The sequence below is a fragment of the Eulemur rufifrons genome, chromosome 6, assembly GCF_041146395.1.
Source record: "Eulemur rufifrons isolate Redbay chromosome 6, OSU_ERuf_1, whole genome shotgun sequence".
Taxonomy (NCBI): Eukaryota; Metazoa; Chordata; class Mammalia; order Primates; family Lemuridae; genus Eulemur; species Eulemur rufifrons.
In genome coordinates this window covers 93,221,297-93,293,385 of record NC_090988.1, presented here as the reverse complement: position 1 = coordinate 93,293,385, position 72,089 = coordinate 93,221,297, and the positions used below count along the sequence as shown (strand labels likewise).

The window sequence follows — 72,089 nt, the reverse complement described above, 5'->3', positions numbered from 1 at the left end:
GTCTGCTTTGATAGCACTACCATGCTGTTTTGCTTACTATAGCCTTGTAGTATAATTTGAAGTCAAGCAATGTGATGCCTCCAGCTTCATTCTTTTTGCTCAAGATTGCTATCTTTTTTCATTCCATATGAATGTTAGAATTCTTTTTTCTAACCTGTGGAAAATGATGTTAGTATTTTGATAGGGATTATATTGAATCTGTAGATTGCTTTGGGCAATATGGTCATTTTAAAGATATTAATATTAATACTTCCAATCCATGAGCATGAGATGTTTTTCCATTTATATGTGTCATCTACAATTTCCTTCTTCAGTGTTTTATAGGTTTCTTTGTAGAGATCTTTCCTTTTCTTGGTTAAATATTCCTAGGTATTTTAATCTTGTGTAGCTATTGTAAATAGGATTGCCTTCTTGATTTGGTTCTTGGCCAGATTGTTATTGTTATATAGAAATGCTACTGATTTCTAAAAGTGGTATAAGTTCTGTGGATGCTGTTCACCTATGTATGCCAAAGTCTTTAAAAATATTACTACAATTTGACTCAGTAATTTGTCATCTAAGAAATAAATATATAAAGTAAATCAGCATAAAATAGCAAAAAGTGGCAAGTATAAAACTGTATCCAGGTATGAGCTGGAAACAGGTAACTCCTTTAATAACTTTTAACTGAAAAAATTATAATAAAGGTATTGTCTATAGTAGTTATGGGTAAGGAGACCAAATTGTAGCAATGTACTTACATGTCAACAATAGCAAGAAGACATTATCACCCTTAGACCTAAAAGGCAAAAGAAGGGTGCAGTATTATCAGAGCCCTGTGAAAGGTAGATCTATGGGGGAAAAAAACACTTGGTAGGAACTGTGACTTCAGAAAAAATAAAAAGCAGCTATTGTCAGACCTATGGCCATGCAAGGAGAGAGCAGGGAATTATATACCCCAACCTCTCTCTACTCATACCTTCCCGTTTTGTGCACTGTTTCCCATTGGCCAAACCCAACAGGCAACAAGAGGGCTGGGGAGAAGTTAGTCTCTTGGGTCACAGATCAGAGAAGACAAAGACCTTGAGAATTAGGGGCAGAGAATTATCAGGCAAAATTTGTTTTTTATAATACTATATACAAAAATAAAAATACACTGACAATCCAAAATCCCCATAATAAAGTATTGTTTAAACATTTATTGTATGAAGGAATATAATTCAACTTTAAGTTTATATTTTTAAATACTAGTTATTAGTAATAGCTAACATTAGTTGCTTTCTGTGTGCCACAAATATAAATATTGTGTGTATACATATATACATATACGTTTACCTAGTCTTCAAAATTCTGTGAAGTAAGACTTTTACTATGCCCATTTTCTAATACTGGATCTGACTCACAGAGTTTAAGTAACTGGCAGAAAGTCACATACAGCTAATAAGTGGTGAAGCTGGGATTTAAACCCAGGGATATTCCAGCTTCAGAGGTAATATTAACACTTATATTTATTATTAGCAAAAGTAAGATATAAGCTGCATTTACAGCATGATTCAGATACTAAAAATATCCACCATGTGACCTATGTAGGAAAGACAATGGATGTCAATATACCAAAATATTAACTATAGTCATCTCTGGTTTGAGGAATAATGAATGACATTTACCATCTTCATTATTAATCTTTAGTCCCCACACTTTATGTATTACAAATGGGTATTTTGGGAGCTTGAATTTCTTTTTCAAATTTTATTGTAATTGACAAATAATAATTGTATATATTAAATAGTTCGAGGGTATAATGTGATGTTATGATACAGCATACATTGCAGAATGATCCCATCAGTCTAATTAACTTATCTGTCACCTCACGTATTTACAATTTCTTTGTGATGAAAACATTTAAAATCTATTCTTTTAGCAGTTTGAAGCATACAATACATTATTGTTAACTATAGGTCACCAGGTTCCAGTGCAGTCGATCACTAGAATTTATTTCTCCTGTCTAACTGAAACTTTATACCTTTTGGCTAACATCTCCTCTTTCCCTGTTCACACCTGCTACCACTCAGCCTCTGGAAACCACCATTATACTCTCTACTTGTGTGAGTTTGACTTTTTTGATTTCACAAATAAGTGAAATCATGCAGCATCTGTATTTCTGTGCTGGCTTCTTTCACTTAGCAAAATGTCCTCTAGATTCATCCATGTTGCCACAAATGACAGGGCATCTGCTTCTCAGAGTATCCAAATTAATGTACTTAATAATAAAACTCTAGCATCTCATATCAGACCTTCTAGTGTGTCATTTTATGCTGTCCATTTTTAATTAGACATCAGAATACTCTTCAGCAAAGTATATAGAGTCCTCACTAGAATATGAATTCAATATTTTCTAGTTAGAACTTTTTCCCCAATAAAATTATTTGATTAAAAACCTCTCCTATTATGCATCTATAAATGTACACACACACATACACACACATGAACTCCCCTCCATATATATATATATATAAAGATATATCCAGATATAGATATAGATGATCTACTTACAGATAAGATAGATATAGATATAGATCTCTAAAGAGAGAGAAGTGAGAGAAATAGCTAAGAGTTTGGGCCTTCCATATGGTGCAAAAATGTGAACAGAAAATTTTATGGAATGCTGATTTAACAAACATAATTTATGCCTGGGTGTACTACATCCAGGGTTCGTTTGCAATAAGGTAACTATTTTTTTAACTTTCCTCATACTTTGTATTAATTCGCTTGTGTGCCATGTAAGAACAGAATACATAGATGAACATGCCCAGGCTTGTTCCAGTGAGGTACCCACTGTGTTAACTGTCCTGGTGAATTCCTAGAGTAGGGACAGGAACTTGGGCAATGGAAAAGCTTTAGAAAGTGCCTAATACAAATTAGGATGAACAAACAAGTTCTGGTACAAACCTGAGTTCCTCTAAAGTAGTATATCTCTAAGGGCTGTCATCTGGCTTCCTGCAGCACAATCACTGGCAGCATTTGGGGAAATCGCTGCCTCCAAGGTTCCATACTTGATATCACTCAACTGAACCTTCTGCAAGGAGTAGAGAAATATCCATTTGAAGTAAACATCCAGTTATGCTATGTGAACCGAGGTTTATATAGCAAATATTTACAAATCAAATCTTCTTTTTACATTGACCCACCTTAAGATAGCAGGCCTTATCTCCATTTTTATTGATCTTCCTGGATCATTGTTAATAATCCTTAGGTTTCAGCTGTTGAGGTCACCTCCCCAGGGACCCTCTCTGAAAGTTCTCTTGGTGAGGTCCTTGCTTTTGTTTTGTACTGGTCTAAACTGGGACATGAAAGCTCCTTAGATGATGTCATTTGCAGAAACTCCACAAGGACATTATCTGCACTGATAATTGCTAACCCCACCCACATTGCTCAATTTATTCAATTTTTAGTTTTTAAGTTTGATCTTTAAAAATATCAGCTTTCTTGAAGGAAAGTATATCAGTAGCCTCAACTTTTTTTCACCCAAGTTCCCTTCGGGATTAATTAAATCCAGTCCAGGTAAATCGGGAGGGGGGAAAGTAGAATTATTGCAGAAATGAATTACTCTTTCTATGAAGTCCTTGGTCCATTACTACAGTATTTCTAAATAGTTCCTTTACAAACTGTGGGACAAGAAAGAGATACTTCTGACAGATGGATGATTTGATGGAAAAAAGCCAAAGAAGAGGCTTCCCTGGTGTGGCATGTTTTATCCAATTTTAATGCATATATATTGTTATGGGCTAAATTGTGTCCCCCTCCCCGCAAAAAAAAAAATAATTCAAATGTTGAAGCCCTAACCCCTGGAACCTCAAATGTAACTGTATTTGGAAATAGGGTCTTTAAAGGGGTACTTAGGTTAAAATAAGGTCATTAGGGTGGCCCTAATCCAACATGACAATTGTCCTTCGAAGAAGATATTAGGACACAGACTTGTGCAGAGGGAAAACCATGTGAAGACACAGGGAGAAGACAGCTATCTATATGCCAAGGAGAGGAGCCTCAGCAGAAACCATCCCTGCCAACACCTTGATCTCAGACTTCTAGCCTCCAGAATTGAGAGAAAATAAATTTCTGTTGTGTAAGTCACCCAGTCTGTGATACTTTATGACAGCCCTGGCAAACTCATACACATATCTGTGAAACAAAAACTTGCAGTACCATGCTCTCATTAATGTAGCTTAGAGAAGAAAAAATGTTTTCAGCATATAGTATACAGAGTCATTAAATATGTTATATTTTTCACACGTATACGCATAGTAACATCATTCTTCCCCACCCCAGGCTCTCTGAAAAGTGACTTTTGCAATCATCCTGTGCAATTTCCTGTTCCATAAGTGCGGATCAGTTAATACTAATTTGATGGTGAGTACATGTGGTGCTTGTTTTTTCGTTCTTGTGATATTTCACTTAAGTAGTTACATTCATCGGGGGTTGGGCAGGTGGGAGCGGGGAGGAGGGGATGTGTATATTCACACCAAATGGGAGCGGTACACACCGTCTGGGGGATGGACATGCTTGTAGCTCTGACTTGGGCGGTGCAAAGGCAATATATGTATCCTAAACGTTTGTACCCCACAATATTCTAAAATAACATAACATAACATAAAATAAAACTGATCAGGGAAAAGGATGCACTGATTCTAGATAATCATTCTTAATTAATGTAACTGAAATACCACCACAACAGAGAGGAAAATGCACCAAGTTACCACAGATGGATGAAAAGAAGGCTTAAAACTATACAGCCCAGGCAGTTACAATTCTGTGTTCACCTACCAACCTCCCCATCTTCATCTGAAGTTGCAAGATTCATCTCTATAGAGTTCCAGACCTGAATCTTGAGTTATTTATTCAATTATTCAATAAATAGTTTTGAGCACCTTCTATATGTCTATCCCAGTGGACTTAAGGGGAGGTAATTTCGACTCCCAGGGAAATATCTGGAGATATTTTTGGATTATTATAACTAGAAAGTAGGGACTGATGCTACTGTCATCTAGTGGGTAGAAGCCAGGATGCTGTGAAACATCCTACACTGCACAGGACAGCCCTTCGCAGCACATAATTATCCAGCCCAGCGTATCAACAGTGCCCAGGTTGGGAAATCCTAGTCTAGCCTTTTGTTACTCATACAATATACACAGAAGTTGAGGAAAAGGAGACTTGGTTGTTGCCCTCATTGAGCCTACACACTACTAGGGGGAGAGAGGTTAATCAAATAGCACACAGATACATGTAAACTTCCAGCTATGGTAGTTGCCATGACGGAGGGGTGCATGACTTTCAAAAAGGCACATTTGACCCTAACGTGACCGAGGTCAGAGAAGTGTACCCCGAGGAAGTTGTAATAGGACTGGGACAAAGGATAAGTAGGAGCTACTTAGGTAAAAAGAAAAGTGGAAGACTATTCCAAGCAGAGGGAAGAGCGTGTGCAAAGGTCTGGTGGTGGGAGGAAGCATGGTGAGAAGATGGGACTGAAAGAAAAACAGGATGGCTGGAGAAGAGTCAGAAGGAAGCCAGAAGTTAGCAGCGGTTCAATCTTATCTGGCCTTCTAATCCATTTTGTGGTTCATCTTTGCAATATATGCCAGATTTTACTTTCACTAAAAAGCATTTGAGGGCAATGTGGCTGGATGAAGCTTAATGTAGAGGAAAGTGAATATACTTTAGTCTCAGACAAATTTCATCTCAGTTTACTTGTTTCATCTATTCTTGGACAAACAATTCAAATTCTGCAAATCTTTTACCTTTGAATTTTACCTGTGAAATATGAATAACTCACTTTGCAGAGTTCTTATGATTAAGTGATGTAACGTATAAATGGGATACCAATTACCCCTTGTTAGCATTGTTGTAAGCATAAAAAGAGTTAATAAATGCAAAGTGTGTGGAATATAGTAAGTGCAACATAAGACTCAGCTACTGTAATCATTATAATGCTTGGCACACATTAGGCACTTAATATATTATGCTTTCTCCCCCTATTCACTCTCCTCCATTTATTGACACCGAAGATATCTCATAGTTTCTGAATATCTCAATTATCTCATCCATGCCTGCTTTGGGATCTGATCATCCTGCATGTGCACACACACACACATACACACACACACACCAGAGAACTACATTAATCACTGTAGGCCTATGCAGAAGAATTACCTTTGAATAAATGGACACTTGGTGCATACATTCACACACAGACATACAAACATTTATATGTTATATATTTTAATATGATATATATTTTTACACATGACCAACATTTGTTCCAGGGGAATTAATTAAGCTAATTTGCTAATTAATGGGAATGTCTCGGTTAGAGGAAAATTGAAGAAAGATGCCACAGAAAAGGTGACACATTTGATATCTATTAATTGAGGCCCTATTAATAATATAACACCATGCTAGGCCCCATGGAAGAGAAACAAAATACAAAATATAGTCTCAATTCTCCAGGGCAACAATAATTTTGGAACAGGAATGAACCAAGCTACGACAGAATGGTGGGAGTAAATTCTCTGAAACAGGAGGTTCAAATGACCTTGATTAGGGCACTTCATATTTCTCACAAAATTGTTTTGGACACTGAGAGTGTTGCTAAAGGGTTTGATACTGGTCTTTACTTTGATAAACATACTCCAGACCCTCCACGTAATAAGGACAGTTTTAGTTTGGACTAGTTACCTGGTAACAGGGGAGGAGGTCAGCAATGACTGAGTTACCTTCTTCAGGGAGATGGAACTTACGAGGCAAGACCCTCAGTGGCAAAGCAATTTACTCCTCCCATGGCTTCTGTTTGGGAGGTTACATAAAGGCTCGGTCCCACTGGGTAGTCTCTCCAGGGCCATGTCCTCCCTTCTTTAACCACCTGAGTAGTCAGACGTCACCTGCTAGGGCCTTTTATGAATATAACTGAGGAATCTGTCTCAGTGCCGCCCTCTCCCTTCTCACGTTGAAGGTAAGTGAAAGTCTTCTACCCTTATTCCAGATTTGCAACATTCCAGCACCTGCTAAAACCAAGTTAGAAAAGTAAGTAGTGGCTTTACAAATAGACTCCAGGATTTCAGAACTAGTTCAGCCCATGACTTACGCTGTTTCTCTGAATTTCACTTGGGAACCCAATTATTCTGATTAAAATGGTAATAACTAATCTCAGTCAAAGAAATGTGAAGGGATTGAATAAATATAAATTTTGATAAGGTTTAAGAGTTAATAAAAAGCCTCTTTATCATATGGTACCTCATTTAATCTTCTGCTATGAAGCAGACATGATTAATATCATACCCTTATTAGATATAAATAAAAGAGGGAAGAATTAACATTTATTATTCAACTTAGTAGGTTTCATACATCAAACCAAGCGTTCTAAATACTTTATCTCATTTAATTTCATTACAGCTCCATTATGTAAGTGTTATTATTTACATCTTTTAGACATGAGGAAACAGAAATTAATGTGAGATGATCTGCCCAGGGGATTATGCTAATAATAGCAGGCTTGGATTCTAGCTCAGGTCTGCTTAGTGACAAATCCACTAGCCCCCTTTTTTACGTAACATTGACTAGACAGTTGGAGGGCTGTTCTAGTCTAGACTATCTGAATTTCCAGATTGAACAGAGATAATATTTCTCAGGATAGTCTTGCCAACTTGGAGAGGTCAGAAGGAATTTGAGAGTATGATGCGCGGTTTCACCTGGATGCACTGAGATCTGGGGAGATTTCTGGGGATGATGCTGAAGTGCTCTTATCTTACTCTGTCCTATGCAACATATTTAGTAACAACTTGGAATAGCAAATTAATGATATGTTGACATGATAATTTTCACTCTCTTGGAACCATGAACTCCACTATGTTATCTATCTAGATCTTGTTCACGTAGCCATTCCTGTGGCATGTCCTATGCAGCACACTTTTAAAAGAGATATTTAAAATGAGAGTTTAAATTGTATGACATATCAAAACCATGTCATGAGAAATAGTAAAAGGAAATTAGGAAAAAACAATCAGAGCTACAGTATAAGAGCTCTTTAGTATCTGAGGTGTTTTATGTAGAAAATGGCCACCTTGTTTAGAACAGAAAGAATAAGCTAAAGTTGCACAGAGGCAGGTTTCAACAGATCACAGAAATAACTTTCAGAGACTGTAATAGTCCAACACTGGCACAAGTAAACCAGGAGGCAATGAGAGTCTGTGGGCATTGAAGGTGACCTGATGTCCCGAAACCATATGGAAGATTCAAGTAGCTAATAGGAGACTAAACTAGGCAATTTCTGAGGTCTCTTCCAGCACCAGGAATTCATGACCTATGATAGCTCTGATGTAAATATTTTGTTATAGACGTTGGAGAGCAGCATTAAGATGATAAATATTTGATGTGATAGATATGCAAATTAACCTGATTTGATCATTCCAAAATGTATACATGTATCAAAACATCACACTGTACCCACAAATATATACAATAATTATTGTCAATTAAAAATAACACAAAATTTTTTTTATTTGTTAGCTTTTTATTTATTTATTTTTTTATTTCAGCTTATTATGGGGGTACAAAAGTTCAGGTTATATATATATATATATATATATATATATATATATATTGCCCATGTACGGCCCATCCTCCCCCCACCCCCGAGTCAGAGCTTCAAGCGTGTCCATTCCCCAGACAGTGCGCATCGCACTCATCACAGCAACAACAAAAATAAATGAATGGGACCTGATTAAATTAAAAAGCTTCTGCACAGCCAAAGAAACAGAGAATAAACAGACAACCTACAGAATGGGAAAAAAATTTTTGCATACTACACATCAGATAAAGAACTGATAACAAGAATCTATTTAGAACTCAGGAAAATCAGCAAGAAAAAAATCAAACAACCCTATCAAAAAGTGGGCAAAGGACATGAATAGAAATTTTTCAAAAGAAGATATAAGAATGGCTAACAAACATATGAAAAATGCTCAACATCCCTAATCATCAGGGAAATGCAAATCAAAACCACAATGAGATATCACTTAACTCCAGTGAAAATGGCCTTTATCAAAAAGTCCCAAAACAACACATGTTGGCGTGGATGTGGAGAGACAGGAACTCTCATACACTGCTGGTGGGACTGCAAACTAGTGCAACCCCTGTGGAAAGCATTACGGAGATACCTTAAACAGATTCAAGTAGACCTACCATTCGATCCAGCAATCCCATTATTGGGCATCTACCCAAAGGAACAAAAATCATTCTATGACAAAGACACCTGTACCCGAATGTTTACAGCAGCACAATTCACAATTGCAAAGATGTGGAAACAACCCAAATGCCCATCAATTCATGAATGGATTAGTAAATTGTGGTATATGTATAACATAAAATTTTTTAAAAAATGATATGAGTATAATAGAGTACAATAAAATTCTCAGAAGTCATCATTATGACATGAATTTCAAAGCCTTCTCCTATCACAACATAGGTGGTAGACTGGCCTTTAGATGTCAATGTATTGTAGGCTTTTATTTGCTATGTTCTAGATTGATAGGATTTTTTTCCACAGTGTAGCCTGAATATACATATGAAGTTGTTTTCCATAAGGGCACCTAAACAAGTGATTTGACTATGAAATAATCTTAAATCTTTCACTTAAAAGTAGAAGCAGAAAATGGAAAAAAAATGACTTATGTTTTTCGCAATATACTTATCCATTCAAGATATAATTTTTTTTAAACAGTCTCGCTCTGTCATCCAAGCTAGAGTGCAGTAGCATCACTATAGCTCACTGCAACCTCAAACTCCTGGGCTCAAGCGATCCTCCTGTCTCAGCCTCTCAAGTAGCAGGGACTACAGGCATGTGTCCACTACACCCAGCTAATTTTTTCTGTTTTTAGTAGAAATGGGGTCTTCTCTTGCTCAGCCTGGTCTTGAACTCCTGATCTCAAGTAATCCTCCTGCCTTGTCCTCACAGAGTGCTAAGATTACAGGTGTGAGCCACTGTACCTGGCCAAGATATAATTATTGAGTCTCTACAATTTGCACAACATAAGGCTTCGTGATCATGGAGATATAAAAATGTAAATCAGAATGGCCGCCCTTGAACTTACAAATAATAATGACGATTGTCTTTTATTAGGTTGCTGTTACTATGGACTAGTCATTATGATAGATATCTTACATTACTATCACATTTAAACTCACAGAAACCCTTTGAACTAAGTGTAACTATTACCCCCATTTTTCAAATAAAGAAACTGAGACTCAGAGAAATCATATATTGCCTAGCATCATGGAAATGGGAGGTGAAATTATTCAAACGACATCATTTAATTTCACAGCTCATTTCACCCTGATACACTGCCCCTCCTCCACATGTTACAGTAAAATGTACAGTATGCTAAGTGGCATTAGAAATAATTCAAAGTATCATTGAAGTTCAGATGAGGGAAACAGAATAACTGAAGCAGACACTGCTTGTCAGCTGTTAGAAAAACAACAGAGCCATTCATGCCCTCAGTGCTCTTAATATCTGTGACTGCCTGTAATCACATTTTTCCCCCTGCTCCTGACACTGTGGTAGGTTTATGTGAATGATTTTTACTGGAAGTGGTGTGTCCAGTTAGAGATTTCTCTTCAAAGCTCATAACGAATAACAGAAAATATTTACGTTTGGCAAATTGAAACAAGGTCATACGTTACCTCTTTCCCACCTTCTTGAATAAGAGTTGGTCGGGGAAAAGAAGTGGGATGGATGTCCTTTGCGAGTTATGTCTGTTCATTAAAAGGTTTTCATGAGAACTAGATGGCTTCTCCCAGATTTCACATAAACCTCTTAGAAATATGGAAAAAGGGGCCGGCTTGGTCGTTCCTATTCATGCCCAAACTCTCAGGAAGGGCTCTTAGATTTTCAACAGCTTTTTATCGAGTATTCTCCCATACCTCCACAAACCAGGAGTGGTTCCTTGAAGTTCTTATACGTCTCCTCTTTGGATCAGGCTAATGAAGCCAAGAGGAGGGAGGGTTTTGTTTCGTGCGGCTCATCCCTGACACTGTCAAGCTCAGGCCTGTGTCGGCCCTTCGCCTTATGGGCGTTTTTTGCTTTCTTCATTTTCTATCATATCGTGAGCTTTTGAGGGAAACATCCACATACCACCGATTTAACACCTCAGGAGATGCTGAGTGTAAATAAATATATGAATGAACAAATGATTGGTTTCCCTCTCGCACTGTAATGACTTCTAGCCCCCAAGATTTCCTGACACTTTCTTGTGAATTTACTAAGAAAATTTAATTTTCGTTCCATCACTTCTGAACATAGTTCCTGAATTCCACCCACTTCCTCTGCCACTTTGCCTCAACAGTCTCTTACATAAGCTGGCCCAACTCTTGCAGTTAGAATTTGAGGTGTAGATATTTCTGTGGAGAAACCTTGTAAAGTGGAGGGGGGAAAAAACTACTTGTTCTCCTTCTTGTGTCTAACTCCAGTCCTGATTAGACTAGATTCATGGCTCAGAGTGTAAACTAGTGTATCCTCAGTCTCATTCTTCCCTCTGTCCCTGTGACTCTCCACAGAGAAAAGCTGTTAGCTCAATGACCTGGGAAAATCACTCTGTGCTGATGGAATTTGTGCTCCTGGCTTACCCCTCCTGCCCAGAGCTGTGTGTCCTATCCTTCCTTGCAGTCAGCCTGGTTTATATACTTATCGTCACTGGCAATGTCCTTATTGTGGTGTCCATTCACACAGAAGCCCGTCTACACACACCCATGTACTACTTCCTGGGCAGCCTCGCAGGGGTGGAAATATGCTACACTGCTGTGGTGGTGCCCCACGTCCTGGCCAACACCCTACAGTCAGCGAAGACCGTCTCCCTCCTGGGCTGTGCCACTCAGATGGTGTTCTTCATCGGACTTGGCAGTGCAGACTGCTTCCTCTTGGCCACCATGGCCTATGACCGGTATGTTGCCATTTGCCATCCCTTGCAGTACCCTGTCATCATGACATTGACTCTTTGTGTCTGCTTGGTTGTGGCCTCTGTGGTCATTGGCTTGTTCCTGTCCTTACAGCTGGTGGCCTTCATCTTCTCTCTGCCATTCTGCCGGGCTCGGGGTATCGAGCACTTCTTTTGTGACGTGCCACCAGTCATGCATCTGGTTTGTGCCCACAGCCACGTCCACGAGCACTCAGTGCTGGCGGCAGCCACACTAGCCATTGCTGTGCCTTTCTTCCTCATCGCCACCTCCTACGCCTTCATAGTGGCTGCTGTGCTCAAGATCCATTCGGCAACTGGTCGCCACCGGGCCTTCTCCACCTGCTCTTCACACCTCACTGTGGTGCTGCTGCAGTACGGCTGCTGCGCCTTCATGTACCTGCGCCCCAGCGCCAGCTACCAGCCCAGGCAAGACCAGTTTGTCTCACTGGTGTACACATTAGGAACCCCACTGCTCAACCCTCTCATCTACACCCTGAGGAACAGTGAGATGAAAGGGGCCATAGGGAGAGTCCTAACCCGGAATTGCCTCTCCCAGCACAGCCAGGATAGGGGAGGGTACAACCTATCAGGCATAAGTTTGGTTCCAGCCACGTGAATCCCTATGCAACTGGGATTTCTCTCAGTTGATGTTAAAATGAATTTTAAAAATGGTATATAAATTTTATGAATGCTGTTTATCTACATGTGCCAAACATTTAAAATGTTTCTAAAATTTGACTCAGTAAATTTTCTTCTGGGAAAGAAATATATAAGCAAGTCAGCATAAATAATATACAGTGGCAAGTGTAAGATTGTATCCAGGTATCTGTTGGAAGGAGATGGCTTGTTCAATGTATGGAACTAAAAAAAATGTAATAAAGGGATTCTCTACAGTGGCTATGCGTAAGGAAACCAAGAAGATGTGGCAATGCACTTGCATACTAGCAATAGCAGGAAGACATCATCACCTCTAGACCTAAAAGACAAAAGAAGGGTGCAGTATTATCATAGACCAGTTAGAACTAAATAGGTCTAAGAAGAGAAACCACATGGCAAGAAATGTGGTTTTAGAAATAAAAAGCACCTATTGATAGATTTATGACCATGCAAAGAGAGAGCCGGGAGGTAAATACCCCCACCTCTCTCTGCTCAAAACCATCCGTCTCTTGTTCTGTCTCCCATTGGCCAAACCCAACTGCCAACAAGATGGCTGGAGAGACCGGCTAATTCAGACCAGAGAAGTCAGTCTCTTGGAACACACAGCAAGGCAGACAAAGACCTTGAGAATTAGGGGCACACAGCACATAACCAGAACAAAGGCTATTTATTATAGAATTACATATAAAAATAAAAATAAATTAACAACCAATTTCCCTAAAGTATTATTTAAGCAATTACTGTATGAAAAAAAATATTACTTAGCCTCAATGTTATGTTTTAAAATACTAGTTATTAGTAATAGTTAACATTAATTAATCATTTGCTGTGTGCCAGAAACATATATAATATATAAATATGTACATATTCTATTAATCTTTAAAAATCCTATGGAGTAAGACTGTTATCCCTGTTTTTCATATAAATGGAAGAACTTCTCGGAGGACAGATCTGGAGAGTTCAGCCAATATCTGCAGATAATTATGGATTAGGAAACTGGTCCCAGGGAACGTAATTGGGCTGTAATAAAGGAACATTCTCTTCTGCCAGAGTAAAGGATGCTGACAATGTGCCCAATTGGATTCAAAATTGCTATGGACTAGTGACTACATTATGCTCTAAATAGGGAGCTAATGCTAATTACAAGATCCTGGATGTTGAGCCTGGATTATAACTTTTATCTTTGAAATCTGCTTTATGGCACCACATATGTTTTGTGGTGATGTTCCATGTGCCTTTGAAAAAAATGTATATCCCCTTAAAAATGGCAAAGATTTTAAATTATGTATGTACACTTCACCTCAATTAAAAATAAATTTAAAAAGAATGTGTATTATATAGATACTGAGTAAAATCAATTAGGTGAAGTAAGCTAATACTATAGTTCTAATCTTCAATATCTTTATATGTTTTCATCTGCTTTGCTATCAATCACTGATGGAAGTGGGTTAAAATCCACAACGATGATGGAAGAGTTGTCAATCTCTCCCTTTAGTTCTGACAATTTTTGTTTCCTGTATCTTGAAGCTGTATCTTATTAGATAGCCTGTATCTTATTAGATGTAGACATATTTAGCATTGTTATATCTTGCTGATGAGTTACCCATTTTATCATTAAGCAATGCTTTCCCTTTTGCTGATAATATCCCTTCTCCAGAACTTTCAAAATTATAATCCCATTTACTGTCCTTCCATATTTATGCTCTTATTGTACCATATTTTATGTATATTTATCATAGATTATTTTTGTTTTAAACAGTTAATAGGTTTCTTAATTTAAAAGTAGTCTTTTACATTTTTAAACATGATTTTAAGAATATTTTCACTGGATATAGAATTCTAAGAATGCTCTCTTTCCTTCTGTCTTTGTAAAGATATCATTCCACTGTCTTCTGGTTCCCATTGTATCAGATGAGAAAAAACTTGTCTTCTTAGTTATTTTCCCCACATGAATATAAAATATTTTCTCTTTATCCTTGGTTTCCAGGTATATTACTATGATCAACCTAAGAAAAGGGAGAAGATTCCTGGTATTTAATAACACATCCCAAGTACAAAATACATTCACCCTATCCCAACATCCCCAAAAGTCTCAACCCGTTACAGCATCAACTCAAGTTCAAAATCTCATCTAAATATTATGAGTATAAATGCCCCAAATCTTATAATCTAAACCATCTAAATCAAGGTCAAGGTAAGACTCTGGGTATAAAGTATTCTGGGGCAAATTTTCTCTCCATCTGTGAACTTGCACAACTAGAAAATAAAATATCTACTCCCAAAATACAGTGATGGAACAGGAATAGAATAATGGTTACAGACATTGACATTCCAAAAGAGAGAAAAAGAAATGAAAAAAAGGAGTTATTGGTCCCAAGGAATTTTGAAATCAAACAGGGAAAACTCCATTATTGTTAAGACCTGGGAATAATCTTCTGCAGCTCATGGTTCCACCTCCTGTACCAAAGAATCCACCCTCCCTGATTTAAAGGAGCCACTCTCCAGCCCCATGGCTCTGCCCCCAGGGTCATCCTTCCTCCTTTAGAAAGGGTAGCACATGTTTTCAGCTGAATAGTTTCATCAGCCTGTATCCTGCTTATATAATTTTGGGAGTCTGACAGCCTTATTTTATTTCTTCTTTTCTCTGTCCCTTTCAATGCAGGCTGTCAAGGTTTCTGCTGATATTACTTTCTCAAAAACCTTATGGGTTCTCCATGTATGTCATAGGAATTTACTCCATTAGACAAGAGCATTCTCCATATACATTTCCTGGATAATCCCATCTCTATTCCCGGCTTTTGCTGAGATTGTTGAGGAGATACATGAGTCACACACCTAATGTCTTCAAAAAGCCTCTGTGTGAATGAATACTTTTTATCCTTCCAAAGCACTAGCAAAAGATAGTCCAACTCATCCTTGGCTTTCTCTCCAGAATACACTTTCCTAACAGTGTATCTCCTAATTTTGGCATATTTTTCAATTGGAGTAGGCTGAAAATTTCCAAATTACTAAACCCCTGTTCCTTTTGGCTTAAGGACTATTGTTCTTCCCCAAATCCAAAACACAGCAGTCCCAGAAAAACCAGGATAGTTGGTGATCCTACCTCACCTCATGGTGTAGCCCTTGGCATCCCAGGCTTATGTTGGAAAGCCACATCTTAGACTCATACTTTGTGAAGCTCTGAGCTTTTGTTTATACCCTCCTTGTCTCATGATGCCCACCAACCCAGCCCTATTTTCTGGGAAGAGTAAAAGTAGCTTACAGATGATGGGACACAACAAAAAGAGAAAAGTACAGGTCAGTATACCTGATGAACACAGATGTAAAAATCCTCAACAAAATACTAGAGTTGGGGATACAGCTATCATTACAAAAAATAAAGCTTTCAGAACTATGAAAGTATCAGCAGAAAGAAAACTTGATCAAAAGACAGAAATAAGTATGATGTGGAAAAATGAAGCCAAAGTTTACAACAATGGTTATAAAAAAAATCCTTCATAAATTTTCTGCTTTTTAAGGAAAAAATGCAGTTTATAGAATTTTAGAGCTGGAAGGACCCATGGAGTTCATGTAATCCAACACTTCATATCACAGATGAGGAAGCCCATGTAAGAGCTCCGCTACTTGCCTAAAGTCAACAGTTACCACAAGGCAGAACCACAACTAGATTCCAGATCTCAAGATGCCTAGGCTAGTGTTGTGTTAGTGCATTACACAAGTTCCTTGAGCTCAAGCTGAGATAAATGTCAACCACACTCACTGGAAAGATTTTTCTGGAATGCAACATCAATAAACACCTGATGGATATAGGAAAGGTATACGGATACCTGACTGGAAACCCCAGACAACAATTACCTACAGTGACCACACAAAAGAGTTGCTCATCAATCTTGCCTTAGTTGATCAACCCTGGAAATTGTTCTCTAGTTGAGTTCAGTTTAAGAGCAACCACTAGGGAAATTCCTTGTCTTTGGGGGCCCATTAATTTTAAAGAGATTTCAAAAAGGACACTAAATAATCTGACTAAATTAGGCAAGACTGGACTCTGAATATATATGTCAGAATCTGTTTTCTATCATTGAGGACACAGGGTCTCACTCAGGGCTTGAGTTAGGATTATTCCATAGTATCACTTTTCCAAAGGATGTCCGTCTCACCCTATTCCCCTCTCATCCCAAATTTCTAAGATGTGATTCTTTTCCTGAGTGTGCTTGCAAAGGACACTTCCCCACTGTCATCTGGATATTATGAGGGTATCATATAGTGTCTACTTTTCCCCTCCAGAAGAGTTTGCACAACACGAAGCTCATAGACCCTCATTCCATTTTGCTCTGTAAAAAGAAGATAGATAGGGCCTCTCAAGGAGAGCTCCCTCCATCACCTACTGCAGGAATTCTTAGCATCCTAGCAAATGTTAACCTACTCATTTGTGACTTTTCTTAGGTGGCTGATGGAATGCAGCAAATTTCAAAGTGGTAAGAGAACATCTTAAGAGACTTAATTTCTTTGATTGATTTGATTTTGATTTTCTTTCTAAAAATAATGATAACACAAATTTTATAATGTTTTATAATTGATTCATATAGCTATATATCAATAATGAATTGTGGACAACAAATGAGTTATCAGAGTTGGTATCCACTTTACAAATACAGAAAAGAGAGCTCTGATAAATGATTGCATTTCCTAGCATCATGTGCCTAAAAATGTAAAGCCAGGATGGAACTCAAATCTTCTGCCTTTCCTTTCAATGTTCTTCCATAGGCCCATCTTAAGAATCATGGCATGGAACTCACTTTCTTCAAGCAGCATCTTTAAGTCAAAAGCAGTTTAATGGTGTTATGTAAAAAAAAAAAATGTATTCTATGGTGAAATAGAGTTGGAAATATTTTGAGGCAAAATTAAGCTGGTTGCTTTACATCAAGACCTCACAAAACATTATTGTGTTAATATGCATTGTGAGTATTTGAAAAAGTGTGAATGTTTTCCAATTTGACCACAAAAACTTTCATATCTGGGGTGTCATGGAGAATTCATGTTCTAAGGAACACAATTTAGAAACGAGTTTCTCAGAGGATGTTTAAATTCTTTTCTTATGTGTTTGTTCTCTTACAAAGCTGAAATTGGTGATCATGCCTTATAATTCTCTTAAATCCCTCCACATAGCTAAGCGCAAGACTTGAATTCATGGCAGATACTCAATTAATGTTTTCCTACTTGGTTGATTGATTGATGAGGCACAGTGGCTTTATAGTTGAAGTGAGGAGAAGGTTTTCTGGAAGTTCATAGAAGGAGCACCTATCACTAGAGTTGAGAAAGGTGAGGATGAGGATAGAGTAGGAGTACGGAGGAGAAGAGTATCCAAGGCAGAAGGAGTAGGTGATTTGAAGTACCCAGAGCAAGAAAGATCATGACAAGGAACTGAAAGTGGTTCAACAGAGCCAGGGCTGCAAGTACGATCAGGAGAATGAGGAAAGAATACCTACTGGAAGTCAGGCAATGCACTTAATGAGCCCGACTGTTAATCCTCACAATAAGTCTGCAGGGTAACTATTAATATATCATATCCTTTGTAGATAAAAAGCTGAGGTTCATGGAGATTCATAACTTTGTCCGTGGTTCTAAAACCAGTAAATGGCAAATCTAGGACTCATGCTCTTGTTGAAAGATCAAATATCTCCTAAAGGTGTAATTATCTAGGGAATGGCACAGTGGTCATTGCCATTAGGGGAAATAATCTGAGGCAAGAAAAGTATTGAAGAGTTATTAAATCACTCTACACAGGACATTGTCCCCCGCTGCCTGTGTGCACAATAGCACAATTGAGTCTGGGCATTCATTTTAGCTGCATGGCCAGGATCATACTAATGTGTCCTTTCTGCCTGGCTGTTTTCACTCTCTTAACTAAGTTGCACAGCCTTCAATGTGGATGAAAAGAGAGAGATAGTGTAGGCATGTGTGTGGGCTCCACTTTCTGCTCACTAACCCAATAGAATGTGGGTTCTGGCCTCAGGTGTGCCTATAACTAACCATATGCCTTCAGACAAGGCTTAATCTCAGTGAGCCTCACTTCTTGCACGAAGGATATAAGGGAATAAGACTAAATGTCTCTTGAGTTTCCTTACAGATGTGGATATTCAATTTTATATATATTTTATAAACAAGCACACATTTGACCTATGACTGGGCTTTTTCTTTGTTCCATGGCTCCCTAACACTTTCAAAAGTGATTCAGTTTTATATTACAGTGTTTACATATTAGCACATTGCAATATTGCCCATCAGCCACTGAGAGATAACTGCTACCTAGATGAGCTTCCCAACATTATCAAACTTATTGGCTCAACAAATATTTAACATATCAATAATTTAACTGTTGTGCTTCCCATTGTCCACTTATCAACCAAACCCATCCCACTGAAGGTCTCCCTTTTCGCATGCAGCAAACAAATATAAACATACAACCAGTGGACTGAGAAATGCCCCCATCTTTGTGGGACTACAGCAATTAAATGGCATAACTGAGTTATAGAAGGCACCACTGAATATTGGCTTTGAAAGGAAGTTTAAAGAACATGAGATTTACTTACAAACTAATTCTATTTAGGACAAATCAAATCAATTATAGTGAGGATACAGGAGTGAACAAGACAGATGTCCTTGCCCTTATGGAGCCAAAATATAGCCATGATTGAAGTGTTTATCAAACTGGCATTGCCAGGAGTTGGGTGTTTTAAGTGTCAACTCCCAAAGGAAACAATATAGACACCCAGAAGGCAAGTGAATTCTGTGGGTAGTGAGGAGGGAAAGGTTGGGACTTTCTCTAAGAACAACTTTGGGGAGAGTAATAGAAGACTGAGAATAATAAATACTGTTTATGGAATTGCATGGACTGTTAGGCAATAAAGTCTTGAATGCATGTCATATAATAGGATGGTGTAGACCCAGAATATATAAATTTATTTATTATATTTTAAGTGGCAAATGGAACAATATGGAGCTTTCTCAAAAAAAAAATAAAAATAGAACTACTGTATTACCCACTACAGGGTATATATCCAAATAAAATGAAGTCATTATGTTGAAGAGATATCTATACTCCCATATTCATTGCAGCATTGTTTAAGACAGCCAAGATAGGGAATCAACCTAAGTGTCCATCAACAGATGAATGGATAAAGAAAATGTGGTATAGATGCACAGAGATCTTTTAGACATGAAATAAAAAAATGTCCCAAGGAAGATTTTTATTAACAAATTTCAGATGCAACCAATCTCTCACCCATGAGCCAGATGAAAATGTTGAAATGGTCAAATGTGTCAATGGACAGGTTACTCTAAGGTAAGTGGCCAGCACAGTTGAATCTGAATGACAGAATCAGTTAATTCTAGTTGAGAACATCAACAAGAGGAAAATGTTCACAAAAATTGTATCAAAATCTGGAATGATTAACCTAATAGCAATGATGATACTAACATTTATTCTTACATTTTATGGAAAGCTGGGTGAAATGTATGTTTCTGCTGCATAATATGTGTTTCTGGCCGCACCAACTCTTTTTTTTTTTTTTTTTTTGGAGACAGAGTCTCACTCTTTTGCCCTGGCTAGAGTGCCATGGCATCAGCCTAGCTCACAGCAACCTCAAATTCCTGAGCTTAAGCAATCCTTCTGCCTCAGCCTCCCGAGTAGCTGGGACTACAGGCATGCGCCACCATGCCCGGCTAATTTTTTCTATATGGTTTTAGCTGTCCAGATAATTTCTTTCTATTTTTTTTAGTAGAGACGGGGTCTCACTCTTGCCAGAATGGTCTCGGACTCCTGACCTCGAGCGATCCACCCGCCTCGGCCTCCCAGAGTACTAGGATTACAGGCGTGAGCCACAGCGCCTGGCCCGCACCAACTCTTATTAATATTTTGACCAAACCCCATAGTGCAAAATGTAATCACCTATTAAATCCACTGTATTTCATCTCATTGTATCTCAAATGTTTTGCTATTAAGAAAAAAGTAATTGTGTCATTCAAGTGTGAATATAGGTCACAACTGATGATATTCAAGAAAATACATAGATTCTTTGAAAATAACTCCCAGAGGAGCTCCAGAAGTGGTTTGAATGGGGTGAAATCATTAGAGCAAGTCAAAAACCTTTGAAAGTGACCATTGGAAAGGAAAATACTAATCTGTCAATATAAATTCTGATGTGTTTGGTTTTTAATAGCTTACAGCCTCCTCACCTTGCATATGTCTACTAATTTTTCCTTCCAATTACCTCAACGTGATGTTGTGACAGACATCACACTCCCAGTACTGCATGCCTTGCTTTAGCAACAGAATAGGTGCATTTTGCACCAAACTGTGGCTGTTCCCATTTAGGTGCAATATTGATCATTTCATGTTCAAGTCTAATAAGACAGAATCATTTTTAAATTATTTCCTGAGTCAAAGTCTATCTCTTTTGATTTTGACCATATGTAATTACAACTATTGTACTGAAATTTCTCTTCCATTTTTCTTCTTCTTCCTTTTCTCTTTTACTCTTCACCTTATTATTTAAAGTTTAGCAGAGCAACTGCAAGGCCTGGGAGGATACAGCTCTAGAGAAACCTCACTCTCCATCTGAAAAAGATAAGAACTGAAGGGTAAATATCTAAGGAAAATACATCATTACAAGAAAAGAGACAGAAGGGCAGGTACATACACTGGAACTGTCATGTCTTAGAAATACTATATATTAGAAACTTTTAATTGTCATAAATTTTCTATAAGGGTCCATATTCACATCCTCAATTATACATCAAGGAACCAAGGCTCATCAAGTAATGTGTTTATTAGGAAAATTAAACTAACAAGTGAGAAGAGTAGTTTTCAAATGCAGATCTAACTATCCATACTATTGTCCTTCCTTCCCAACACTGATTGAAATAACAAAGAATAAATGAAAAGACTTTTAATTCATATATGATTATAAAATTGTGTATGTTCATTGTAAAATTTGTAAAAACAGAAAAGCATAAGCCATAAGCAAAAAGATCCATGATTCCAGCCACCTCGTAATATTCACTGTTAATATTTTGAGGTATGGTCTGCTTTTTATAAATAGATATAATTTTTTTAATTAAAGCATGGTGTAATGCTGTTTTATAATCTGCTTTTTATGAGTCTTCCCAATCTTCTTAAATATTTTTGCACAATGTAATTTTAAATAATTGCACACAGTTCCATCAAATGAATAAACCAAAATTAAATTAAACATTCTCCTATTATGGGTATTTAGTTTGATATAATTTTTTACCATTATATTGAGAACTGTGATGAACATTCCTGTCAATAATTTTATGCACATGGTTAGTTTATAAGAATAAATTTCTAGAATCAATATTGCTGAATCAAAGTATATGGATTTCTGCAAGTCTTTCATTACATTACCAAATTGCACTCCACAAATTTTTATAGCAATTTATACTTCCACTAGCATATTTGGGAATATGTCTCTCTTTGCAATCTTAACACCAGAAATTATTTTTTCCCATTACTGTCAGTTAGTAAATAGAAAATTATATCTCATTTTATTTAATTTTATATTTATTTGAATATTAATAAAATAGATTTTTATATTTTTTACTTTTGCATATTTCTTTTTTGAATTTCCAGTATTTGTTTTTCTAATGATAGGTTAATTTTTGCTGAACTGTAAAAGTTCATTTGCTGTATAATTTGCTTATTTTGTTTTTGACCCACAAAATGTTATAAATTTTTATTATGTCAAAATATCAATATTATATACTCTGCCCTTTGCTCATATGGTTGTAAATGTTTATCTACCCTGAGATCTGAAAAAATATTCATCTACTCTATTTTCTAATTTTCTATCGCTTTTTTAAATGTTTGAATCTAAGGTCCATCAGAAATAAATTTTGATTTACATGCATTGAGGAGTTAACTTCAAAAATGATTAGCCCATTGTCCTAATGCCCTGTTAGGAAATTGATCCTTTCTACTTGATTTGAAATAGTGCAAATAGTTAATATACTGGACTTTGAGTGTGTACTCTGTGCCAGGACTGTTCTAAATAATTTCACGGAATAACTTGTTCAAGTCTCACAACAACTTGAGAAGGGTGGAAAGTGTGTTTTCAGCTCTATTTTACAGATAATTAAACTGATGTGCATAATAGATAGAGATAATATAATAAAGTGATTAAGTGGAGCCAGCCTGCCTATGTTTAAATTTCCATTCCAGCACTTACTAGCTGTGTAAATTACTTGGGCAGGCTACTTAACCTCTCTGTGCCTCAGTTTCCTCATCTGTAAAACAGTTATAAGAGCCCCTTTATGGAGGGCTGGTATGAAATGACTTAATAAATGTAAAGTGTATAGAATAATGTCTGACGCAATAAGCACAATAGAGCTAGGTGTTATTAGTGATTCTGTTCTATTGTGCTGGGTTTCTGCTGCTCTACAAATACCATTTTGATTTATGATATAATAACATATAATTATTTGTGGTATATTTTAATGTCTTGTGATACAAGTTTCACTCCACTGTGGCACTTTTTTTTTTTTTAACATTCTTTTGTCTTTTCACTTGTTTGTTCTTCTAGGGATTTAGATAGGAATTGCATGGAATTCATGCATTATTTCAGAGTCAATTAACACCAAAATATTGAGTGTTTCCACCCAGGCACATATGTGCAAAGCTTCGTAGTTTTCTTCTGATAGTGCTACTTGTATTTATTAAGTTTATTCACTGGTGTTTTATTATTTATTCATTCATTTTGGTTGTTTGGGGAGGAAGGACATTTTCTAACTAGTATCATTGATTTTTAAAAAAAGAAAAGAAAGAAAGGCCTGTGATCCAAAGTATAAACTACATACTACTTAGTATGTATGTATGTATGTATGTAAAAGTTATTCATTTTACTTTAACTTAAATCATACAGATAGACTTTTATGCATCAACCTTCGGATATAAAGCCAAGAGCTTTACTTTGAGTTTGTGTTACCTGAAGTCAAAGCCTTTCTTGCATGCATCATGTATTAATTACAGTTTTATCTTTTTTTTTATTATTTTTTTGAGACAGAGTCTCGCTCTGTTGCCTGGGCTAGAGTGCCATGGTGTCAGCCTAGCTCACAGCAACCTCAAACTCCTGGGCTTAAGCGATCCTACTGCCTCAGCCTCCCGAGTAGCTGAGACTACAGGCATGTGCCACCATGCCCAGCTAATTTTTTTCTATATATATTTTTAGTTGGCCAGCTAATTTCTTTCTATTTTTAGTAGAGACGGGGTCTCGCTCTTGCTCAGGCTGGTCACGAACTCCTGACCTCGAGCCATCCACCCGCCTCGGCCTCCCAGAGTGCTAGGATTACAGGTGTGAGCCACCGAACCCAGCCTTATCTTTTTTAATATGGAGTGAAAATTAGACTCATGTCAAATATGAATAGAAAATTATTCAAAATTTTATGACATTTCTTCCTAACCTTTTATAGAGGCCTGGCTCATAACCTTATTCCACGGCAATTTTTAGCAACTTGTAATTATCAAGTATTTCTCAAGTATTCAATTATTAATTTTCATTAAATACCTTCATGTTCACAATAACACCTTATTTGATTTTGTAATGTTTAATACAATTACTTAATTATAAAAAATGAATACACATGACATAAGCAGGTTTGAGGAAAATCCAACTGACTTACAGGCATGCAACACCCCTGTGGGCGTAAGAATGCTCAGATATGCTGCAGAGTAAGCTCAGGTCTCTTGTGCTCGGTGTGTCACAGCCTTATGCTGTGTGTTGTACAGAGGGAATGAGGGACACTGGTTAATCTGACACATCAGTTAAGTGAAGATTAGATAAAAGACCATCTACTACATTTCATTTGGGATGAACTACCATAATGAATATCTTATTGGTCCTCATTTTTTCATTTGATTCTGTTGTGCTTTCAGTTATGCAATCACATCTTCTGCATCTTTTTTCTGCCTTATTGCATTGGTTGGATCACAAAACACAATGCTAAACAAAAGTGATGTTATTTCCTAAGCCCTCATAAATCTGAGAAAGTATTTCTGTTGCTTTTTAACATAAATCACTAAGGTCTGGGTATAGAATTCTTTCACAACAATTTGTTTTTCTTAAAACTCTATAGATATTGTTTCTTGAATTTTTGTATTAAAAATAAGGTCGTGGTCCAACCTGAAAGTGCTTAATTTAAAGCTATTTTTCCCTTTCCAGATGCTTACAAAACTCTTTTATTCTCTTGTTTCTTCTAATGCAATCTGCTATTGCATTTTTAGTTTTCTTATTGTCTTTTCTTAGGAAGCTCTATTTTAGTTTTAACCTTATTCTATTCACTTCCCTTTCCTTTGAATCTGAGTCCAAAAGTTTAGGTACCTGGTTAGAAATTTAGAGAAAATATTCAAATGAAAGGAAATGCACGAAGAGTAAGTATCAAAAAGAAATGGAATAAAAGATGTTTGTCTAGTTTTATATGGAGTCAAAACAACTGAATTTAAAAGTGAACAACTCATGAATAACTTACAGTATTGCCATAAAATGGGATACTATAAAGCAATGGAAAAAACAGAGTATTGCTACAAAGAACAGCAAGAATAATCTTTGCAGACATGATATTGCATTCAGTTATAATAAAGTACAGAGGACTGCCAAATCATTATCATTTCACATAGAGGTTGAAACATAAACTAATCTACAATGATAAAATTTTTAAAAATATGATTACTTTTGTGAGGGATAAGACTGAGAGGAGACATGCAGGATGCTTGTAGGTTACTGGAATTGTTCTAGTTCTTAATCGTGGTAGTAGTTATACCAGCGTATTTACTGTGTAAAAAAATTGTAAGTCAAGGTGTACACTTTTTGTGAGTTTCTCTATACATATGTTATATTTCAATGAGAATGTTTACCAAAAAAGTAAACAACACATCCATTTAACTGATTTTACAATACGTACGTACAACCATACAATTCTTTATTTTTATACATAACCTAAACATTTATACCCCAATATGCTGAAATAAAAAAATAATAATAAAATAAATAAATACAAGCAAAGTATTAGCTCTCATCAACTGGATTAAAAATACCAGAGTAAAATTAAAAAAAAAAAAATTCACAAGAAACAACTACATATCTTGTCCCCAGGAACTTCTACAGATGACTATCTATCCCATTCATGAAGATTTCCAAGGAAAATTATACCAAACCTTCCATCGTGAATTCATTCCCAAGCATTGTGATTGGAAACTGGATGCTAAATAGGTAATTCCAAACAAAATTTAAAGTCCGTGCTTTTATGCAAGCAATAAAGGAACTCAGCCAATGAGGGCTCAGGGCCTCCTCTGCCGCTTCTGCAGAAGGCATGTTGGCTTGGAAACCTGCCCTCAACCACTCCGGCCCCACTGAGTTCGTGTTCCGCGTGTTCACCACCGTCCCCGAATTCCAGGCCCTGCTCTTCCTTCTCTTCCTCCTCCTGTACTTGATGATCCTCTGCGGCAACACAGCCATCATCGGGGTGGTGTGCACACACAGCTCCCTCCGCACCCCGATGTACTTCTTCCTGTCCAACCTCTCTTTCCTGGAAATCTGCTACACTTCTGTCGTGGTGCCCTTGATGCTCTCCAACATTTTGGGGGCCCAGAAGCCCATTCCGTTGGCTGGATGTGGAGCCCAAATGTTCTTCTTTGTCACCCTTGGCAGCACGGACTGTTTTCTCCTGGCAGTCATGGCGTACGATCGCTATGTGGCCATCTGCCACCCGCTGCACTACGCCCTCATCATGACCCCGAAGCTGTGCGCGCAGATGGTGGCCGGCGCCCTGGGCCTGGCCCTCTTGCTCTCGCTGCAGCTCACCGCCTTAATCTTCACCCTGCCCTTCTGCGGGCACCGCCGCGAAATCAACCACTTCCTCTGCGATGTGCCTCCGGTCCTGCGCCTGGCCTGTGCTGACATCCGCGTGCACCAGGCTGTGCTCTACGTCGTCGGCATCCTCGTGCTGACCGTCCCCTTCCTGCTCATCTGTGTCTCCTACGTGTTCATCACCTCCGCCATCCTGCGCATTCGCTCGGCCGAGGGCCGCCGCCGGGCCTTCTCCACCTGCTCCTCCCACCTCGCCGTGGTCCTGCTGCAGTACGGCTGCTGCAGTCTGGTCTACCTGCGCCCGCGCTCCAGCACCTCGGGGGATGAGGACTGCCAAATCGCGCTGGTCTACACTTTCGTCACTCCCTTACTCAACCCTTTGATTTACACCCTTAGGAACAAGGATGTCAAAGGTGCTCTGAGGAATGCCGTCATCGGTAAAGGAGCCTCTGACATCAGTTGAAGGCTTAGGGGACCTGGGGTGTCTGTTATGTCAATGAACTCTTTGACAAAGAGAATTATTTACTTCCCCACACTTTGCACCTGATACTTCTTTTTTGCCGTATTTGCCCCATGTCCACAATCTGCACTTATTTTCCTGAAGTGCTTTCAGTAAGGTTTGAAAATTTGGACAAAACTTTCAACGTAGGAGCTCTAGTCTTTTTAGCCTCTCTTTAAGGAGTTGCAACTCACCAATAGCGATTGCTCTTTCAGGAACTTCAGACATGCTGTGAATAAAGGCTGATGCCTTTACACATGCTGCCTCCTGAAGAGGCAGTCGATCACATTAGCTTATTATATTATATTACATTATTATATATTATTATATTAGTTTATTAGAATATTAGTTTGTTCTTGAAAAGGTGCCTTAAATAAGGAATATTCATATAGACATACATTTTACTCAAAGAAATATAGTTTATTATTGTTTTGGATATCAATATATGGCAAACCGTAGCTTATTTAATGCAACAATTTCCTTCACTCCGTACATTCCACTGGTCACCTTCATTTTCTTTCATTCATGCCAGAGGGAGGACAGGAATTTGCACTCATTGACGAAACACCTACTACGTGCCAGCTGTGCTGGGGTATGGAGAACTACATCTGGTCTTGGTGGCAGCACCCCCTGCGTGAGCGCTCTGTGCTGGTGGCTCTCCTCCCTAGTCTTTGCTGTTCCACCCGCCTCACCACCTGCTAGGCCTTCACAATGGCTGCTGTTCACAGATCCACTCAGCAGGGGGCGCTAACGTTCCTCCCACCTCAGCACAGTCCTGCTGCTCACGGCTGTTGATCTTCACGTACCTGTGTCCCACTCTAGATAAACCCTCAAGTAGAATCCACTTCCCTCTCTGGTGTTCACAGCAGACACCACGCTGCTCAACCTTCTCATTTACACCCTGAGGAACAAAGAGGTGCAGAGGGCTCCAGGGACAGTTCTTACCAGAAATTACCTCTCCCAGAACAGCTAGCGGAGGGGGCAACCCTTCATGAAAGAGTCTGGTTCTAGCCCATACGCTGATTTTAGTTAGCAACTACAGGAAGAAAGTGCAAGTGTCTGCCATGGGTGTATACCTACATGATGAGTGCATTGCGCACTGTCTGGAGAATGGACACGCTTGAAGCTCTGACTTGGGGGGGATGGGCGGGACATGAGCAATATATAGATCCTGAATTTTTGTACTCCCATGATAAGCTGAAATAAAAAAAAAGGAAAAAGAAAAAAAAATTGACCTAAGAAATTGGCATAAACTTCTTGGATGCCATATGACTTAAGTTTACCAAAAGCCTTGAAAATGTTCTCCTATTTAATGTCATAATTCTTATTCTAAAAACATAACCTCAGAAAATTAATGGAGTCAAAACTGAAAATGTAAGGTTTTTTTCTTACATTAATAAAATGAAAAGTGATTAAAATCTAATTTGCAACAATATTGGCTACAGAAATATAACAGATTTAAAAATAATATTTAAAATAATATTTAACAATAAAGGGTAATGTTTATTATTATACCTATAAGTGATAAAATCAAGATTCAAACCTGTGTTTACTATAGGAGCCCAATTTTGTGAAAATATACATGCATAATGATCAATAGAAATGCACCAAAAAAATTAAGATTTGTTATCTGTGATTTGTACAGTTATGAATATTTTTAATTTTTGTCTTCATTTAGGTATTTTCCATTTTTTCCAAAATAAAACTATGTTTCTCTTACAATAATTTCTAAAAGGAATCAGGTTCATGTAGCTTTATTTGGCACATAATTCTCCCATGATCACAAAAATATGAAAAAATTGGGTCCACTTTTCGTATTACCTAGATTAGAACTTTTTTATTTTTTGGTTACTCTTTTTTCCCTTTAAAACTGCTTTTGATGCTTTTAATTTTCAAGCTGATTTCATGGGGATAAGGAGACGAACTACAAAGTGTAACTTATTCTGCAAACAGTCATGGGTTTAACAATATATCCGAAATGCCTTTACTTCTAAGTACAATAGTCCCCTCTTATCCAAGGGCAATACCTTTCAAGACCCTCAGTGGATGCCCGAAACCACAGAAAGTGCCAAACCCTATGTATACTATGTTTTTTCCCTATACATACACGTACATACTTACAATAAAATTTAATTTATAAATTAGGCACAGTAAGAAATTAACAAGAATACTTAATAATAAAATAGAACAATTATAACAATATACTGTAATAAAAATTATTTTGAATATGGTCTCTCTCTCTCCCTCACTCTTCTCTCTCTCTCTCTCTCTCTCTCAAAGTACTCACCCTTTTTTTGATGATGAAAGATGATAAAATGCCTATGTGATGAGATGAGATGAGGTAAGTGACGTAGGCATTGTGACGTGTTTGGCAATTTTGACCTTCTAATGATACAGGAGAAGGAGAATCATCTGCTTCAGGTGATCCTGGATCATTGAGCCATGATGATGCTGATGGTTGGATATCAGGAGCAAGTGATGATGATACTAATAGGCGGGCAACGTATACAGCGTGGATACACTAGACAAAGGGATGATTCATGTCTCAGGCAGAACAGAGAGGAATGGCAAGAGATTTCATCATGTTCGGAACTGCACGTAATTTAATACTTATGAATTGTTTATTGCTGGAATTTTCCATTTAATATTTTTGGACTGCAGTTGCTTGTAGGTAACTGAAACTATGGAAATCAAATCCACAGATGGAGGTGGGGGGGTACTTTAAATGCTGAAGAAGAATAAAACTCCCTGTTTAGTAGGTTCCTTATCAACCTATCCAAGCCAAGTCAGCACATAATGAATCAATTAATTGTACACACTCTGCTAGGCATGGTCTGGAATGCCAACAAAATGGAAGGTTGTTAAATGTTTTTCCACCCTTCCTTTCATTCTTTATTTAATACCACAAATCATACAGAAAATTAACTTAACTCAAAAAGAAAAGGGCAAAATGTTTCTCTGTTGAAAAAAGGCCCTAAAGGCTTGATTAATGCTTTCTATGTGAATTACTGGGCTCTCCCAGTTACCTTCCTGTACATACTCTAGGTAACTAGAATGATCTCCTCTTTCTCCTTTTTGTGTTCTTTTATTTTATTTATATTTTTAATTATTATGGGTACCTGCGATGCTTTGATACAGGCATTCAATGTGAATTAATCAAATCAGGTTAATTGGGGTATACATCACCTTAGGCATTTAACACTTCTTTGTGTAAGGAACATTCCAATTTCACTCTTTTAGTTATTTTAAAGTATACCCTAACTTATTGTTGATTATAGTCACTTTGTTGTGCTATCAAATATTGTTCACTCTATCGATCTAACTGTATTTTTGAACCCATTAACCATCTGCACTTTATCACCCCCTCCCTGATCCCCTTCCCAGCCTCTGGTAACCATCATTCTACTCTCTGTCTCTGTGAGATAATTATTTTTTAATATTTAGCTCCATATATAAGTGAGAACATGCGAGGTTTGTCTTTCTGTGCTTGGCTTATTTCACTTCACATGATGTTCTACACGTCCATCCATGTAGTTTCAAATGGCAGGATTTCATTCTTTTTGTGGCTGAATAATATTCTGTTGTGTATATGCCCCACATTTTCTTTATTCATTCATCCATTGATGGACACTTAGGTTGATTCCACATCTTGGCTATTGTACATAGTGCTGCAATAAACATGGGAGTACAGATATGTTTTCGATATACTGAATTCCCATCCTTTGGATATATACCCAGCAATGAGATTTCTGGGCCATATGGTAGTTCTATTTTCAGTTTTTAGAGGAACTTCTGCACTGTTTTCCATAGTGGTTGCACTAATTTACATTTCCACCAACAGTGTATGAGGGTTCTCCTTTCTCCACATCCTCGCCAGCATTCATTATGGCCTGTCTTTTTGACAAAAGCCATTTTAACTGGAGTGAGATGATATCTCATAGTTTTGATTTGCATTTCTCTGATGACTAATGATGTTGAGCATTTTTTCATATACCTGTTGGCCATTTGTATGTCTTCTTTTGAGAAATGTCTATTCAGATTCTTTGCCCATTTTTAATTCGGATTATTTGAGTTTTTTCCTATCAAGTTGTTGGAGCTCCTTATATATTCCAGTTATTAATCCCTTGTCAGATGGGTAGTTTGCAAATATCTTCTCCCATTCTGTGAGTTGTTTCTTCACCTTGTTGATTGTTTCCTTGACTGTGTAGAAGTTTTTTAGCTTGACGTAATCCCATTTGTCCAATTTCAGTTTGGTTGCCTGTGCTTTGGGAGTATTATACAAGAAGCCTTTGCTCAGACCAATGTCCTGAAGTGTTTCTCCAATTTTTTAATAGTTTTATAGTTTCAGGTCTAGATGTAAGTCTTTAATCCATTTTGATTTGATTTTTGTATATGGTGAGAGACAAAGGCCTAGTAATTCATTTTTCATATGAATATCCAGTTTTCCCAGCACCATTTATTGAACAGACTATCCTTTTCCCAGGACAGTATGGCATCTTTGTCAAAGATAGGTTGATTATATATGTATGGATTTCTTTCTGGGTTCTCTGTTCTGTTCCATTGGTCTATGTATCTGTTTTTATGCCAGTAACATGCTGTTTTGGTTACTACAGCTCTGTAGTAGAATTTGAAGTCAAATAACGTGATTCCTCCAGTTTTGTTGTGTTTGCTCAGGATGGCTTTGGCAATTCTAGGTCTTCTGTGATTCCATATAAATTTTAGGATTTTTTTTTTATTTCTATGAAGAATGTCATTGGTATTTTGGTAGGGATTGCATTGAGTCTGTAGATTACTTTGGGTAGTATGAACATTTTTTTCATTTCAGCTTATTATGTTAGGTTATGTATATTGCCCTTGCCCCCCACCCCCAGTCAGAGCTTCAAGCATGTCCATCCCTCAGATGGTGCATATCACACTCATTATGTATCTATATATCCATCCCCTCCTCCCCCCTCCCATCTGCCCAATGCCCAATAAATGTTATTCCTGTATGTGCATTTAGGTGTTGATCAGTGAAACCAATTTGATGGTGAGTACATGTGTGCTTATTTTTCCATTCTTGGGATACTTCACTTAGTAGAATGGATTCCAGCTCTATCCAGGAAAATACAAGAGGTGCTATATCACCATTGTTTCTTATAGCTGAATAGTACTCCATGGTACACGTATACTACATTTTATCAATCCACTCATGTATTGATGGGCACTTGAGAATGGCCTTCATCAAAAAGTCCCAAAACAATAAATATGTTGCCATAGATGCAGAGAGATAGGAACACTCATACACTGCTGGTGGGACTGCAAACTGTGCAAACTCTGTGGAAAGCAGTATGGAGATACCTTAAACAGATCCAAGTAGATCTACCATGCTTCATATCTGATGACATCCATTGTAATTAGTTAATTCATTCAATAATTTATTTTTGTAACTAATTCATAAATTTAATAATAATTATTGGTTTATATATGTTTCTTTAACTCCAGTAGTAGAACATAAATGGCATAGATACCTTCAAACTAATAAAAGGGGTAAAAGAAAATTAAACTCCATCAATCTAGCAATTGTCAAGAGTTTAGAAATATGAAATATTTTTCAAATGTAGTAAATAGGAAACAAAAACCCAATATGTCAGTGACCCTACATATGTTGTTGCTTAAATTCATTTGTCAAAAGACAGAAATGCTCAGATGATGTGTTAAAATCCAGATATATGTTCATAACAGGAGACACACTTAAAGTACTTAAAGTAAATGGATGGACAGTCATAGATTCAAAGAACTATTAATTTTTTAAAAACCTAAGTCTGACAATACATTAGTAGAATTCATAGTAACAATATTAAATAGCATTAAGAAGACTATTTTATATTGATAAAAGTTACAATAAACCAACAGTATGTTCATTATGATTAACTTTAGCATATCCATAACAACCAGGCAAGAACATTATTAACAAAAAGAAAATTAATAGCCAGTCTAACTTATTAATATAGATGCAAAAATCTTACATAAATATTACTTATCTAAATTTGACAGTGTAGCAAATTAATAATACACTATGACCAAATTAGGTGTTTGAAGCATAGGCTGGTGTAACATTAGAAAGCCAATTAATGTAAGTAACTATATATTAAGAAATAAGAAAAACCTAATAATCTCAATAGATATTACAAAGACATTTGATGAAATTTAATATATAACTTAAATAAAATCAAATATCTTTTTAAAAATAGAATTCAAAATCAACCAGATGTACATGTTATCCCTCCCTAAAATAGCTTTTAGCTGGAGATACTAGCCAACAAAATAAAATGAAAAACAAACAAGAAATAGAAATATTGAAAATGAAGACTGAAGTTATCTTTTCACCTATGCTATTATTTTTCTCCTAGCAAAAATTTGAAAAATCAAATTTGAACTATTAAACTAATAAAAGAGTTTAGTAGGGCAACATGATAATAACAAACAAATTAAATAGTTTCCCTACACATCTCCAAACAAAGTTACTTTAGCAAGAAACATCATAAAATACTCAAGGATAACTTAATAATATGTACATTAAAAATAAAAGAAAACTATGAAATGTCATTAAAACACAGAACATAAGAAGACTTGAATAAATAAAGGGAGATACATTACATCTATGGGGGGAAATTCAAAATTGTGAAGGATTTTTATCAAATTTCTGTATAGATTCAATTCTATTCCAATCTAAATCTTAATGAGATTTTATTTTAATTTTGTGAAGATGACCCTAAAGTTTGTTTAGAAGATTAATTGGAGCGGTAACACTTGAAGGTGCTGACTCGGGAAGGGGGCGTGGGGAAAGGAGGGATACATAATAAAAAAAAAAAGTTTTTATTAAAAAAAATAAAATAAAATAAAATAAGAAAAAAAAAAAAGAAGATTAATTGCACTACAATAACCAAATAAATTTTTAAACAGGACAAAAGTGGGTAGGATAGGTTAACAATATTACAATAAAGTTTATTATAAGCTGTAGGGTACAGAGGCCAGAACTGAAAAATTGAAAAAAGGAAAAAAAGACAATGTCTACAAATATATCTATATATGAAAATTTAGTGTTTGATAAAAATAGCAGGTTCTACCAGTGGAAAATGTATGAATTATTCAATAAATAACATTGAATTCCAAGTGTATTTATGATCATAATATAAATGCATAGCTATAAAATTTCTAGAAGAAATCAAAGACAGAGCTATTATCATCTTGAGACGATGGTGATCATTCCATGAATGATACCAACCTAATGGCAGCAAATAAAAAGATTATGATCTCTGACTACATCAAAATAATTGTGAGAAAGACATAATTTTTAAAAACACCTAAATAATAAAAATAAGAGAAAAATATATGTATCATCTATACATAAGCAACAAAGGATTAACATCCATAATAAAAAATTATTTACAAATCAATATAAAAGATAGCCTATATATTTTGTAGAATAAAATAGTCAAAGGATAAGAACAGGTAATCCACAGAAAATAAAATATAAATGAGCCATAAACATTAAAATATATACTCATAAGCCCATCAATAATTAAATGAATTAGAATATTTTATAGATGTGATCATTTTTAGCCCATCAGACTGGAAAGTTAAACTGACTGTTTATATCTTGAATAGATAAATACGTAGGGAACCAGAGGCTCACAACTATTGGATTGTAAATTCAGTACATTTTGGGAGAGCAGTTTGGAAATATCTATTTAAAATTGAACTGTTCATATCCTTTTGACCCAACAATATTACTTTTAAGTACCTATTCTACAGAAGTATTTGCGGAAGTGCATAAAGATACATAGGACCATTTAAATTCTCCATTTTTTGTCATTGGGCATACTGGCTTTTAGTCAGTTTTATTACTGTTTTAAATTCTCCAGGACAATGTAATCCCTTTCTGCCTGCGCCTGGGATATTCTGGTCCTCCCACTCCTACCAAATCTTGGTATGTGCTATTATTGCTCACCAAGGCCAGGAAGATGTGCCGGATGCAGAACACACAAAAGCAAGAACAATCTGAACCTTCTGGGCCTCTTTGTCTCTGCCTCTCACCGTGTAATGTTCCAAAATGTGGCCTATTAAGAATAATGTCCTATGCTGAACTTCTGCCTTTCAAACTTTGCATAAGTGTTTCTTCTGGATAGCTTTTCCTGGAATCACACAAAGAAGAGGATGCTGAGGACAACAGTTTCCAACTTTAGCCAAGTTGGTATAATACAACCCAGCACAGCTAGATATGGATTTTTTCATCCCTATCTACAGGCCTCTACAAGCACAGTCCAATGCATGCAGAATGCCTTACCCACCATCAATCCAACATCTCGCACAAATTGCCTGGAACCATGGGACTCGTTTTAACCTACTAAAAAAGTGCAACAATGGACTAATGACCATAGAATTCACTGCCCTCCTACTCATTCCCTTTGCTAGATAGAATGATAGACCAATCTAATGTACACTGGCTAAGGTGCCAACTGGGAGACAACATCTTGTGTGTTGGAGCACTTTCCTCCTGGACAATGTATATTCCTTCAACTCACCTCTGACAAGCAGTACTGCATCCCTCATAGCTAAAATGCACAGATTCAAGAGCCAATGTGTGATAGTGGGAGTGGCCCCTCTCACTCTCACACCCAGTGTCCAATTTCTACAACTGGGGCTTCCTATTCCCAAACTTAGAACCAGAGTGATTCTGAACTATGATGTAAAGACTGTGAAGAGCAGTTGCCACAACCACAACCCAGCACAGTCAGGGCAACTAAGCATCCTAACCCCTCGGAGGAAAAAACCCTGGGTCCCAAAGACAGACAACCGAGATCGGCCAAAGTGTGAGCTAAGTGTGAGGGACCCTAAAATGAGTGGTGAAGGAAGGAGATGGAAAATATCCATCAGAACTTCACAGCCAGCTAGAGGAGTGAGGATTGTGACAAGTTTTATTAACATTCTTTTAAAAAATGTAGGGGATACAAGTGTTTTTTGTCACAAGGGTAAATTGTACCATGCTGAAGTCAGGACTTTTAGTGTACCCATCACCAGAATAGTGTACATTGTACCCAACAGGTATATTTTTATCTTTCACCCGCTCCGACCCTCCCCTCTTCTTAGTTTCCAATGTCCATTACTGCTCTTTGTGGCCATACATGTCCTTCGTTTAGCTCCCACGTAGGTGAGAACATGTGGTATCTGTTTTTCCATTCCTGAGATACTTCACTTAGCATAATGGTCTCCAGTTCCACCCAAGTTTCTGCAAACAACATATTTCCTTCCTTTCTATGGCTGAGTAGTACTCCATGGTACTATAAACCACTCATTGCCGTGAGTACATATTATTGAATATATGTCATGAACACAATTAATCCATAGATTATTTCCTGTTGAAGAGGGGGTGAGTGTTCTTGGTTTGGGTAAGAAACTGTACTATATTATTGCATACCTTCAAGCATTGGAAGAAGGGACATTAATTTTGTCTGTATCTACAGCTGTGCAGCCTCTCTTGCTCCTGTCCATTTCAGGGTCTCTTTCTCCAGTCTTCCCAGTGTACTGAGAACCATTCAACTCAATATCATTTCAGTATGTTTCTTTTCAATATTAAAGACCAAGAGTTTATGTTGTTAGTTTGCAATGAAGAGCCGGGAATGCTGAGTCAATGGCCCTCCAATTTCTTTCCAATGCTGACATTCATTTGTGGTCTCTGCACCACTTGAAGGGGCCACTGGTGATGGCATCTCTTTGGAGCCATAATCTCTAGTCAAGGAATACAACTCAATTCTCTCAGATACACTAACTGTTCCCCTCTACTGGGCACCAGAGAAGAAACAAAAGGAACTCAAAACCTTACCACCTCACAGGATGCATAAGACCCACATGGCCAACGACTCACTTGCTAGGAAGAGTGAAAACCAACTGAGTTACAGATAGGAAATCACAAGTGGGAAGATCAGCTGAAAACAAAAGAAAGGAAAAAAGGCAGAGCTGCCTGTCTCTTCCCCATTTACCTCATCAAGATTGGGGTGTGAAAATTACTGTTTGTCTTGAGGAAAACACCTCAGGGACATCATCCCATAGGGCTTAGAAGATGCTAAATGCCCCATGTGAGCCCAGCACCATGATTCTATTAACTCACATGCTTGGGGGAAGAGTCCAATTTGGAAAAATATGTAAGAGCTGCTCTCAGTCCCCACCTGTTACCCTGCGAAGTACAAGGAAAGCCACTGTGTCTAGAAACCAGTAACATCCTCAGACTTTACTCTCATTCAGAGGTGAGCCTTTTCAGAATTTAGAACTGGTCTTGACAAGTGAAGCAGCCACAACAGGACTCAGAACAATTTGTGCAGGGCTCCTGGTGGGTGGGAGAGGAAGCTAAGATTTGAGATTGTCACTCGAAAACATACAATTCGCCTTTCTAGTCAAGGCCAAACCAGCCGGGGCTTGGTAACCACTGGACTCTCTAAGGCCAGTCTGTAGCTTGGGTGTACATGCCTCCCAAGTCTTTGCTGAATTTTAGCTTTGCCAGGGGGTTTCCCTTCTGCATGGGTTCCTCCTCTCTCTGATTTGTAAGCCAAACTTCTCAGGACCAAAGAGACCTCAGAGCTTCTGCCCCAATCTCTACTGCTCTTCAGTTTGGGGGAATCCCAGAGATGGAGGTTTACTGTTTTTTTGGGTTTTGTTTGTTTGTTTGTTTGTTTCTTTGTTTTGTTTTGTTTTTTGCCTCCTCATAGAAAGAAAACCTTTGGAAGACAAGTGATTTTGGAGATAAGTAAAAGAGAAAGGGAAAAAATGAGAAGACTGTATTAGGAAAGCAGACAGACAGGGACAAACACCTCTTAGCTTGCAAGCTGATGTTCTTTCCATTAAGTCACAAGGAAAATCAGACTAGGTCTAATCTCTCTTTCCTGCTCCTAGGTGACACCTTGTGAAGTGATAGCTTTCTGCTCACTTTAGGTTTTAAAAATGTTTTACTTTGGTACTGAACGCTCATTTCCAGGTGTTAAAAAGCCAAGCCAAGCCCAATTTAAAACTTCAATTTCAACATCCAGTTCAAAGCATGTGTCTTCCCTGTGGAGCTCAGGTCCGATGTGTGGCTTGGGATGTACAAGCGGGAAGGCAGGGGCATCCATTCCTCCCTTGTTCTTTAACCTCTCCTCCCCAATCACACTGCTGTTGTCATTGCTGTTGTTGTTGTTGTTGTTGTTGTTGTTGTTGTTTTCCTTTCTTTTTCAGTTTCATCAGGTCAGGGAGCAAAAATGGCAATTGGAAAAAAAGGCAAAAGTGTTCAACTGCTAGGAGTTCAGTGCCCCAGGAGTTCATGGCCAGCCTGGGCAATAAAGCGAGACCCCATCTCTATAAAAATTTTTAAAAATTAGCTGGGTGTAGTGGCACCAGCCTGTAGTCCTAGCTACTTGGGAGGCTAAGGCAGGAGGATTGCTCAAGCCATAAGTTTGAGGCTATAGTGAGCTGTGATTGTGCCACTGCACTCTGGCCTTGGTGACAGAGTAAGACCTTGTTTCTAAAAAGAACTAATAATAATAAGCAGAGAGAACTTCATTACCCTTTAGCCTAGAGGAAGTGCCCCACTGCAATGGCTGCAGCCAAATAGCACCATATTGAGTTTTCAGTGGGAATTTGAAGACCTCGTGTTCCTTTCCTTAGATCAGTGGAAATATGCATCAAGGAAACCAAACTGCCGTCTCTGAATTCATCCTCCTGGGACTCTCCAACCAGACTGAGCAGCAGAATCTCCTCTTCGTGCTTTTCCTGTGTATGTACCTGGTCACTGTGATTGGGAACGGGCTCATCGTTCTGGCCATCAGCGTGGATCCGTCCCTTCACACCCCCATGTATCTCTTCCTCGCCAACCTATCTTGTGCCGATATTTCCTCTATTTCCAACTCAGTCCCCAAAATGCTGATAAATATTCAGACTAAGAGTCAATCCATCTCCTATGCGAGCTGCATCACACAGATGTACTTTTCTATCGTGTTTGTCGTCACCGACAATTTCCTCCTGGGAGCCATGGCCTACGACCGCTTTGTGGCCATCTGCCACCCTCTGAGCTATACGACCCTCTTGCAGCCCAGGCTCTGCATTTCGCTCACAGTCATCCCATGGGTCCTCAGTAACCTTATTGCTCTGACACACACCCTTCTGCTCGTTCCACTGCTCTTCTGTGACAGCAACACTCTCCCTCACTTTTTCTGCGACTTGGCCCCTCTGCTGAAACTGTCCTGCTCAGACACAACGGTCAATGAGCTTGTGTTATTAGTGGTGGGCTCATCAGTTATCACCTTCCCCTTTGCCCTCATCTTATTTTCCTATGTCTGCATCATCAGAGCTGTCCTGAGAATCTCATCCACAGAGGGAAAGAGGAAAGCCTTCTCCACCTGCGGCTCTCACCTGACGGTTGTATTACTCTTCTATGGGACCATTGTCGGGGTTTACTTTTTCCCCTCATCTACTCACCCTGAGGACACAGATAAGATCGGTGCAGTACTATTTACTGTGGTGACACCCGTGTTGAACCCCTTCATCTACACCCTGAGGAACAAGGACATGAAAGGTGCCCTGAGAAAGCTCGTCAATAGAAAAAGTTCTTCCCTTTGATGCCCTGGGCATCGGCACAACTAGATAGATGATTCTAGAGTTTGTGGCATAGTTGTGATGGTTCAGCTTTTGATGAACTTGCAGGTATTTGCCTCTTATTCCAACGTCTGAGGGGTTGGGGCTTTTCCAGCTCTGGCCTTGGAAACAAGGCCCCTTACCCCCACAGTAAGTCACAACAGTAACACAAATCCTTAGAGAGTAGATTGGTGATTACCAGAGGCCAGAAAGGGTAGGGAGGAGGGAGGGTTGAAGAGAGGTTGACTAATGGGTACAAAAATACAGTTTTTTAGAAGTAAGACCTAGTGTTTGATAAATCAGTATGCTGATCATAGTAAAAATAGTCTATTGTACATTTCAAAATTGCTAGAAGAGAATAATTCAAATGTTCCCAGCAAAAGAAAAAATAAACGTTTGAGGTAACGGATATCCCAATTACCCTAATTTAACCATTACACATTATATGAATGTATCAAGAATATGACGTGCCCCCCAAAATATTTACATCTATTATGTATCAGTAAAAAATGAAATAAAAATAAATTAATTATAAAATAACATACATCTTAATTACAATCTATGTTACTACAAACTTTCATACAAATTGTTTATAATTTAGACAATAACAGGTGCATATTGTGCTTACAGTCTACCTCTTGCAGCTTTGAAGACAGTTATTTCTAATCCTTTATTCAATCTGTATTTCTTTAGGTCAGCTTTTCTCAAAGTTTGTTTTGCCAAGGTACTATTCAGTGAGATGTTCAATGATTGTAAAAATGAAGATTCCAATATTCAAATAACTTGGGGAAACCCTGAGTTAAATGAAGCAAAATGTATTAACTAGACAACTTCTCAGAACTTTCAATATGTATAACATTTCCCAAAACTAAACTTATTCAGGAATACAAAACCTGATTTGTCACAGAGTGGTTCAGGGGACTCTGTTGTACAGAATATATTTTGGGAAATATGACTCCAGGTGACTTCCTTTATTTCAACAGAAAACCATAGAGCACATGTATGTAAGGTATCAGTTATAGTCCTGACTCTGTCCGCAGACAGCCATGAAGACTTTGGACATGTAAGATCGCCTTCCTAAGCCTGTTTTCTAATCTACAAAGTAAGGCCATTGGTCTAGACCAGTCATTTCCAACTAGGGTTGTACATAAGAATTACTTGGAAAAACTTCCAAAATTCACACCTGCAATGCCTTCTCTGCTTGACCAGCTGCAGTGGCCTTGGCAATCAAAGTCATGAAATATACCCAGAATCAATTGCCACACAGCATGCACGATGACAGTACAGTTGAGGGCTCATGATTCCCAGACACGCTTTTAAGTATCCCAGTCATTCCACACTTAGAGTGGGCATGTCAAGAGAGTGCTGAGTGGACGTGGGCCACCTCAGTTAGGGAAACTTCAGCTCTGTGGTTCCTTAGGCTTAGCCTCCTCAGGGATGTGGGACTAGTACCCATTTTCTGGTGCAGCTGCATCTCAGCACATATAGGTTAGTCATCAATTATAGAGGTTAGTTGCAAGTGGAATTTGACCTAGGTTCAAACCCTCAGGCTTCCCTGAGGCTGAACAAAAAGGCTACCAACCAGGTTTAACTGCTTTCCTCTCAAACCCCACACTGGATCCACTAACCCAGCTTCTCCACTGAGGGAATCACACACTTGTGTGTTGATGACCTGGTGACCCTGATGTGCTAAAGAATCACTGATCCACGTGAGCTCTGAGTCTCACTCCAGCTCTGAGATTCTGTGACTCTGGATGCCTTCTGGTTGATGGAGAAGTCTTTCAGACATTTGCCTTATAAAATACTCTGTAGCTACCCAGGAAAGTATTCTTTTTCCCTTTTCAAACCCTCTTTTTAATTATTTCCAGTTTTGGAGCAAGCTAGCACTAGTTATTCAATCGAATTTCTCTAATAATTGTAGTGTAGTGTAGAAAAAAGATTTGATCCTAAATCTTGGTTTTTCCACAAACTGTGATCCCCTTGTGTGATCTAAGGGAAGTTACCTAAGGGTTGAAACTCATCTTCCTCAGCTGTAAATGGGAATAATAATCCCAACATCCCAAAGCTATTTGAGGCTAAATGAACACGTATATTAAACGACTACCATAGCGCCTAATATAGACACTCAAAACAAAGTGTTACTTTTTTTTAACTGCTCACTCTCCTGGCTTCCAACTTCAATCTACCTGCCCTGCCAAACTAGGTTTTATTTGTCCCCAGTCTAAACTGACTTCCACTCTTCTCTAAACTTAGAATCATCCAATCTCTTTAAGAGGAAATGTATAATCAGCCACCTGCGTTCCTCCATGGTATCTCAAACTCGTATGCTTCATTTGAGTTCTCATTATGAATGTAAAACCCACCTGCTTTTGTATGCACTACCAAACAAGCCTCTTAATAGTCCTGCCTTCCCCAAGTACCTTGATGTCCACCCTGCTCCATCAGTGCTCCAATATAGACCATCACAAAGCTCTGCTTTCATTATTCCAAATGGAGCAGGAGAAAAAGTCCTAGATTTATAATCAAGAGACCTGGAGTCTGGCCCAACTCTGCAGCTAACTCACTGTGTGGCAAGCCGCATTACTAATCTCAGTTTCTTTTTCTGATATAGCAGTTGTTCTAATATGAACAAAAAAGGTTTTATAACAGCATGTATTAGAAAAAAAATTATATAAAATAGAATATGCAAAAAGAGATACCTGAGAGTCAACAAAATATTAAGTGGTTGTGGCAGATTGTATTTTCCAAAAATGACCACAATACTTTTCATACCCATGCTCTTGAAGAACTCTGTCCCTTCCCCATCAAGAGGTGGAGTCTATGTCCTTCCCCCTTGAACCCAGCCTTGGGGACTGCTTTACTAATAGAGCACCCCAGAAGTTTTGTTGCATGATTTCTGGGACTGTCTTAGAAGAGCCAATGCAGCTTTGTTACGGACTGAATGTTTGTGCCCCCCCCCCCCACAAATTCATATGTTGAGATCCTAACCCCCAATGTGATGGTGGTAGGAGGTGGGGCCTTTGCAAGATGAAATAGGTCATGAGGGTGGATCCCACATGAATTATTAGTGCTTTTATATAAGGGACCTCAGAGAGCTCTCTACCTATTTCTGCCATGTGCGGGTACAACAAGAAATTGGCAGCCTACAACCCAGAAGAGGGCCCTCATCAGAAACTGACCATGCTGGCTGGCACCCTGATCTCAGACTTCCAGCCTCCAAAACTGTGAAGAATGAATGTTTGTTGTTTAAGCTGCCCAATAAATGGTGATTTGTTATGGCAGCCCAGACAGATTAGAACAAGCTTTCTCTCTCTCTCTCTCTCTCTCTCTCTCAGCAAGCACCTCTGGAAGCCTGTGTTGCCATGGAAGAAGTCTGACTACCCTGAAGCCACCATGCGGAAGAGACCATACGAAGAGACCACATAGAATTAGAGAGAGATGCCCGAGGAGCCCCAGCTGTCCAGCCTACAAGTCTTTGAGTCTCCTTAGCCAGTCACTCAACACGTGAGTGAGTGAGCTCGCAGGCGATTCTGGCCTCAGCCCTGACTGCAAACACATGATACTCCAAGTGAAAACTGCCTCACTGAGCCCAGTCAACCTCTTGAACCTGAGGGACAACAATAAGCCAATTGTTATTGTTTTAAGTCCCTACAATTTGGAGTGGTTTGTTACACAGCAATATATTAATATAACCAGAATGGAGCTTTTGTTTGGGTCGTGGGATAGAATGATTCATATTACATCTTGTATTGCCTTAACAGTTTACAATGACTGTCATTATAGGGAGGGGAAAAGAAGCTTTTTTTTTTTTTTAATTTTAAGGAAAATAAACGGCTTTGCCTATTAAACCATCATGTTTAACATGGTACCAGAATCTTCCCAGTTACATAAACATCAGTTGGGTGGATCTGTATCTTTGTCCTCTTTATTCAGGTTACATTTAGCCCATATTTGAGAGAGTAGGAACCATCAGGATTACAACCAGGTTGCTTGGTTTAAATTGGTCCGCATTCTTGTGGAACCATCCTGGCCGTGTCTTACCTCTGGCTTAAGGGTTCTACAGGAGGCTGGACGGTATAGCTCCACCTGCAGTGAGTAACAGGAAGCTTGATTTGGCCAGAAATAGGCTTGTATGCAAAGTGGGAGTTTGCCTGAGCAAGCGATTGCTCAGGTTGGGACACAGAGGACAACTGATTAAGAAAATAAAGAGTCAAAAACTTTTATAAAGACTTTAACAAATCTTCACAAAGGATATGCATAAATATATACCTAGATACTTTTATTTCCCTGAATTATTTTCCAATTTGTCTTTTTCATCAAGCATCTATTGAGAAATTTCTATTAATATTTACTAGGCTGTGAGTCTAGCCCTGGCACTAAAAGAATGAATAATTTATAGTCCATGACCTCAAATTAAAGAGAGGAAATGACTTAAAAATAATTTTACATGATTTTTTAAGCCTTGATAAGCAAAGTCAATGTTTAGTCAATAATTAACATTATTAGATTAAAAAAGCATAAGGATTTTGTGCAAAGCACAGTCAACTGAATTTTATGCTATTTTCGTTCTTTTGTGTTAGCCGTATCTGAGAAAAGCCAATTTGTGGTTTATGAATAAATTAACAGAAACCCGTGCCATCTAGTTGTAGCTAACACGAATGCAACAGGAGTGCCTAGAAAAGACCAAAAACATCTATACGTTGGGTAGAAATGACTTGTAAAACTAATGTATAAAGGGTATAAAGGTATTCACTTATTTATTCACTAAATTTTTTTTAGTACCTAGTGAAAAGGCAGTGTTGTTGGCTCTCACTTCATAGTGCATAAGACAGATAATGAACATATAAGTAAATACGTGATTGACATAATACAAGGGAGTAAGAAGCACTATCGTGAGAAGGAAAGCAGGGATGGGGACAGACAATGATACAGGGTGGAGTGAATCATTTAGGTAGGGAGGTTCAGGAGTTGGGGAAGGAATCTCTTGGGTATTTGGGCAGAAAACTGAATAAAATAAGGGACTGACCCTTGCAAAGATCTAGGGACACATTCCAAGAAAACGGAAGGCCAGGTTGAAAGATTCTTAGGTAGAAATAGGTTTGGCACTTTCAAGGGATAGCATGTGGATAGGACTAGTGCAGAGTGAGTGGGGAGAGGGGACATGGATATAGTCATGGAGGTAGTTAGGAACCCATCCAGGTAGAGGCCATGGTAAATAATTTTATTTTATATAAATAAAATAAGTATTTAAAGTCATGGCACTGGATAAAATTACGTAAGGAGTTAACTACAGAGAGAGAATAAGGTCTATGTTGAAGCCCTGGGGGACTCTAATATTTAAGAAACAGAATAAAGTAGCATCCAGGCAGACAAAGGAAGAATGTGAAAATTTTTCCAAGAAAAAGGAGGGAGCAACTGTTTCAAATACTGCAAGAGCCAAACCGTTACTCCTGAAATCCTACATTCTGGCCTGCTCTCTTCAGCCCATGCAGCTATTATTCCTAACTGTCTCTCAGGCAGTCCTGCATCCTCAGCATTGAAATGAAAATGAAACTACCTCCTTCAGAACATATTTTTCAGAACATGAAAAAAATCTCAAATTTCTCTTTCTTCCACTTGCATATGTCCCTCTATATATATTCTCCTTTTAACAGAGGATTTTAAATGACTCAGAACTACAAACCTCTTTTAAAATTGGCATACAGATTTAGGCAATACCATCTGTGACATTTTTAACCACCCAGAAGTGATCAGGACTATCTTCTACTTACTTTGATAATAAAAAGTATAATACCCTATGACCTAGAGTAGTTTATCTCAGAAACATGAGAATGGTTTAACAGTCCCAAAGCAAATAATGTTATCCATCATATTAATAAACAAAAATAAAACTACATGATATCTCAGTAGATGCAGAAAATCTTTTGACAAAATCCAAAATCCATTCCTGATTTAAAAAAAAAAAAAAATCTTGACAAACTAGGAATCAGAGAGAGCTCAACCTGATAAAGGACATCTATGAAAAATCTATGTAAAGTATGGTGAAAAACTGAACCTTTTCTCTAAAATCAAGAACAGTATAGGAAATTATACTATTCAGCATTGTATTGGAGGTTCTATCCAGTGCAATAAGGTGAGAAAAAGAACCAAAGCTAGTCAAACCAGAAAAGAAGAAATAAAACTGTTATTCATAGACAACATGGAGTCAAACTAAGTGTCCATCAATGTATAAAGAAAATGTGGGACATAAACACAATGGAATATTAATCAGTCATAAAAGTGAATGAAATCCTTTCATTTGCAACAACATGGATGCAAGTGAAGAACATTATGTTAAATGAAAAAAGCCAAGCACAGAAAGACAAATCTCACACATCCTAATTCATATATGGGAGCTAAATATTGAAACAATTGATCTCATCCAGACAGAGTAGAATGGTGGTCACCAGAGGCTGGGAAGGGAAACAGGAGATGGGGAGGACAAAGTGGGGATGGTTAATGGGTGCCAAAATATAGTTAGATAATTAGATAGAATGCACAGTATTTGATAGCACAACAAAGTGACTATAGTCAACAATAAGTTAGGGTTTACTTTAAAATAACTGAAAGAGTGGAATTGGAATGTTCCTAACACAAAGAAATGATAAATCCTTGAGGTGATGGATACCCCAATTACACTGATTTGATTATTATTCATTGTATGCCTGTAACCAACATCACATGTACCCTATAAATATGTACAACTATTATATATGCATAATAAATAAAAATTTAAAATTTTTAAAAATATAGATGTGACAAAGTTTATGGGAGACTGTGCATATGTTATATGCAAATACTACACCATTTTTTTGTTTTTATATAACATATTGTATTAGTTAGTTACTTCTTTTTTTTTATTTCAGTATATTATGGGGGTATAAAAGTTTAGATTATGTATATTGCCTTTGCCCCCCCAATCAGAGCTTCAAGCATTTCTATCCCCTAGACAGTGAGCATTCCCTCATTATGTATGTATACACCCATCCCCTCCCTCCCCCACATCTGCCCAACACCCGATTAATGTTATTCCTAAATGTGCTCTTAGGTGATGATCAGACTACACTATTTTTTATCAGAGACTTGAGCATCCACAGATTTTGGTATCCACAGGAGGTCCTGGTACAAATCCCCTGTAGATACCAAGGCATGATGGTATATACATACAATGGAATATTATTCAACCTTAAAAATGAAGGAAACCCTGCCATATGCAACCACATAGAAGAACCTTGAGAACATTATGCTAAGTAAAATAAGCCAGTCAAGAAAGACAAATACTGCATGATTCCACTTATACGAGGTATTTAAAATAGTCAAACCCATAGAAGCAGACAGAATGGTGGTTGCTAGGGGGAGGGGGTGGAGGGAAACCGGGAGTTGTTCAATGGGTATAAAGTTTCACTTATGCAAGATGAATAATTTCTAGAGATCTGCTCTAGAGTATTGTGCTTATAGTTAACTATACCACACTTAACTCTTAAAATTTTAAGAGGGTGAGTCTCAAGTTATCTGTTTTTACCATAATTCAGAAAAAAAAAGACTGGCCATGCCAAGTGTTGGCAAGTATTTGGAGGAACTGGAACTCTCATGCACTGTTGGCACTGTTGGTGGGATGTGAAGTGGAAAACAGTTTGGCAGTTTCCTAAAATGTTAAACGTGTCTACTGTACGATCCAACCATTCCACTCTTAGGTATTACCTAAGAAAACTGAAAGTATATATACATACAAAGGTTTTACATGAATGTTCATAGAGCTTTATTTATAATAGCCAAAAACTGGAAACAACCCAAATGCCCATAAACAGATGAATGAATAAACAAACATAATAGCCATACAGTGTAGCAATACTCAGCAATAGTAAGGAATGAATTATTGATATACACAACGATGTTAATGATTCTCAAAATAATTATAATAAATGAAAGAAGTCAGACATGATGCTATTTACATAAAATGTATATGAAATTCTAAGAAATGCAAACTAATGTATGATGATAAAAAGCAGATCAGTGGTTGCCTGGGGGTGTGGAGGTGGAGGTAGGAGAAAGTACAGTGGGGTAATGAAACTTAGGGGGTGATGTGCATGTTCCTTATCTTGATGTTGGTGATAGTTTCATGAGTGTATTCACGTCAAAATCTATCAAATTGTACACTTTAAATAGGTATAGTTTGTTGCATGTGAAACCCCAATAAAGCTATTTTTTTAAGGTCTTAGCAAACTAGAAGGGATTTCAGACATATCGTCTGAGTAATATCTTAGGGTGATAGGTAGATATAACAAAGATAAGAAATTATATATTTACATATGTAACTTATAACTCAATATTTTTAAAAGCTATTAAATAATAATAAATAACAATGATCAGTATTTGGAATCTTGAATTCCTTTAGGTGATCACTTAAGATTGAAAAAGAAGACCTGAAGGGAACATTGGTGACTTCCTGGAAGCACTATACTGATTAGCTATTCATTGAAGCAAATCTTGGCCCAAGAGACATTCTGGAAGGGCTTTGGAAGCCAATAGTTCATGTGAGCCAATCCTGCTCCTTTTGAACGACCTGTAAGTTCCCCCAAATCCTCCTCATTGAACTTCAAGAGGGTCAAGGTGAGTTCCATAAACTTCACATTTATGTCAGTCCATAAGATGCCCCCATTTCAGCCCATGCCCACAAAAACATTGAGACGAAGAATGCAACTGACACCCAGACACCTCTGAAGCAAAGTGCAGCGAAGAATTGGGGCCTGGTATGGATGCGGTGAAAAGAGAACCCTTATACCTACACTGTTGCTGGGAATGTGAATTAGTACAGCCTCTGAGGAAAAGAGCACGGAGATTTCTGAAAGAACTAAAAGTAGATTTACCATTCTATCCTGCAATCCCACTAGTAGATATCTACCCAAAGGAAAAGACATCATTATGTCAAAAAGGTACCTGCACTTGTATGTTTATCACAGCACAATTCACAATCTCAAAGATGTGGAATCCATGCCCATCAACTGAGGAGCAGGTAACGAAAATGTGGTTATCTGTATACCATGGAGTTCTGCTCAGCCATAAGAAAGAATAAAATTATATCTTTTGCAGCAATATGGATGGAACTAGAGGCCACTATTCTAAGTGATTCAGGAATAGAAAAATAAAGGCCCCATGTCCTCACTCATAAGCAGGAGCTAAGCTATGGCTGTGCAGGGCACATGGAGTGGTATGATGGATGTTGGAGACTCAAAAGAAGGGAGAGTGGGAAGGGGTAAGGGATGGAAAATTACCTGTCAGGTACAGTGTACACTATTCAGGTGATGGGTACACTAAAATGCCAGACGTCACCAGTATATGATATATACATGTAACAGAATTCAACTTGTACCCCCTAAATCTATTGAAATTTTTGCAAAAGAATAAAAACATTTACAAAAATTTTTTTATAAAAAGAATTGGGGCCTGGGAAAAGGAGAAGGAAGTGTGCATAAGGGCAGATATCAGTTAAGGGTATACACTCTGGAGCAAGAGAGATCTGAGATCAGAACCACCCTGGTCTGCCACTTTCTGGTTAAATAATTTGTGCAAGTTGCATAATCTGTTTGGGTCTTGGTTTTGTTTTTTTTTCTTTTGCTAAATAGGGTCAATAATAATTACATTCCATTAAAGTTGTTAGAACTAAAATAAATGATTCACATAAAGCTTTTAGCATAGCATCTAGCATATGGTAAGTGTGCATTAGCTTAAGATTTAAGTTAAAAAATTATTAGTGAACTCTCCACTTCTTGAAGTGTCCAGATTTAAAGCTAATCTGGGCCAGGAGGGACTATTCCAGATAGTTCTGAAATGAAGAGGCCCACAGAGAAGCCATGGGTTCCTCTGCCTGTCACTACTCACCAGGCTGTGGAGCCTGGACGATAACTGCAATAACACTAGTTAATGTTTAGAAAACTTAGCAAATGTCTTCCCATTCTCCAAATGTCCCAAGTTATTGTGAGAGCAAACGAGATTCATGTAAAGCGTGGCCCAGAGTAAGGGTTCAGTAAGTATTATTCCACAGATCAGAAGTAGGCTGAAAGGCACTAATTAATCTGAAGACGTTATTGCAAAGAAGTCACAGACTGGATAAATTTGGTGACAAATCCTGAGTTCTTTTTACAACACAGATATGTCTAACATCCACCACAGAAGCTGATGTGTTAGGGGAACATTTTCATGGCAGTTAATATTTGAAAAACGGCCCCCAAGATGCACTCTGTGAGGTTATTTTGCCCCATTCTATAGTTTTTTAAGTGATTTCTGCAAAGATACAAACAAAAGCTGATGTGTGAACCCAAATCTCTTGGCCACCAGTGCCATTTTTTTCCTATATCTTTTTCTAAATATGCCCAGCCAACTCTTTTCTAAAATATTTATCATATCTTCTTAACATGAAAGTTTCTAGAGATCAGAAGTTGCTGTTTATTTAATCTGCACATTTCACTTTCTCATACACAACTATACACACACACACGCGCACACACACACACACACTATACAACACTAGCACATAGGGGCAATAAAGTGAATGTTGCTGACCGCCATCCACCTTCACAGATTGAACTTTTGCCTTTTCTTCACCAGATAAAAGGCAAAAGAAAAGTGCAATAACAATAAATTCCGAGTTGAGTGCTTATATGCAGGAGGTGGTAGATGACAGCTAGAGACTGTGTGTGGCACATAAGTGCTCAGACCTCAAGGAGGAAGCCCCACTCCACCACTTGCTTGCCAACCTTGAGAAAAATCACTCAATCTTTCTAAGCCTGAAGTGCCTCATCTACCTACAAAACAGAGATAATAATAGAACATGCCTCATCGGGATGTCCAGCAAATTAAATCAATTCCTAAAGCAAACTTATGGTAATTCCTGGGAGGTAATAAGGCCTAATAAATGTTAGTTGCTATTATTATTATTTCCACAATTTTTCTTATTATTAAATGTTATCTAAAACTCACAGAAAGAATAAGAAGGCAAACAAAGAAAAAGAATAAATGATGAGCTTTGGAAAAATCCCTTTGGTTCAAAACAGCAGTCACATTTGCAAATAGCTCCATAATTAATTTTCCTGGTATTTTTGCTTTACTTAACCAAGTATTTTTTGTGCCAACCAATGTGCTTGGGTTCAGCAGAGACAACCGAATGAGACAGAGATGATTCCTGTCCATCCATGCCTTGTATCTTCAAAACTATAGTTCTATTAAGTAGGTACATGCACTTGGCAGAAAAGATAACTGAGAACTGAAGAACTGGAAACTTAAAGATAGATTCATTCATTTATTCAACAAGTGTTTATCGAGTGTCTCTCATGTGCTAGGTGCTTTGCTAGGCACTGGGCATACAGAAATGAAGCTCACAGATAAAATGCTTGCTGTCATGCTCTTTATGTTCTAGTTGTGAGGACTAGACAATATTGAACACATATGTCAATTAGACATATTGAACATCCAGTATATCAGATGGTGCTAAGCATTACATAGAATAATACATCAGAAAGGAGGAGTGGAGAGTTTAGGTGCAATTTTAAGTAGAGTTGTCCAGGAAAGCCTCCCCAAGAAGGAGATATTTGAGGAAAGACAGAAAGGACAGAGAAACTGAGGAATAATGTATTTCACAAGGATCCACCTAAGGCCTTCCAGAAGCCCTTGATCTGCTCAGGGATTTCACGACAGCCTGCTTTACCTCCTTATTCCTCAGGCTGTAGATGAGTGGATTCAGCATTGGGGTCACCACTGTGTAGAGCACAGACACCACTTGGTCCCCCTCCGAGGACCGGCCCGAGTTATCTCGCAGGTACATGAAGATGAGGGTGCCAAAGAAGAGAGCAACGGCAGTGAGGTGGGAGGCGCAGGTGGAGAAGGTCTTGGCCCGGCCTCCAGCCGAGTGGATCTGCATGACGGCCACAATGATGAACAGGTAGGACACCAAGATCACCAGGATACAAGCAGGCATGACAAAAACAGCAAACACAATAATCACCACCTCTTGGGTGAAGCTGTCCCCACAAGTGAGTTTCAGCAGAGGAGGGAGGTCACAGAAGGTGAAGTTGATCTCATTGTTTCCACAAAAGGAGAGACTGAAGGCCGTGACCGTTCGAACAAAGGCACTGGAAGAACCAGCAACATAAGCCCCAACTACTAAGCCCAAGCGGGCCTTCTCCGTCATGATGGTGACATAAAGCAGGGGCTGGCACACGGCCACATAGCGGTCATACGCCATGATTGCCAGGAGGTAGCAGTCAATGGAAGCAAAGAAGGTGAAGAGGAAGAACTGCGCTGCACAGCGCGCTCTGGAGATGACCGCGCCGTGCTCCCACAGCACAGCCAGCATCTGAGGGACGATGGCAGAGGAGTAGCAGATGTCCACCAAGGAGAGGTGGCTGAGGAAGAAGTACATCGGGGTGTGGAGCCGGCGGTCTCTGCGGATCAAGATGATCATCCCTGCGTTCCCCAGCAGAGTGGCAAGATAGAAACCCAAAAACACCAGGAAGAGAGGAAGCCCCCACTCAGGATGCTCAGTGAACGCAATAAGGAAGAATTCAGTCACTGGAGTGTAATTCCTCGCTGCCATCCATGCAGCAGTACACCTGGGGGGTTCAGACAAGAGCCAGATGCAAGGACCCCGCAAGAGAAGTTCAAGTGATTTCAAGAAACAAAGCTTTACAGAGTGTCTGACACGTAGGTACTCGACTTCAACAGACTTTTCAGCCTAAGGTAGATATAGACAATACAGAGCTCACCATCATGTAAGGTAAAAAGTGATGAATGCTTCTATCACAGAAAGAACAGAAAACAAGTGGCTCCCTGACTTACAAGTCAGCTCTTATATTTGCAACTCTGTCCCCAATTAGCTGTTTGACTCTACACAAGGCACTTAACCTCTCTGAACTTCAATTTCCTCCTCTGCCAAAAAGGAACCATAATATCTGCCCTGCTTGTGAGATAAGGTTAATGCATAGGTTAAAACAGATGCAAAAGCGCATTGGAACTCTAAAAGCACTCCCCACACAGAAAGTGGCTATTTAAATTTTTAAACAATCGTTTTAAGGAAAGAAAATTTATATTCCATCAACAAAAGAGTATGAGCCCAAAAAAATCCATTAACAATCAGTAATGGGCTCTGCTTGTAGGAATATTTCTATGCTCAGTCTAACGACATGCATGTTTAACAAACAGCTGTTATCCTAATTAGAGCTGGCTGGCTTATTAAGGGTGTACACACACAGAGAGAGAGAGAGAGAGAGAGAGAGAGAGAGAGAAACATACACTAGCATTAACCGTGGAATCAAAAGAGCAAACATGAGCTCCTTTAGGCACCTAACAAAGCTCCATAAGCATTGTTTGGTTGTTCTCAAAGTCCGTAATGAATGCAGGAGTTTGATTAAAAAAACAACAAAACAAAAAACAGCAACCAAATTTGAAACACAGGAAGCAGAAATATTTCTGCAGTCTAGTGTTGTCTGAGTGCTGTTGGAGGAATCTGGGTTAATGGGTCTGGGAGTCCTTAGGAGAGTTCTAGAACAAGGCTGTAAAGAAGGGCTTTGATAGTATCTGAGCTCCTGATGCACCGGCACCGAGGCTAATACCAAGTTGACCCATTAGGGATAATAACAAAGAAAAGAAAGTAGATCTGGAAGCCATGAGCTGGGCATGAACCATCCTAACCTGAATTCCACTTTGCTTGTGTCCTCCTCTTTTGTTCAGTGTTTTCCCGGCCTGTGACCTGCCAATCCAGAGGACATCTCAGTTCTAGTTCACTCACACTACATGCGTGAACCTGGGAAAGTCATTTTTCCTCTCTGGGCTTCAATTATCTTGTCTTTGTTCCTTTTCAATAAACAACAATGCAGCATGTGTCCATGACCATAGCAAGCTGGTTGATATGGGGTCACTTCTAGTACTTCTGTGTCTTATTCTCACTTCTAGTAGTCTCTGCCCTCCCCACCCACTGTGACAAAGCAATACATCCCTGGCACTAGAGCTTCCTGAGATTTTTTTCAGACTCAGCCCGAGATAATAGGGGACCAGTGTCTCTCTCTCCCTGAGCTCCCGATTTAGCACTGGACTTCGCTGGTGGTGCGTCTTATACTCACTGCCCCAGCATCATGCCCTCATTGGTTCCTGAGGGAACTCCCCAGGGAGGAGTTGATTTATCTTCATGTGACTTCCTAACAAGGGATCTAACATCTTTGAAGGTTTCTGTTTAATTTCAAACATCCAAGGCCCCATCCCACATCCTACCATCCCTCAGCAGGGACTGATGGAGCTGGTTCCTAGTCTTGCCTTCTTCCTGCCTTGTACCAGAAGGAATTTCTTTGAAGTTTTCCTATATATCTCAATTGGGAATTTTGTCAGGGATTTTACATAATGCCACCCTAGCCAGCTACGACCCTATCCCCCAAAGAGGCTGTTTTATAAGCATAAGCTTTGGCTCCCATAGCCAAGACATGCTATGATTGGTGACTTTCAAAGTTCACCATTTGGCAGAAGCAGAGAATGGTGCAGGTGGGGAGTCACAAGACAAGATGCTAGAGTGGCAGGTGTGGGCGGACTGTGAACAGATTTCCATCAGGCAAACCAAGCAAATTCTTGACAGTGACCAATGCTTACACCAGAGCACTGGCTCTCAAACTTCAATGTGCATAAGAATGATCCAGAGAATTTGTTTAAAATGTGAATATGAGTGCCCCACCTCCATAGGTTCAAATCCAGTACATCTGCCATGACAGCAGGCATCTGCATTGTTAACAGGCACCCCAGGTGATTCTGATACAGGTAATCTCCAAAAATTATAGGGGCAGTACCTTGGAGCTCTAGCCCTGCTTGACCATAAACTAACGTAAAATAATAACTATATGCAAGATTTCTCCCAAGTGCCTTCCTGCCTCACAGGAGACTTGAGGCAGGATGAGTTTGATGTTTCCCTGCCTTATAGATTAAAAAAAACAAAAAACAAAAAACCTAGATACAGAGAAGACTGTGAAGCTTCTGAGTGGTCAAACAATGACTTTAACCAGGTCAGTACTCTGTTGATGGAGTCTGTCCAGAACACGGCACAGGACAGGAGGACTCGAGGGCAATGACACTCAAACCTCACTGCACATTAGAATCACCTGGGAAACTTTTAAAATCCCAAGGCCCCAATTATATCCCTTAACAGTTAAATCAGATTGAGTGTAGGAGCCAGACACCAGTATTTTTTCTAATTCCCAGGTAACTACAATGAGCAGCAAAGTTTGAAAACCACTACCAGAAGGCTCCTACTTTGCAAAGCCCTACATTTCCCCAGGTATCTTAGGTAGACATTCTAGGGAGGAAAACAGATTTACTTTGCTCATAAGTTTATAGATCACTGCATACTATATTCCTCACATGGGAAATCCTATTGCATATCAGCATATTAAAGGATCTATAAAATCTTATAATTTAAAAAACCTCATCAACTTTCCCTAACCCACCGTTTCCAAAAGAATTTGACCACAGAACCTCCTTTTCGTTAGCATCCTACAGAACCGGAGTTCCTAGGGAAGGATGCTCCTTCGGCAGTACAGCTCTAAAGAGGCACAGAAACTGTCCAAATGCCAAACAGCAAAGTAGTAATTATTCTAAGAAACAGCATCTCCTGATGATTCATCTAAGTATCTGGCTCCTTTAAGTCTGTCAGACCGGCTCCCCCAAGAGCCACAGCTCCTACTGGGAAAGGAATTAGGAAGGAGTGGGGGGAGGGGGGACAACATCCTTCCAAATGGGTCCCTCAGCGGCTATAGAAGAGGAAACCACCTTGTCCTTTAAAGAAAGACTCCCCCTTCAGTTGTGAAGTTGGTCTGATATCTGAGCCCCTACAGTTCTATTAAATACTTTATCAATTACAGTGACTCCACCCCCTGATACCCAAGTGAAACAGGCTGCTGAGGCCATCAGATCCCTGCTTTCAGAAAGCTATGGTTGAATTTTGAATCACTGGTTTATTTCATTAGGTTGATTGACTCTTTCTACAATGTATACATAGATCAAAACATCAAATTTGGCTCAGAATAAATCTCTCTAAAATTAAAAAAAAATCACATCATACCCCATAAATATACATAATTATTTATCAATTAAAATTTTTAAATGTTTTTTTAAATACTATCAGAATGATTATTACGATGGCTCAGGCACTGTTTGGCCAGCCCCAGAATAGAAGCAAAATGAACCTTAAAGAGATCAAAATTTCATACATAGGGCCTATAGAACTAAAGTAAAAGAAGTTTAGAGAATTTTTTTCCTTGAAACTACTGAGACGTGGAGCAAAAGAAAAAAATAATTAAAAAAAAAAAGAGAGAACTTTTTTCTTAAGACCTACAGATCTGACCAAAATTGAAAAGGAAATCCAACAGGATAATGATAGCAAAGATTACTTTAGCTGCTTACTATATGCCAATTCATTCTTCTGACGGACAGAGGATAGATGATGATGATGATGATATGATGACAATAGAAAGGGAGAGATAGATAGATGATAGAGGCATATATTAGCTCATTTAATCTATGCAACAATCCTATGAGTTAGGTACTATTATCCCCATTTTAAGGACACGAGAAAATTGAGGCACAGAGAGTTGAAGTCGACCAAAGTTCCCACAGTAAGTGGCAGAGTGAGGGTTTAAACTCAAGCAGTCTGGCTCCAGAATTCACACTCCTAACTCTTGTACACTACTGCAACCCTCAAAAGGATGTCTCTGAACTCAATGTTTGGGAATAATAGAGGGGTTCTTCCTTCTATGTCTGTATTTTCCTTCTAGCCTTTTAGAAAGAAGGAAACTTGGCTTAAAGATGAGACTTAAGTTGCAGAGTGAGCAGATTGTGGTAGAAAATACTCAGGGCAGGTGGCCAGGCCCTTGCTCCTTCTGTGGGTGTGGAGTACCACTCACAGCCCCTGGTGAAGGGGTGGACTGAGCATCCATCCACCCTAGCCCCAGGTAGCCTCACCTTTATAGCCATAGCTGATTGGATAAGACCCAATCTGAGTTGCTGCAAGGAATAAACCTTTCTTCTTCTGCAAAGCTCTTTTCTTGAACTACTTTAAGTGGATACCCATTTCTTACAGCCAAAAATTCATGACTTGTGGCCTGGAGGGGATGCTAAGAAGGATGTACAGAGGACATATCTTCAGATCTCACCCTGGGATCCATCTTCACCATCTTCCCCCATCCAGACTTGGGTGGATCTCATGCCAATTCAATGCTGAGGAACACCTAGTGCCTATAAATTTGCTTTGGAAAGATTTTGGAAGGACTTATCCTACTGCAAAATCTCCCCTTTCAATTCATTATTGGTATCCCTGCCCTCACTTTACATATTCTAGAACTGCAGAATTTTTACAAAATCTCCCCTTTCAATTTATTATTGGTATCCCTGCCCTCACTTTACATATTCTAGAACTGCAGAATTTTTATAGGCTCTCATAAGATACTGGAACCAAAGGGGATGTTAGAGGTCATATGACCCAGACTTTCCAATTCACAGGCAAACAGGTAGAGGCCCCCAAATAGGAAGATAGTTAGTGGTTGTATCAGTTCATTTGAGTCCTAATCTATGACTTTTTTTTTTTTTTTTTTTTGAGATAGAGTCTCACTTTGTTGCCCAGGCTAGAGTGAGTGCCGTGGCGTCAGCCTAGCTCACAGCAACCTCAAACTCCTGAGCTCAAGGGATCCTCCTGTCTCAGCCTCCCGAGTAGTTGGGACTACAGGCATGCACCACCATGCCCGGCTAATTTTTTCTATATATATTTTTAGCTGTCCATATAACTTCTTTCTATTTTTAGTAGAGATGGGGTCTCGCTCTTGCTCAGGCTGGTCTCGAAGTCCTGAGCTCAAACGATCCGCCCACCTCGGCCTCCCAGAGTGCTAGGATTACAGGCATGAGCCACCGCGCCCGGCCTAATCTATGACTTTTTAAGGCCAAACTGGTTAACCAACACTTTATCCAATGGTCCCTTATTGCCCTCAGGTACAGAAGAGGCCCCAAATAAAGATGACCCAATAATCAAGTGAATTTATCTCAGTTCAGTTCTATGCATATCTGCCCTTCCTATCCTCCAAACCCTGTCAGAGGTGTGCAGTCCTGAGAGAAGTTTCTTCCATTGCTTCCCTTATGAGGTTTTGCCAAGTTTTCTCAGAGCCTCCACATCTGAATATCCCAGAACGATGGAGCCAGAAAGAGCTTTGGAATATAGTCCAACTCCTCATCTTACAGATGTGGAGAATGAGATCCTGAAGAGGGAAGGACTTACAGTCTCTGAGTTTCATAACAAGAACTTCTTAGTTGTAAGTGACAAAAGCCCAGCACATAGCATGGCTTGAACGCACAGATGAATTCACTGAAAGATTTTCCAAACTATGAGGAGGGCAGGCAAGGATGCATCTAAGTCTCAGGAACAATTGTGGCCATCAACTCCCAAGACACAAGGAATTTCTCTACTGTTCATAATTGTTTTTGAATATCGGGTTTATTTTCTCCCTAAACCTACTTTCTTCCACAAAGTAGGAAAAAATGCCCACTGGTTGTTTCCACGCTTCACATGTCCTAGTTTTTTCACCACAGAGCAGGTGAAAATCACTCTTTTTGGTGCCAAGTTAGAAGGAAAAAAATCCCAAGGAAGACCTCAGATGTTATTTTTCCAAGGGTTGGCCCAATGTTGATCAGTCACCAATCAGTGAAGACCAGAAAGATGGGAAATACAGGGAGATGGAAGTACTCGTGTGATTCACGTGGGTAGAGGAAAGAAAGGAACATTTCCAAGATAACATTTCCAGATAATGCTGTTCTGGGTTCACAAAAGAATTGATATTCACCACACTGAGGTAAGGAGAATCAGAGAAATTCCCGCTGCACCTGTGCTTCAGGGAATTGCACAGAGGTGGTGGCTGAGCTAAAAGCAGACCTGCTACTGGTGCCCAAACAGTTGGTGCTTACATCCTGTCTGCCATCAACAAGACCTTGGAAAGACAATGGCTGTTTGGTGGTGTTTTAAGCTTTATGCCTGACCTCCCTGGGCCAATATAAAGTGTGGAAACTTCGTCTCCAGCCATTCCCATACTTCCCAGTTGCCGGGTTGTCCACTGCTCACTTCCATCCCATGCTTGGAGAGAGCTCTGAGACTGCCCCCTTCTGAGGGAAGTGACTGGCAACATTTAATGTGAGATCCCTTCTTAAATAATTTAAAATTTTAACAAGGTGAAAGCCCAAGTAGATAGAATCTCAGGCCAGAGAGGGACTAAGAATTCTCTTATTCAACTCTTTACCCCATGACCCCATTTTGCAGATGGGGAAACTGAGATAGATAACAAGGGAATTCTTTCATGGAAGGACACACAGCTGGCTGATGGCACTTGCCACCCAACATTCTATTATGGTCTACGGTCTTCAAAAAGATCAAGCAGACTAATTTCAAGCAAAGGAATTGGAAACAAAGAGCGGAAATTTAAGAGGGATTCGGGTTCCTTCTTGGCACTTTGGAAATTATGCCATATTATAATATCTGCCAACTTGCACTGTGCCCTGGAAGGGCTTTGGCATATTTTCTTCCACCTCTTGTACCAAGTAGTGTGGTCACCAGAACACTTCATTATTTTCTGGGACAAAGGAGGGTGGCAGGGTCTCCTGAGGCCCACCAGAACAGTCATACTTCCAATAAGTCCCTTCTTTGACAACTGATAGTGAAGTTCTCCTTGGAGGGCACCATGTGTGGCAGACACTTGAGACCTCTCATCAAAGGTGATGAGAGGTGCAAGCTGAGTGCAGGGTGTGAGCCCAGGCAGGGTGCAGGCGGAGTGCTACCCTGGCTATTCCTTTACTGAGCTGGATTCCAAGGTTTCTCTACAGAAGACCTTTTTATCCTCGTTTTAGGTACTATAGACACATTCAAAACCTTCCAGTAGATGGTGTTCCTTGGTCTGAATAGCCTGATTTTCAAAATCCAAAAGCAGATTTTTTAAGCTTTATTGAGCTATAGTGGATACACAAAAAATTTCACTTATTTAATGTATTCCTTGTGATGAGTTTGAACATATGTATATACTCAATATCATTCCCACAATCTGGGTATGTCATATATCTATCCAAAATTTTTCCTATGTTCTTTTGTACATTTTCTTTTTTGTTGTTTTTGGGAGTTGGTTGGTTGGTTGGGTTTTTGGTGATAAGAACACTTTACATGAGATGCATCCTCTTAACATATTTTAAAGTGCACAATATTATATTGTTAACTACAGGTACTGTGTTGTACAGCAGATCTCTATAATCTATTCCTCTTGCATAACTGAAACTTTATACACATTGAAAAACAATTCCCCATTTCTTCCTCTCCCCAGCCCCTGGAAACTACCATTCTACTCTCTGCTTCTATGAGTTAAACTATTTTGATATCTCATATAAATGAAATCAGTATTTGTCCTTGTGTGACTTACTTATTTCACTTAGCATAAGGTCCTCTAGCTTCATCCATGTTGTCAAAAATGGTAGGATTTCTCTTTTAGAATTAAAATTACTGAAAAAAAAACAATCACAGTTTGTTTACTTGAATGAGTTCTATACAAAGTATAGCAAGATGTAAGGCAATACTAACACCCATTTACACCTGGGTAACCTCCCTATTATCAACTATTCTTAAAATTTCCTAAGTGAATCCCAACTCCCCTTCCATACATAAGTGGAAGCCATTCTCTTAACTTTGCTTGAGCTCTCTTTATAGAGTTTACTCTTTATAGAGTAAAAAGTAGATGGAATGCCGTATACAACTTGGGACTTCATGGCCACTAATTCTATAGCCTTTTCATTTAGCCCTTTCTTTTTGAACAGAAATCTTTAAAGGCTTACTTAGAAATTTTTTATTTCTTTTATTTTTACTTCAAAATAATAAGAGGGTACATATGTTTTTGTTACATTGATAGCTTTTATAATGCTTAAGTCAGGGCTATTAGTGTGTCCATCACCTGAATAGTGTTCATTGTACCTGTTCCAGCTTAGAATTTAATCAGAAGGCATTAAATTTTTTTTTTAGACCTGGCAACTCATTCTCTTAATAATCCCTTTCCATTCATCCTGTTCTCCCTGCCTTCTGGTAGATTCTAAGAGAGCAAATAAGTCCTCAGTATACTGCTCTTATTCACACAGACCCAATATTGTCTTTTACAACAGGGAAGAAATTTCATATAACCAATTCAAGCTTTCTAACGATTTCCTTAACATATCACACCACCTGTAATACAATTGACACATGAACTATTTATTAATCATCCTCTTTGTGGAGCTATAAATTTTCAGCCTGGGTTTTGATATTCAGACAAATACTATTACAAAGGGATAAAATATTTCTGGCAATAATTGTAACATATCTTTTAAAATATCCTGCATTCTAGAATAAACGTAATGTCTTTGAATATTCAGATGTCTTTTATTTTACTATAAGTGATCTTAAATTGGAATATCCTTTGGCCTTCTGAACACTGGATCTTCTACCCTTCATATATCTGCTTCTTCCAATTCAAGGCCCTGTTCCTGGAATTCCGTGTGTGACACAGCATTTTTGGCTGGCTAAGTTTAGAGACATCCTGTTTGTAAGATACTCTCACCCCACCTTTCCCCTCTCACAATTGTTTACATCATTCCTACATCTGGGATCTTGTTTTTTGGTAATCCAGGAAACAAGGAGAGAATAAGTTTGAGTTTTAGGAATAGATATTTTTTTTAAATATAGAAAAGATGGGTAGATGGGCCCTGTTCCCTTCCAGTGCCTTGGGTTTGATGGAGGCAAGGCACCTGTAGTTATAAAAGATCAAGAACCAACAGACTTTGGGAGGCTTTGAATGCAGGCTGAGCTGTTGCAGAGCACAGGGACCCAATGTAGGCAAGGATCCCCTTCTTCCCACCCCCGCATGGAATGCAGCAATACTCTGCCACCCTGAGGACAAATCCTTTGAAAACAGACAGTTGACCTCTACGATACAGAAACTGGAAATACCATTATGGACAGTGGGAATGGCATAACTCTGCCAAGTGGATTTTCGGGCATGCAATATGACAAGTGGAGCTGGAACAGGTGGGGAGGAAGAAAGAACAGGGCATATTTCCAGTGGTGATAGCCATTGACAGGCATGTTATCTGTGGTCACTGCTTAGAGATTCAAGCGAGGCATCCCTGGGAACACCTACTAGAATCGGAAGAATGCCTTGAGCAGGGTCAGCTTTACTAAGTGAGCCATCAAACGACCATAATTTGATCATTACAAATAAATATAATCTAAATATTGAATTCCAATTGATGATGTAATTCTGGAGTGCATAGGAGTGAAGAGTATTATGCTGATGTCTGCAACTCACCTTGAAATAAATGAAAAACTAAGGTGAGTTGATAGGTGAATTTATGGATGAATAAATTAACAGATAGATTATATCTATGTAATGAAGTAAGTATAGCAAAACATTAGCAGCTACAGATTCTAAGTACTGAGTATGTGGAGTTCACTATATATTACTTTTAACATTTCTATATGATGGAAAAATTTCATTACACATTTTGCCAAAAAATGTAATCTTGTTTTATAATCACAGACCCGTGAGATGTACCACATCTAGATTGCACAGGATTTAATTTTCAGGTCCTTTTGTCATTTGTCCCAAGAGTTGAAGCCCTCACTCCAATCTCTTCTCAGGCTGCATTTATTTTCCTTTTCTCCCTTCGTCTCCCTGGACCTAAAAGTTCTGGGTCTTTTTTATGCCTTGTCCCATAATATATTCATTTAAACATTGAGCACGCTATAAATAATGAGTGTCCAGAATGCTGGCACCACAGAGTAGGTGGTTCTCAGGATTTTCCAAGTTTGGAGACGGTTAGAACAACCTGACTCTATGGAGAATTCTTCTCAGGGCCCCCTTCACCTCCTGGTTCCTCAGGCTGTAGATGAGGGGGTTCGACATGGGGATCACTGTCGTGTAGAACACAGACACCACTCGGTCCCCCTCCGAGGACCGGCCCGAGTTATCTCGCAGGTACATGAAGATGAGGGTGCCAAAGAAGAGGGTCACAGCAGTGAGGTGGGAGGCGCAGGTGGAGAAGGTCTTGGCCCGGCCTCCAGCCGAGGGGATCCGCAGAATGGCCACAACGATGAACAGGTAGGACACCACGATCACCGCCATGCAGGCAGGGATGACGAAAACGGCGAACACAATAATCACCACTTCCTGGGTGTAGCTCTCCCCACAGGTCACCTTTAAAAGAGGAGGGAGGTCACAGAAAATGAAGTCCAGCTCATTGCTTCCGCAGAAGGAGAGCGTGAAGGCTGAGACCGTCCGCACCAGGGCACTCAGGAGACCGGCGACATAAGCCCCAGCCACAAAGCGCAGACAGGCCTCCTGCGTGACGATGCTGGCGTAGAGCAGCGGCTGGCACACCGCCGCGTAGCGGTCGTAGGCCATGAGGGCCAGCACGTAGCAGTCGATGGAGCCAAAGAAGGTGAACAGGAAGAACTGCGCCGCACAGCGCGAGTAGGACAGCGCTGCCCCGTGCTCCCACAGCACGGCCAGCGTCTGAGGGACGGTGACAGACGAGTAGCAGATGTCCGTGAGGGAGAGGTGACTCAGAAGGAAGTACATCGGGCTGTGGAGGTGGCGATCCATGCGGATCAGGATGATCATCCCCAGGTTCCCCAGTAAGGTGACGAGATAGATGATCAAAAAGAGGAGGAAGAGAGGGAGGAGTGCCCACTCGGGACATTCGGTGAACGCGACAAGGACGAACTCGGTCACCAAGGTGAGGTTCGTCTCTGCCATGAGCCAGTGGTACCTGAGAGGGCCGGGATGGCAGGCAGGTTAGGAAGCTGCACCTAAGATTTACCTGTATTTCTAGTTTACATTTACCTAGCATGTCCTATGGGCAAGATAGGCCAGGTGCTAAGTGCAGCTTCAGAGATGACTGATCTTAGCTCCTGCCTTCAAGGGAGTTCTGTGACATTGTCATCTCAGTATGGCAAGAAACAGACACAGGTGATCCTTTTCAGACCAGGGGGCATATTCTCCCACCTCTCTGGCCAAGTCACCAAACTCTGAGCCAAATCTTCCCTGTGGCTCCGGTAGGCGTGGATACGTGTGCTCCCACCTGCCGTGGGACTATCCATCCCCAGACTCTGTCTCTTTTCTCCACAACTACAGCTCTTCCCTGATTTCAAACCCTCATTATCTCTTGCCTGGATTACAACAACGGCGGTGGAACTAACTGCTCCCACTGCCTTCAGATCTGCTTCTTGCCAATTCTTGCTCCTCCCTGTGGCCAGCGTGATAATTCTCAGACTTTAATTTAATCACGTTCTCATCCTCCTGTTAAACATCCTGCCATGGTGCCCCATCGCAGACAGAATATTATTTAGACTCCTCGGCATGCTGGGAATGGGAATGCCTTCTGTAAGAGCTCCCTTGCTCACTTCCTCCACCGCCACACCTCAGCCTCCCTCATGTCTCTCCAGCCATCCTGAATTGTTGGCGGCTTCTCTCATGCCCCCATGTTCTCTCACATTCCTGCACTTTCAGCAGGACACCTCTTCTGCCTGGAATGCCTTCCCTTTCCCATCCCAAAGGTCCTTCCCAACTCCTACCCTACCTCCAAACCTCAGCTCGGCTTGAGCTTCCTGGAGGAAGTCTCTCTTGAGTCTGCCTTCCCCAGTCAGAGGATGTGCCCCTGGAGCTCAGCGCATAGCAAGGGCTTTTACTTGTGAACTAAAGTTACCAAATAAAATATGAAGCACCTTGCAAAGGGAAAGGTGCTGTATGCATGTTCAAGTGATAATTTTTATTTTTGCAAAAGTGTTTAAAAACAGAAAATGCCTGAAGTCTAAGAAGTCACTAAAATTGATGAACAATCACAAAAGTCATAAGCCATACCTGGGTTTACACTTCTATCCTCAACCTGACCACGTGCTTACTTAACAGAAAGCTGTGGTCTTAATTAGAGCCCCTTAGTTTACCAAAAACATAGATTTTATAAAAACTAATATTGTCCTTAATAATAGAAAACAGACAAACACTATTCTAAGTGATTTATATATTAACTCATTTAATCCCCACAACCTCTTTATGAGGTATAAACTTTTCTTATTCTTATTTCACAGATGAGGAAACTGAGACAAAGAGTTTAAGGGACAGGTCCAAGGTTGCAGAGCTAGTAAATAATGGAATTGGCATTAGGAACAAAACTGCACACAGAAGCTCTATTTATTTACCTTAAAACAGGATTTCACATGCATCACGTTGACTATTCCAACAATCCCTACTCAAGAAGTGTCCACTGATAAGCGAAGAAACAGAAATACCAGCACCGCAGTCTATTAATACATGAAGGTGGATGGAAAATTTTGAGCTAATGGATAGAAAGTCCTTTGGCAGAGTTGCAGTGCAGTGGAATAGAGAAGATATTTTATCATCTTTATGGCATAAGACTTTGGCAGCTAGACCAGTGTTGGACTGATCTGTTGGGGAAAATGATAAAGGAAATTGGATCTGGTGATCTGAATTAGGCTTGAGCCAAGAGAACCCCCAGGTGGGTTTCCTCACCTGAATTCCACGGCACCTTTATCCATCTGGTCCTCTACTCTCTTTGTCCACTATTTTCTCTTAGGCTCTGGAAGGTCATTGCTCCCCTAGTGCTCGGAGAAGCATCCTAAGAGTGTAGGGCAGAAGATGCCCCACTAGGTGTCAGGAGATCTAGGTGGTTTTTGTTGCCCTTCCAGACCTGCTCGGTAGTGATGCTCAGCAAGCTCTTGGACCCACCAAGTCCTTCCCTGTCCCCCCACACTCCTCACAACACACACACACACACACACACATACACACGGTGTGGATCAATGTGGGGACAACAATGCCAGCTGCCTGGAAGTCAGTCCCTGGACACTACGATCCTCCAGATCCTTTTAGCTAGTTCCTCTCTGTCGAGGACTCCCTTTTACTCTGTTTCCATGACCTGCTACATCTGATTAGGGTGCATTTTTCACCCTGGTTTTTGTTCAGTTCCAGGCTGGGACAGCAGACATGGGGGAACAGCTTCTTCCCATGGGCTCCCAGCTCCAACACATATCCCTTTGGAGAGGACACTAATAGTTGCTACAAAAGCCCTGAGCTCTCCCTCCCATCGATGGCTAAAGTGGTCTCTAAGGAAAGACAATTATTGCTCATGTGGGTCCCAAACAAGGCACCTGATCCCTCTGAGGAGGAGGAGAGAGGGCTTCCCTCCCCCGTTCCAGCTCCCAAAGCCCTGCCACATACCCACCGAGTGGGGTTTAAAAGGCTTGAACCCCAGTTCTGCAGGGTCCCTCAGGGAGTTATTATAGATGTCTGTGGCTTTAATTTCTCCAGTCAGAACACTGTGAGAAATTATGCTCATTACTGCTGTCACCAATGTGGCCACGGCCTGGAATAAGAGCACTTTGTGAGCACAAAGCTTTGATCTACGGAAGCCAAGAGGGCTAACTGGGCAGCCTACCCAGAGACCTCCCAAGGCACATCCTGTCTTCTGTTTGCCCCACTCTGCAGTCAGGTATTTCATTAAGCCTCCCCCTCCATCCCTGCTTTTTTTTTAATATGCAAATGAAACCATAGGGAAGACAAAAGCCTGGGATGTTGCCCAGAGGAGAAATTGGCAAGTTCTTCTTGTTGGCATGGCCTTTGCCAGCTCTCTGCGTTTTTGACACAATAGTATTTTTTGAGCCCCCAATTCATAAGCATTTTGTTAAGTCATTGAATTTCAACATGCCTCCGTTCAAAAAAGAAAATAGGGAAGATGGAGATGAACAGAATAATTGTTCTCTTTGACAGTTATGGGAACCAAGAGACAATGAGACCACATAGTGATCATCACTGTGCTAAGAGTTTTAAATGAAAAGCAAGAGATACGAAATGAAACAAAAAGGAAAAACCACAAGGCCTGTCTATGAGGAATATGCAACCTAATAAATATGTAATTATCCCTTCTACAAGATAACAATTACTAAACTCTTACCCAAGGTGTGGGTAAGGTGCCATGGGGATCCAGCGTGGGGCAAGATTATTTATAGGTGAGGTGGATCACAGAGGGCTTCCCAGAGGAGGTGACCTTTGGCAGTCAGTTTGGACAGAGGAGGGGTGGGAGAGTGATGCGCAAAACTCTTCAGGAAAGTGGATGACCAAATGCAGCATGACCAAATGCAGAGGGGCAGGAGAGCCCAGGGACGACTCCAGGAATGATGCGTGGCACTTTGGAGGCAGCACAGGATCATACTAGGCAAGTCAAGTCCAGGGCTAAGGTGAGGTGACTAAGGTACTGTCTCAAGCAAATAAGTTAAGGTGGTGCCAGAAACCTTAATAAACAAGATTAAATAATATTTTAATGTAATACTTTTAAAAATCAAAATCGGCCGGGCGCGGTGGCTCACGCCTGTAATCCTAGCACTCTGGGAGGCCGAGGTGGGCGGATCGTTTGAGCTCAGGAGTTCGAGACCAGCCTGAGCAAGAGCGAGACCCCACCTCTACTAAAAATAGAAAGAAATTATATGGACAGCTAAAAATATATATAGAAAAAATTAGCCGGGCATGGTGGCGCATGCCTGTAGTCCCAGCTACTCGGGAGGCTGAGACAGGAGGATCGCTTGAGCTCAGGAGTTTGAGGTTGCTGTGAGCTAGGCTGATGCCACGGCACTCACTCTAGCCTGGGCAACAGAGTGAGACTCTGTCTCAAAAAAAAAAAAAAAAAAAAAAAAATCAAAATCAATGCAAAAAATCTGTGATGAACAAAACATCAAAATCTAAATAGAGACATCACAGTGTTCCTGCTTCTCCTTTACCTCAGTCCCCGACGTGGCTCAGCTCAGCACTGGCACCAGGAGATGAGGGAGGGCAAGCCCGAAGGGCTTGACAGGTACCCATCAATCATCTGGGGATACCCCATTGCTTTCCTCTCGATTTTCTACCTAGAAAAAGAAAATGTAGGATGGTCAACTTAATAAGAGCAAATATTTGCAGAGTACCTTTAACCATGTCGAAGCACTCTCTTCTTCACCTATTGTCACAAGAGCCCTGTGGGAGTGAAAGAGAGAATGGGGCTTCTCTTTGTACTGATGAGGAAACAGAGGCCCAGAGAGGGGACGAAGACTGCAGAGTGACTTGGTGGGTGGTCTAGAAATTTTGTCTGTCCTGCACACGCTGGTTGCAAAAGGCCTCCACCCAAGCCACGGCCTCTTCTGTCCAAAAGGAAACAATTTTTTTTATGACTATTCATACACACATACCAGAGCCCATTGGGTGAAGAGATAAGTCCTCAGGGCTGTGCTGTGTTAACAAATAACCTTAAAATCACAGTGGCCTTACAAAATAAGTTTATTTCTTATTTATGAAAAAATCCAGTGAGGGTTAGATAGTCCTCCATCTCATAGCTGTGCCAGTTGGAGCAGGTGGCCTGTAAGATCGCTAGTGCGGAGGAAGAGCAAAGGGAACACCGTGTTGAATATCGCCAAGGACCAGGCCTGGATGTAAGTGCCTCACTCCGACCCTCATCCCAGGGACTGAATTCGATCCCATGGCCTCAACATAACTGCAGGGGATGCTAGAAGACGCACAGAAGCACATAGGTATCTGTGCAAACTAATGTTTGGGCTAAAAGCTCTGCCATAGAACATGGATACACTGTTGGTGGGAATGTAAATTAGTACAACCTCTATGGAAAACAGTGTAGAGAGCTCTCAAAGAACTAAAAGTAGATCTACCATGCGATCCAGCAATCCCACTCCTGGGTATCTACCCAAAGGGAAAGAAGTCATTATATCAAAAAGATACCTGCACCCGTATATTTATATGTTTATACAGACCTGCAACACAATTCATAATCACAAAGGTATGGAATCAATCTAAGTGCCCATCAACTGATGAATGGATAAAGAAAATGTGGTATATACAAAGGGCTGTCGGAAATTATCCAGCCATTGATAATATAAGGGGAATAGTCATATGGCTGGATACTTTACAGACAGCCCTTGTATATATACCAGGGAGTACTACTCAGCCTTAAAAAAGAATGAGATAATGTATTTTGCCACTTACAAGGAACTGGACGCCATTATCCTAAGTGAAGTATCTCAGGGATGGAAAACTAAGTAATGCATGTTCTCAATTATAAGTGAGAGCTACACTATAGGTATATATGGTCATATAAAGTGGCATAGTGGACACTGGAGACTCAGAAAGGGAGAGAGTGGGAAGGGGGTAAAGGATGAAACATTATCTATTGGGTACAATGTATACTATTTGTGTGACGGGTACACTACAAGCCTAGACTTTACCATTATACTATATATCTATGTAACAAAACTCCACTTGTACCCCCTAAGTCTATTGAAATTTAATAAAATCAAATCAAATCTCTGCCATAGCTCCTATCCTTTATGCTGCATAGAATCTAGGACCCCTCCTCAAAGTGTTTGAGGTCACTCAAAGGCTCACTATTACATTTGCATGGCTCTCCATGTCCCTGCTTCTACTAACACGTTATTTACACTGTGCCCACTTCCCGTGACTACTCACCCTTTCTTGGACCATATCATACCACGCTTGAAGCAGGGTCTTTTTTTTTTTGCCTTGATTCTCTCAAGCAAAATTAACACAGTGTTTGAGCAATAGATTTTAATAAAGGCATTGTAGAAAAGTTAGGAGATTTACAGTACTACACAGAACTGGGGGTGGGGGTGAACTAGAATTGAATATTTGGTGCAGTGCTGCAAATTCCCCAGCCATTCCCATCACAAGGAGTCTGTCACCGGCTGCTCCTCACCTTCACCTTAGCCTGCCTGCTACCATCTGACGCCATCACTTTCTCTACTGAGATAATCTTTTGTTTATTTCTCTCTTCTGCCAGCTCCAAAGTCTTCCAAACCTCCTCTACCCAATCCTCTGAGAGAAGACTCAAAATTCTTTATATAGTGTTATGCACGATAATCTAAATCTTTAATATCTAAATATCTTCCAATTAGACCTTGAATTGGAGGTTCTTAAATTTCATTATCAAGATGCCCTTTAAGGCATTTTCTTCAATAAACGGGAAATTTTCTCTTTAATAGAGGAAAATTAGGTCAAACTTCAGCAAACTTTTTTTTTTTTTTTTTAACATACCAGGAATGGATGCAATGCTCAAAGAAGTCTGGGAAGCTGGGTTAAATGAAGTTAAACTGACTTTACTAGCTGATTTCTCAGAGACGTTAGCGTGATAATATACTTTATACGTCTCCAAAATGGAGTGCATATTATGCAGCAATTCTCAGAAGTGTTTGTCCATGGAGCACTTAGTTAGCTACTGTGGTATGATAAGCACCCACAAATTCAGTGGCAAACAATAATAAGCATTTGTTCTCACAATCATAGGTCTATGGGTCAGCCAGGGTTTAGCTTATTAGACTGGGCTTAGCTAGCTTAGCCAAGCTGCAGCTTGGTTCCTGATCTGTTTCACATGTCTCTCATCGTCTTTGGGCCAGCACACCACCCAGGGCATTTCTTCTTCTGAACAGGCAGAAGTGCAAGCAGGCCAAGCCCCATTACCAAAGCACATTGCAAGTCTTTGCTTGCATCAGATCCACTGATTTCCCATCAGCCAAGTCAAGCCACATGATCAAACTCAACATCCTTAAGTGGGGAAAAGAGTAGGGTGAATATTTTCTGAACAATAATCTAGTCTTTCCATTGTCCATAAATGCTCCTATCCTAGCCCCTCCCCCACATGCAAAATATATTTATCACCACCCTAAGACCACCCCCCACCCTCGTAAGCTTCAGCAAATTACAACATCAAGATAAATATCTAAGATTTTGTGAGCTTCATCAGGTCCAGATGCAGCTCCCCTTAGTCTACAGAATTACGAATTAAAAAGACAAGTCATATGGCCCACAAACACCCAAAATGTATTGGTGAATCAGGCAGGATAACAGCAATAAACACTCCCATTAGAAAAGAGGAAGATTGTCAGGCACATGGCAATCTTTGGTCCACAGCAATTCTGAAGTCCTACTGGTAAAATATTGCCATGTCCCCCTCCCCTGGGGTAGACAATATTCCTTGCTGGGCCATGAATCTGCTCCCTTGGGTAAGGGTGGGGCATAGGCAGTCAGGAGGGAACTCCCAGCTCAGTGTTCCTGTGGCTCTTAGCAAATACCATGACCATGATATTTTTTTCATAACCAAGTGTACCTTAATCCTAAATGTAAATAGCTTCTATTTTTTATTTGTCTCTGTCAATTAGTATTCTTTAACCACATATAGTTTACTAGAGAGAAGGCATAGTAGGTTTTAGATAAAAGCAGGGGTTCTAGTGTCAGACTGCCTGGGTTCGAATCCTGCCTCCATCATTTTCTAGCAGTGTAATCTTGGGAAAGATACACGGTTTCTCTATATATACTTCAGCTTCCTCATTTATAAATTGGCAATAATAATACCAACCTCAAAATGTTATGGAGAAAATCAAATAAATAGGGAAAAAATAAAACCATTCTTCACTAAGTTACCCTAATCTTCACTAATCGGGAGGGTGTTCCCTAGACAACTTCCCAAATTTAATCTTTTTTCCTACATCTTAGTCTGAATCTGTATACATTAAATAACATTGTAGAGTTTGCACCAACTGGTTACTTTAAATTTTTCTATGTGGGTTTTAATGAGTGTAGAACCCACTAATAATAATTGTGATGACCACAGAAATAGCCAACATCCCTGAGTGCCAACTATGGGCCAGGCGCTCTGCCAAGCATTTCACACTTCTCACTTAAGAATAAAATTATAAATCATTCAAACTAAATGTAACATTTCTAATCATATAAGGAAATATCCTCAGAGATGACAAAGCATTCTTTTTTTGGATGGGAGTCTCATAAATCCATTATGCAGTTGTTTCCTCATCTTCTTCCTATCCTGTTTTACTCTTCCTTGGCTCAATGTTAATGTTACCACTGACGTCAGCCTTCTCTGTTGTTGCCATTACGTAACTGAATTTCAAATCTTTATCAATATTTCTCTCCATTAAAATATGGAATTTCTTTGGTGATGTTCTGCTTCTGTCTTTCATTGCTTTCCCTGGAGCCAGGCTGCACGGGAAACTCCTTGCTGGAAGATTCCCTACCTCTGGGGTCCTGGTTCCGTGCCTAGTACGCAGGAACACCTGCAAGTGATAATGACAGCCCAGATGGCTGGTACAACAGAGGAGGTTGTTGAGCATTTTGCAGAGCTGTAAAGATAATTAGCACAACTTGGCTTTATTAAGAGCCTTCCTCAAGGCCTCCTTTACTTCCTCGTCCTCAGGCTGTAAAATTGGAAAGTTCAGCCTGGGCTCACCACTGT

The 72,089-nt window shown here is 39.4% G+C and overlaps 5 protein-coding genes across 5 annotated transcripts; 3 read left to right on the top strand and 2 right to left on the bottom strand.

Annotated features, from left to right (window-relative positions):
• The first annotated feature begins 11,240 nt into the window (after positions 1-11,240).
• Positions 11,241-12,699, top strand: OR10W1 (olfactory receptor family 10 subfamily W member 1). The gene has a single exon (XM_069470040.1). The coding sequence runs from the start codon at positions 11,602-11,604 to the stop codon at positions 12,595-12,597; it is 996 nt and encodes a 331-aa protein (XP_069326141.1). The 5' UTR covers positions 11,241-11,601; the 3' UTR covers positions 12,598-12,699.
• A 13,276-nt stretch (positions 12,700-25,975) lies between these two features.
• Positions 25,976-27,007, top strand: LOC138384526 (olfactory receptor 10Q1). The gene has a single exon (XM_069470039.1). It carries the CDS (start codon positions 26,022-26,024, stop codon positions 26,979-26,981), a length of 960 nt encoding a protein of 319 aa, XP_069326140.1. The 5' UTR covers positions 25,976-26,021; the 3' UTR covers positions 26,982-27,007.
• An 11,665-nt stretch (positions 27,008-38,672) lies between these two features.
• On the top strand, positions 38,673-39,644 carry LOC138384525 (olfactory receptor 1S1-like). Its single transcript, XM_069470038.1, has one exon. It carries the CDS (start codon positions 38,706-38,708, stop codon positions 39,642-39,644), a length of 939 nt encoding a protein of 312 aa, XP_069326139.1. The 5' UTR covers positions 38,673-38,705.
• Positions 39,645-51,342: 11,698 nt separating this feature from the next.
• On the bottom strand, positions 51,343-52,287 carry LOC138384524 (olfactory receptor 9Q2). The gene has a single exon (XM_069470037.1). The coding sequence runs from the start codon at positions 52,285-52,287 to the stop codon at positions 51,343-51,345; it is 945 nt and encodes a 314-aa protein (XP_069326138.1).
• A 10,300-nt stretch (positions 52,288-62,587) lies between these two features.
• LOC138384990 (olfactory receptor 9Q1-like) lies at positions 62,588-63,526 on the bottom strand. The gene has a single exon (XM_069470627.1). The coding sequence runs from the start codon at positions 63,524-63,526 to the stop codon at positions 62,588-62,590; it is 939 nt and encodes a 312-aa protein (XP_069326728.1).
• Between the last annotated feature and the right edge of the window lie 8,563 nt (positions 63,527-72,089).

Coding starts and splice junctions, on each gene's coding strand:
- OR10W1 (XM_069470040.1), top strand. CDS start 11,602: ATGACCTGGGAAAATCACTCTGTGCTGATGGAATTTGTGCTCCTGGCT.
- LOC138384526 (XM_069470039.1), top strand. CDS start 26,022: ATGTTGGCTTGGAAACCTGCCCTCAACCACTCCGGCCCCACTGAGTTC.
- LOC138384525 (XM_069470038.1), top strand. CDS start 38,706: ATGCATCAAGGAAACCAAACTGCCGTCTCTGAATTCATCCTCCTGGGA.
- LOC138384524 (XM_069470037.1), bottom strand. CDS start 52,287: ATGGCAGCGAGGAATTACACTCCAGTGACTGAATTCTTCCTTATTGCG.
- LOC138384990 (XM_069470627.1), bottom strand. CDS start 63,526: ATGGCAGAGACGAACCTCACCTTGGTGACCGAGTTCGTCCTTGTCGCG.